Source organism: Elephas maximus, chromosome 7, assembly GCF_024166365.1.
Source record: "Elephas maximus indicus isolate mEleMax1 chromosome 7, mEleMax1 primary haplotype, whole genome shotgun sequence".
Classification (NCBI taxonomy): Eukaryota; Metazoa; Chordata; class Mammalia; order Proboscidea; family Elephantidae; genus Elephas; species Elephas maximus.
This window is the reverse complement of record NC_064825.1, coordinates 72,094,629-72,166,443: the sequence shown is the minus strand read 5'-3', so window position 1 is coordinate 72,166,443 and position 71,815 is coordinate 72,094,629. Positions and strand designations below refer to the sequence as shown.

At 38.0% G+C, this 71,815-nt stretch overlaps 1 protein-coding gene across 1 annotated transcript; it reads right to left on the bottom strand.

Moving 5' to 3' along the window:
- Positions 1–12,511: 12,511 nt before the first annotated feature.
- C7H11orf58 (chromosome 7 C11orf58 homolog) lies at positions 12,512–25,963 on the bottom strand. Its single transcript, XM_049890550.1, has 5 exons — positions 25,744–25,963; positions 19,312–19,395; positions 15,448–15,508; positions 13,676–13,785; positions 12,512–12,980 (listed from the first exon to the last, which is right to left on the bottom strand). The coding sequence occupies exons 1-5, from the start codon at positions 25,804–25,806 to the stop codon at positions 12,750–12,752; spliced, it is 549 nt and encodes a 182-aa protein (XP_049746507.1). The 5' UTR covers positions 25,807–25,963; the 3' UTR covers positions 12,512–12,749.
- Positions 25,964–71,815: the final 45,852 nt, after the last annotated feature.

Below are 71,815 nucleotides of genomic sequence, written 5' to 3'. Positions count from 1 at the left end.
AAAGGTAGAATCATCCCTGGCAGAAGCTGAAAGATCAAATGCTCTGCCAAAAGAACCTAGGATATGGGCATCTCAGCAAAATCCTTTCTGTCCATGCCAAATCTTCACCCTCATAGACAGTGGCATGGGAGAGTCAACATAGGGTCAGAATCACTGTAGTAAAACAGTAGTTCTCTGCACACAGTTGTGGGAACACTGGCCCCCTTCAGATTCCTCCCTACTTGCTCTGGGAGTACCCAGGGGTATTTCACATATACTCTGAAATGAAGGATATTGTCCTATTCACTCCATTATCCCTAGTGCCCAGACAACGTCTGCCACATATAAGGTGCCAAGAAATAATTTTTTGAATGAATGAAATCAATGCCTGTTGCCCAGGAAGCTGCCTGTCTTGTTCAGATGGCTTTGTCTATCTCTGCTGTAATCTGTTATGTGTTTTATACTGTACGCTAGAGAGCATCCCCAGTTCCTTGAGTAGCAGGTAAGAGCAGGGATCATGGAATTCAAATCTACCCTTATGAACTCTGTGACCTGGTGGATGTCACTTAACCCCCTAAGCTTCAGTTTCCTCATGTGAAAAATGGGAATGATAATAGTACCTACCTTGCGTGAGTGGTTGTGAGGATTAGAGGAGCTAATCCTCAAACACAGTCCCTGGCATGGGGACTCAGTAAACGATCACTGTGCTGATCTTACCCTCATGTGTGTTCCTCATTAGGAACAGGGCTACAGGTGGTTCTTCCACATTTAAGCCTTTCTGTGACTGGGCAGGATGAGCAGGTTTGGCTACATCCACCATCCTTCTTCTCCTTACACCCACTTGTCCTTGTCTTCTGCCCTCCACCCTCTGTCTGCCATTTCAGACAGCCACCTGGAGCAGGTAAAGCAATGGCCCAGGGCTTTTGAAGTTGGGTTTGCAAGGCCAGGCCACTGCCAGGCTGCTCTCCTGAGCTCACCAGGTACTGAGGACAGGTGAATCCTCTGAGGCCTCCTCCTGCAACCCTGCGGCTGTCCACCCTGACATCAGATCAACCTGTGTACAGCCCTCTGATGTCAATTACCAAACTGGATCCTCATGCCCTGCTCTGAGGACCCGGGGCTTTGAAGTTGGCCTATAACCTGAGCCTCCTGGAATAAAGTTGTCTGTTGTGCCTCAGAGCCCGCCTGGCCCCTGCAAAGGCATGGGGAGTGCCATGAACACCTGATAAATAATTCTGGGCCCAAGAAAGATTCCTTCCATTTAAAGGGGAGGAAAATTCCTTTGACCTTTTTATTGAAGTTCTGGGATGGTGGGTTAGAAAGGGCTTTCTTGTCTTTTCACTGAAGCCACGTGGGTGAGGCACGTTGTCCTTGAGAGCTGGGCTCCCCACCCCTGACAACCCAAGGTCCCCATAGCCAGCCCCAATCCCCCTGGCTCCTTCTGCCTCCCTTTATGAATAAATAGGAAAAGGGGCCTTACCCCCCTGGGCCCAACTGTGTTAGAAATGGCAGGGGTCTGGCAGACAGGGCTCTGTTGTCTTCCCATCTTTCCATTGCCTGGCATAGTCAAGAGGTGAGGCAAGCAGGGATATGCCCTGGATTTCCCACCAGAAGGAACCCTGGAAATGGACACTGGCTGACATGCACTGAGCACTTACCACACAGCAGGCCCTCTGCTAAGCCCCCTTTTATGCATGGCAGGACAATAGGATGTGTACTTGTATATAGTTCTGTGAAACTTTTCTTTATGGGGAAATGTAACATAAACATAGAAGGTACACAAAATAACAATGTACAGCTCAGTGAATGATCAGAAAGCAAACTTCTGTGTAGCCACCCATCCCAGTCAAGAAATAGAAGTTTGTCATTACCCTGGAGGCCTTCCTCATGCCCCCTCCCACTCAGTAGGCCCTCTCTTTTCCACAGTGAGTAACCACTCTTCTGACTTTTGTGGTAACCAAGTATTTGCAGGCATTGTTGGATGATGTAATTTAGTGTACAAGTGGAATAATAGACATTTCTTTGTGTCTGTCTTTTTTTTTACTAAAAAAATAAACATTATGTTTATTGTTAACATGAAGCATAGCTGAACAAGGGTTCCTCCGTGGGGTGTGTCATGTAACTGTACTTTGTTCATTTTCACTGCTGTATAGTATTCCACTGTATGAACATCAGACAATTCTTTATCCATTCTACTGTTGAAGGACATTTGGGTTTTTCCAGTATGAAACTATTCCAAATAATGCTACTATAAACATCTTTATGCATGTCTCCTGGTACACGTGCCCTCATATTTCTTTTGATAAATACCTAGGTGTAGAATTGGTAGGTCATAGGATAAACATATCTTGAACTTAGGCAGAAAATAAACTCTTTTTCAAAGCAGTAATACCAATTTATGCTTCCACTGTCAATGTACGTGTTCTTCCACACCCTCACTGTGGCTGGCAGCCTCTGAGATGGCGCTCAGTGATCCCCACCAGAAGGTATTCACACCCTTATGTAATCTTCTGTTAAGTGTAGGCTGGACCTAGCAACTAATGAACATCTTCTAATGAATAGGATATGACAGAAGATATGGAATGTCACTTCCAAGATTAGGTTACAAAAAGACTGTGGCTTCTGTCTTGGGCATCCTCCCTCGCTTTTTCACTTGCTTACTATAGGGATGCCAAGCTATGAGCTAATCTATGGAGAGGGCTACCTGGCAAGAAAAGCCCAGTGAGGACCTGAGGCCTGTAACAGCCACGTGAGTGAACTTGGAAGTAGATCCTCCCCCAGTCAAATCTTGAGATGGCTGCAGCCCTGTGAGACACCCTGAGCTAGAGGCACCGAGCTAAGCCCAGATTCCTGACCAGAAACAATGAGAAAATAAACGTTTATTGTTGTAAGCCATTAAGTTTTGGGATGATTTGTTATGTGGCAATGTATAATTAATACACTCACCAAAACTTTTTAGTTTTTTTAAAAAAAATTTTAGCTATTTTGATGAGTATGCAGTAAGTTTGATTAACATTTCCCTGATTATTATTGAGGTTGATCATATTTTCAAATGTTTCTTCACCATTGGGGTTTCCTTTTTCATGAAGTGCCTGTCAGGTCTCTTGCATTTTTCTATTGGGTTGTCTTTTTCTTATTGACTCATATGGATTCTTTCTACTTTATTTGAGAAGTGACTCCAAGGAACAAATGTGGAGAAGAAGGGAGGGAAGCTGACAGAAGGGCACCTTCTCAAGTTGGTCACTGTCGTGGGAAATTTGGGTCCAATCCTACTGGACCTTCTGAAGAGCCTTGTAAAATGCACCTGAAAATTATTCACCTGAAGTATGAAAGAAGGGAGCATTTATCCTCCAGCTCAGGGACCCTATTGACCAAGGTTCGCCCATGAGGTGTTAAAGCCTTCACCCTTCCAGATCGTACATGATTCCACATGACTTCACACTGAAGCAGGATAAGTCCTGGGGGAGAAAGTGAGAGGTGTAGCTAAAATGAGATTCTGCAGCAGTAATAGCCGGAATAGAATGTGGGCCCACAGGATGTGAGGTGGAGAGCAAGAAGTATCTGACACAGAGCCTCTTTTCAACTATATAAAAAAAAAACTTTTCAACTATGTGCACGGCAAATACCTTCTCCCACACTGTGACTTGCCTTTTCATTCTGTTCGTGGTGTGTCTTTTGATGAACAGATATTACTAATTTTAAGGTATTTGAGTTTCTGAATCTTTTCCTTTGTAGTTTTCAGTTTTGGGGGTTCTTTGTTTTACACTTTTCTTCCTACTTACATTAAAAAAAAAAAAAAAACCTGTTGCTGTCGAGTTGATTCCGACTCATAGTGACCCTATAGGACAGAGTAGAACAGCCCCATAGGGTTTCCAAGGAGTGGCTGGTGGATTCGAACTGCTGACACTTTTGGTTAACAGCTGAACTCTTAATTACTTGTATACATGCTTGAAATTTTTCATAGTACAATGGTTTTTAAAGTCCAATTCAGACAAACTTAAAAGTTTAATCTCATATTTAATTCAAAGTCTTTCCCTTCCTCCAGTCCCCATTGACCAAGACTGGAGGACTTCCACCAGGGGGAAAGGGAGAAGGCTGGCATGTCTTTTCTTCCTATCTTTCTTCTGTTGTGGCTCCTCTGGGACTGAGGGACAGGGGGTCAGGTAGAGGGTAAGAGACAAAAGCCTCCTTACTTAGATGGAGCCACCGGTGGTTCTCTTTTGGCTGTTGGTGCTGTCTGCATGGCAGGCATTCAAATGCTGTTCTTTCGTGGGCATGGTCCCATGAAGAGAGCTTGAGCTCTCACTTGGCCCTCACTGCATCTTTGAACACCAAACCCTGGGAGTAGAAACTGGCTTCCTGGCACCCTCTCTCCTTGTCCTCTACTGGAGTGCTGCTTCCACCAGCCTCGTAGCTTCACAGTTCTCCAGGCAGGAACCAGGCACCAATCTCTATGTTCATGTGTTTATGTAACGCCCCAGAGAACACTGGTCAATCTCTCCCAAATCCTCCCTCATTGTGTTCTGCTCTGGGTTCACCATTTTGCTCCAGGTGCCAGCCTAAACTCTCTCAGCTCAGCACACACCAGCCAGGAAGTGAAGTGTCAGTCTCCCATCTTGCAGATGCCTAATCCCATGTTGTTGTTGTTTTTAACCCTGTTTAAAAAGGCTTCCTGTACTTAAGTCATAAAGATGTTCTCCTATGGTATTTTCTAGGAACTTTATTGTTTTGCCTTTCAGTTAGATCTACAATCCCTCCAGGAATTGATTTTACATCAGGTGTGAAATGGGCATCAGATTTCATTTTTTTCCGATAGAGATATCCAATTTATTGAAGAATCTATCATTTCCTACTGCTATACAGTGCCAGCTTCATTATAAGTCAGCTAGAGTTGACTCTGACTCATGGTGACCCCAGGTATGTCAGAGTAGAACTGTGTTCCATATGGTTAATGGCTGATGTTTTGGAAGTAGATCACCAGGCCTTTTTTCTGAGGTACCTTTGGATGAACTCAAATTTCCAACCTTTTGGTTAGCAGCCAAGTGTGTTAACCATTTGCACCAGCCAGGGACTCCTGTTATAAGTCAAAGTATCTGTATATGTTTGAATCTACTTCTGGACTCTTCTATTGTATTGTCTATTTGCCTATTGCTGTGCCAATATTACACTATTTTATTTTACTGGTGGTACAGTGGTTGAGAGCTATGGCTGCTAACCAAAAAGTCAGCAGTTCGAATCCCCCAGCTGCTCCTTGGAAACCCCATGGGGCAGTTCTACTCTGTCCTATAGGATCGCTGAGTCAGAATCGACTCTACAGCAATGGGTTTTTTGTTTTGTTTTTTTTTTTCTTGGTTTATAGTAAGCTTTGAGACTCAGAAAAGCAAGTCTTCTATCTTGTTTTTATTCTTCACAAGTATCTCAGCTATTTTTGGTCTTTTGCATTTCCTTATAAATTTTAGAACTGACTCATCAAGTTTTACCTTCCCTCTGCCCCACTGGATTTTTTTTTAAGACTGCATTGCATGCAAATTACTTTGGGGAGATGCGTCTCTACAATATTTAGTCTTCTAATCCATGAGCATGTTATATCCTTCCATTTAATTAGGTCTTTTAAATTTTTCCCTCAAAAATATTTTATAGAAAAAAGAATTCTGCTTCTAGCAGTGGTGGGCAAGGTTGCTTTGAGTCAACTGTCCCACTGAGAACAAGTAGAAAGATACCCACCACCCACTGCTGTCAAGTTGATTCCAACTCGTTGCGACCCTGTAGGACAGAGTAGAACTGCCCTGTAGAGTTTCCAAGGAGCGCCTGGCAGATTCGAACTGCTGACCTTTTGGTTAGCAGCTGTAGCCCTTAACCACTATGCCACCAGGGTTTCCAAGTAGAAAGATAGGCTAAAATATATACAAAACAAAACCGTGGAGCCAAGACTCAGAGGAAAGGAGGAAAAGTAGGAAGCATGAGCTCAGCATTTAGTACCCCTTTCCCCCTGAGGGTGGATTGCTCCTTCCAAGAGCTGTGGCTGAGAGGCTGAGAAGCCGGTTAGGTCTTAGTTTCCAAGCAGCTGTTCTTTGCTAGCCCCCCCCAAATAGTCTTACCTTGATTGTGTGTAGCTTAGGAGTCAGCCAAAGACCCAAGGGGTACCTTTATACTGATTTTTAGGGCTTTGCAGCTCACTCCTCTCAGTACTCTTCACTCCAAATCCTAGCCAACTTGACAGCCCTGAAGTCTGATCTGTTTCTCTCACCCAGTGACATGGCGGCTGTTTGAGCTCGTTTCCTTCACTGTGGTTTATGGTGACCTCAGGGAGAAATCTGAGTTGAATATGGGACTCACCTAATGTGATTCTCTTCTAGCAGTGGTTGGCTAACACAAATTTCTTTATCTTCAGTGGTTATTTTTTCCCCAATGCTTTGAAGATGTAGTTGTTTTCTAGCTTCCATTGTTTCTGTTGAGAAGTCAATTGTCTTATTTTTGCTCCCTTGAAGATGTATTTTTTTTTTTTTTCTGTCTGCTCCTGTCTTTGGTTCATAGCACTTTTATGATGATATGCTTAGGTATGATTTTGTGTTTATCCTGTTTGGGATTTGTAGAGATTCTCAAATCTGTGGGTGGATGTCTTTTTTCAGTTTGGTAAGATCCCCAACCATTACCTCTTTAAAAATGGATTCCTCTCCCACTCCCTATTGTCTCTCTTCTCTTTCAAGGACTCCAATTATATGAATGCTAGTTCTTTTCACTCAGTCCTCTATTTCTTACTTCTGGGAAGTAATACTTCATTATGCAGTAACCCATTGCATCCATGTGAGGATTTGACAAATCAATGTCTCTTACTGATGTTACTCAAATCCTCCTGTACTCTGGTGTAGTGGCATTTTTGACATCAGCAGTGACAAAACCCACAAACTTGAATTCAGACATAAAAGTCACCTTTTATTTCAAGGACATAGGGCAAAAGATGTGGAAATTTTTCATGGTCATGAAGCTTAAATGTTTGAGTACAGGCTGCACTATGTGAATGATCAGTGGCAGATTCTGAGAGGCAACCACATGGCTTATGTATTTGGCATCCATATATGTGATATGCAGGGCCCTCTGAAGTAGGAGGACCAAAGAGGGGGCCCTCTTACCTGGGTCTAAGGTTAGGGCTTAATTTCAACACTGCTGACATTTTGGGCCAGATTTTTTGTTGTGGTCTGTTCTGTGAACCGTAGGGTGTTTAGAAGCAGTCCTGACCTCTAGAAGATGCACCCCCCCCCCAATTGTGACAAAAATATCTCTAGATATTGCTAAATGTCCCTGGGCGGGGGGAGCAAAATAACTCTTGCTTAATACTTGCTTAAGGATAATACTTCAGATAAGAAAGACCCATATGGTAAGTTCTACTTGGAATTTAAGACCGATAGTCTGCTTGATAAAAGAAAGCACACCAGTTTAACCTGAGAACAAGTTATAATGTGTTGTATTATTTTCCTTTGGCTTTGACTATTTGGGAGCTCAAAGCTAAGATTCTTATCTAGTATATTAACTATATGAGCCTGTCTTCAGGATTCACCTTTTTAAAATAACAGTACCTTTGGAAATGGCTTCCCATGATTTGAAGAGATTGGCAGGCAAAATGTCTCCATATGAAACTCAGCCTTAGGAAGCAATGTCCTGGTACTGGTAACCACACAAGAGGCACCATTTTCAGTGGTGGAGTTAGGCTCCTTGAAGCAGCTTTGAGGGTGGTGAATAGCAGTTATGGAAGTTGAAGAGGAAGAACAGGGAAGACATTGTTTGGCAAGTGTGGTGGGCATACCTTGTGGGAAACATACATGACGTACTCCCTTGGTTTTTCTCAAGCCAGAAATGATTGTGGGATGCTTTCTGAAGGTGGGGTGAGGAGCCGAAGTTCAGGAATCAGGCCAGTGGGGGTTCAAGCCACAGTTAATTTGGGTGTTAATATGTACTTCCAATTTGGAGATGGAAGAGTAAAATTTCTCTTCTCTTGGAAACCACACAAAAGCAACAAGGAGAATGAGAACAGAAGTGAACACCAACTTCAGCAAAACTAGGAGACATCTGAAGATCTTAACCATAATAAGCAGGTCAGAGTTGCAAAAGCATGACACCACATGAATGCCTGCTGCTGCAGGGCCTCAGAGAAAGCTAGCTAGTGTTTCCAGGTGGAGATATTAGCAGAACAGTCTGTCAGAGTGGCAAAGGTGAGAAGAGACACTGTATTGTGAATAGTCCTGTAGCATCTCGTCTCCCCTGGCAGGGCTACAGTAACTCGCACACACAATCCTGGATCATGACAAAAATTTTTGCTATTCTGACCTCTCAAAGTGAAAATCCTACAAATACCTGGGAAGAACCTCGTTTAAAACTCAGTTGTCAGTTTTCCCCATTTAGGTAAATGGTAATTCCTTTCTTCCAAGTGCTCATTCCGGACTCAAGTGCTACAGTCTTTCAGCATATTCTGTTGGCCCTACTTCCAAAGTGTACGTTTCTCACTGCTCCCACCATTACCACCCTAGTTCAAGTTCCTGTGCTCACCTAGGCTATCCCAACAATCTAACTGTGCACTCCATTTTCATGATTGGATGTTTTTAAAACACAGCTGCTTAAGCTATATTAAATTATGCTTAAAAGTTAAAAAAAAAAAAAGGCAAGTTTCAACCTCAATTCTTCCAGTTTCCATTTTTATAGATGAAAACACTGAGAAAGCTTGTTCACACACACAAAAAAATTATAGACACTTCACTCAACCCTCTGAACTCTTCTGGAATTATAAGCCAAAAATCATAGTGATCTTTCATCAAGAATTATTTTTAATAAACTTATCAGCTAACAGTTCACTTCAGTTTACTGATTTCATTGAGGACATATAACTGGAAACCACCTATCTTACAAAAGGAACCATTCAAGTCTCAACATCAACTATGTTTCAAGTTCATTCGGTTGTAGCCTTGGAGGTTTCTACTTGCAGGGAAAAGTTAGCCATAGTGAGATCTGGGATGGCTGAAAGGTACTGCCTTTCTTTTTCCCCCAGCGGGAGAAAGGCTGCTGTGAAAGGAACAATAGGAAAATTTTTCCAGGCGATTGGTTTAGGAACAAGTACATATGGATGGTCAAGATCTCTACTAATTTTCTATTGAACCCCCTCACGTACCTCCAAAACAAAACCAAACCCGTTGCCATCGAGTTGATTCTGACTCATAGCAACCCTATAGCACGGAGTAGACCTGCCCCATATGGTTTCCAAGGAGCAGCTGGTGGATTTGAACTGTCAACCTTTTGGTTAGCAGCCAAGCTCTTAACCACTGCACCACCTGTGGTCAGGAGTGTGCCTATTCATTTGAAGACTACTGGTTAACAATAGCAAATGCTGCTGAGTCAAAAATGGAGAGAACGGAAAAGTACTTTGTTTTGGCAACATGAGAATCACTGATTTGATGAGTTTTACATGCATTTGCTTTAAGGGTGGGTAGATGCCAAATTGGAGCTGAGGACTGAGGGGATGAAAATGAAGTAGACAATACAAGTTATGTAAATTGGATTTAGAAGGTGTGGAGACAGGATTGCAGCTGAAGCATATGTTATCTAGCAACAACTATTTAAAGATGTGAAATATTTAAGGAGCAAATGCTGACCTAAGAGGGTCAACAGACACAGAAGTTGAAGATTCAAGAGTCAAAAGCACTAGGTTTACAAGGTGCAAAGGTTTCATAGTGGCTGGAATCTGTTGAGCACTTACTGTCCACCAGCGTGCTAAACTTTTTACTATTTTATCTACTTCTCACAGTAAATGCATTAAGTAGTTGCTATTCTCATTTTACTGACAAAAGATCCAAAGAGATCAAGTTATGCTCAAGGTCACTCAGCTAATCACTCAGCAAGGCGGCAGCGCAGTACCTAGAGCACGGTGAACACTTCTCCAGGGCTGTGGAGTCTGGAGGTCTCCACTTTCTATGTAGGATAGAAGGTAAGGGCATATACATTAAGAGTCAAGAGGAAAGCGTCACAAGTTTGACAACAGTAGTTTTAAATAGCTGTTAGGGAGAATGGGAGAACAGTTGACTAGAGAAAACGTGGCAACAGTGTTGTGGTTGGTTAACATTAATTTTTAGTTATACTGATTTGTGCATTTGGTGCTCTGCAGGAGACTGGATATATCTAGGGTTGTTTTCCAGCATTGTGTAACACTGGGGAGGGTTATTTGGGATAGTGACAAGAGTGATACTGAATTGATAAAGTCAATGAAGCAGGTGAAAACAGACTGGCAATAACAGGTGAAAAGGAAAAGAAGTGTTACGGTCAGAGGTCAGGTTTTTAAATTAATGACTTCAGAGTTAAGGTTGTTTATGGATATTCAAAGTATCCAGGATGTGGCTGTGGTAGAGACAAAGTAATGAAACAAAAAGCCCTCTGAGTAGGAAATTGTCATTGAAGTCAACCAGGTAGTTGAAATTTTTATTTCCCCCAAATTTACTTAAAGAATGTGACCTATATTTCTGCTCTCAACCAAACTACGGTTTAATCAGAAGCACAATCACTCTAGACTTTTTTCTGTGCCTTCAATTCTCCCAGATTTTAAAAATTGCAGATTTGAGGACTTTTATCTACTAATGCACACAAAATTGGAATCTGTGTTTCAGGAAACATTCTTTTCAATAAAAAGACTGTTAGATCATTGATGTAAGAAAACACGAGTATAGGCAAACGTGGGAGAAGTGCATCAGTTGCACATTTCAGGTGTGAAACTATCAATGGCATGGAAAAGTTGCTGTGAAGTTTTTCACTGAACAGTGTGTCACTGCATGAAAATAATTTGTATTTTCCACCTGGTATTTTTCAGTGGGGATAACAAAATGCCATGCCATCAGTCTTCTGTTAATGCTTTTTTCAAAAAACAATGTTCACGCTTTAGAGACACCCATGATGATGTCTCTGGGAAACTAAGCCACATGGACCAACAGACCTAAATTTATTCCAACCCTGAATTCTGTCAGTGTCCAATAATACATGAATTAATTGAAATCAGAATTACTCAATTTGGAGATGAAGAAAAAAGGTCTTCCAGTGTAGTTATCATTTTCGAAGGCTCTTCCACTTACACATCAGAACAAAGACTTATAAATAACCCAGCATATTTAAACAAGGAAATAACAATACTTTTAAAAAACTTAATACTGGTCTTTCCCTCTTCAATTCTGAAACATAATCAGTCTTTTTCTATTTAAATTAGTTGCAATAAGCAATTCCACAGACTAGATATTTGAAACTCAGTAGCCAACCTAAAATTTGCTCAATGAAGCCAAACTTGTTCAAATCAATTCTTTGTTAAATGCCACGCGAACTGTCTACTATCTACCCATTCAACATTTTACTATATGGGGTAGCATCTATTTTAAAACAATGTGAGAAATGGGGGAAAAACCCTTGAGGGCCCAACATACAAAGAATATTTCAGATGGACTATATAAACCAGAAATCTCACCTGTTCTATTTGCTACTCTTCTAGCACTTTCTAAATTTCAACACAAGAATAATCAAAAAGAAAAATCCAACACATCAACACATATCTAAGCATCTAAACATACAGTCCGGTTCACAAATAGGTTTGGTTCAAGCCTTTCAACGCCAGTTAGAAATACCGTAATTTTGGACCCAATTATTCAAAGATCATTTGACTAGCCCATAATGCAGTCTGTGTTAATCTGCTGTGTGAATCAACCATGTAACAGCAGCAGATGATTCCAAACTTACTCCAACAGAAACTGCAATAAAATCAGAAAGTAATACTTTTTTTTTTTAATAATTAGATGACAGTGCTGTATCAAGATAACAACACTGGGATAAAATGACGACAATCTTTAGCTTCTTGTTCAATAAGCCTGTTTCTCAATTTTTAGACGATGAGGATAAATGTTTTACAACCAAATGTGGGAAACGGCTTTCTCCTCATTAGGCCTTAGGGAGAAAGTTAACTTTGGTCACATATTACCTCCAAAAAAAAAAATCAGTTTTACATAATCCTAAATAGGTAGGACCAAATGATCACAGAAATGATTTCTTCTGTAAAAATTGAGCAAATTTTATAAAAAATCTAATATATGATGTAATTCAAATTATATAAAGATTGCTTAGGGTCATAATATTCCAAATTTATGACAGTTGCAGGTGCAACCTAACAAGTGTGGAAGTTCTTGCTCTCATGTTCCTTGGTCCAAAAGAGTAGAGCCGAATCTGTTAAGAGTAAACTAAGTACCTAATCTTTTGCCAACGTTAATTTAGACTGTTACTGGGAGGAGAAATATCCATGATGAACAATTCCACTGTAACAAAGTATAATAAGCGTATTTTTCATGAACATATCACAGTATCAAATAAACTTTTTGTATAAGAGAAAAATATGAAAGAGCAAAAAACAACCGTCACAAAAAAAAATCACAAAACATTACCTGTTTCAAAAGTGTCTCCCCCATAACTGTATTAGAAGGGGTAAGAAGGTAAGGTTAGAGGGTTGATGATGCTAATATGAAAGGAAGCTGAGTACTGTTATTTATTTCTTATTTTATACAACTCTTACTCTTTACAAAAATGGTTATAGTCATGCCCATAAAAGTGTAACCCATGGCATCTGAAAGCGAACACTCTTTGTAATTATTTAAAAGGGCCTTTTTAAAAATTATAATACAAAGGTCTGTGCTCTATAAGCAGTCCTCCACTGTGCATTATAACAATAAGGCTGACTTTTAATACAAAGACTAAGTGTTTGGGAGTTATGACCCACTGGATTTAACAAACATCATTTTATAGTTGCTTTTTGCATCTTTTTTGCTTTTGGGATCCTCCGCTTCATCAGGGTGCTCAGCGGCATGCAGCTCTTCAGCGGACTCTTCTTTCTCTGACTCTGAGTCACTTGCGGAGTCATCTGGACTCTCCGGGTCCGGTGACTCATCATCATCATCATCATCTCCAGCCACATCACCTTCTCCATCGTGATCTTCTACCTAAAAACACCAACCAACAGGCTCTTTCTTTTTATAAACACAATCACCTACTACAAAAATAGGAAAAGACCCTAATTTTTGTGACAGATTTTTAAAAACAGCCCACTTACTAGCCATTAAATCAAAGGCTTTAATCTGACCAGCAGCTGTGGAGGGATGGACCAAGGACTGAGCAATCAGGCACCTCCATACTCATCCGTTTTATACACTGGGCCTTGAGAAGGATTCTGTTTTCAGAAAGATCTGAGGACTATTCACAAGCCTCTCCCCTCCCCCTAGTATAAAAACCTCTGTGTTATATCTTCCTGAAAGAAACAATATATTTTTTTAAGTAAGTAAGGCAAGTTAATCACTGATCTTTATGTGGAAAACAGTTACCAGTGTTTTGCTATTTTATTTAGGTTAAAACTATTTTAACCTAACTTGTGGGCATGCTTATTAAGGACGGGCCCTAATAATTATGTAAGTCAAACTTACATTAAACTAGTATCAGAAAATATATTTATAAAACCCAAAAGATAACTCTTCAGATTATCTATGGAGAATCAGATGGGCATATGAAAATATTTTAAATAACTGTATAAAGAAAGCATTCTACACAGGATTCTTGATGGCTAGGGTAATTTGACAGTCAAGTGGAAATAAACGATATCAAACTGAAAACTGATTATCTCCCCAATCAAAATAATTACTACCTCACTGAAGCCAAGTCCACAATGTCGCCGATATCTTCCTGATAATTTACTGTCCATGCTTTGCTGATATTGAGACTCCAGTTCTTCATTAATTTTCTTGTCTTCTTCCCCTGCATGTCCAGTGTACTTTGGTTATGTTTCAGTCAAATTAATAAAAACATTTGATTACACAAAAAAACCCCATAATACAGATGCTGTTATATATTCAGGGCTGATTTCTTTAGTGTAAATAATTTTACAATAAATTCTGTGGACAAGTTTCTATATCCCAGGCTGTTACCTAACAGTCAATAAAATTACTGAAGGATGTATTTATGAATACTTCTTTGATAACTAACACTCTAAACTACAAAAATGTTTAAATAAAAGACAAAGAACTTGTAATTTCCTATTTGACAATCTAAACCAGACACAAGAATCTTGCAGAGTTGCATGAAGTTCAAATTAAGTATTAATTTAATTAAGTAATTAAACATTAATTACTAAGAATTTTGGATATTAAATATTTTAGCTTGCTTATATAGAAAAAAATTAATAATAATTTTTAATTATTAGTAATAAATGAGTGTTCTTCTAAAAGAGAAAGTTTCCTCCTGGTTACCTTAAAAAACCTCCAATAAACAAAAGCTTCTGTCTGAATAGAAACAGTGAAGGCAGGCAACAGTGTTCAGAAAAGAACTAAATAAAATGACTTAGTAATAGCTCTCCTTTATGCCCTTCTTTGCTTATCCAGCTTATCAAAGCAACACAAATTCAGTTAATTTTTATTTTATTATGCAACATTTGAAATTTTATATATATCCTGTTGTAAGTTATGAAGCACAACACTAAACACCTATAAACCTATCTTAAGAACTAGAGCATTACCAGTTCTTCTGACATTTCCTGTGTATCACAACTTGTAAATGTAAAAGAAATTTCACTTTTTAATCACAAATGGTGGTGGCTCTGCATTATTTTTATTCACAAAGCTTCTAATTTTAAAAGAATAAATGCAGCAGTTAAATATTTTTCCTTTCTGCAAAGCTCAGGGACACTTCGTCAATGCAAATCAATTTTAAATAATGGTTTTTACACCAGAAAAATAAAAACTCTTAATTTTGAAAATGTGCTACATACTGTAAATCAGTATAAAGTCAATTTCAGTAACCAGAAGTTTTGTTAAATACAATCTAGGTCATTACGCCATGCTCTCATTAATAATGCCCACATTTAGGGTCAATTTTAAATAGGAGAAAATTTCACTTTTCAGCTGAATTCAAATCTAAACTAATTTTCAGTTTTTATGTAGAAAATTTTTTCCTAAAAAAGAAATCTCTTCAGGCTCTGCAACTAGCTTATATTCTTAAAAAATTTCAGAAGAAAACTTAAGGAATAAACTAAAAAACTATCACAATATGCCAACTATAAGTTTTAGCAACTATATTAAAATAATTAAAAAAATAAGAATATAAACTACACATACCACAGTTGGTAAGATGAGGCACAAAACATTGTTACAATTTATGTTCTGAGTCAGTAAAAATGAAGACAGAGGTTAGTCTCTTGGTTAGAATATCATATTGATATATACTCTCCAATCTTTTTAATCAAAGTACATACTTATCTTTATATGGTATATGTAACATGTTAACATCTGATATGTATCTTCTGAATTCCAATGTTTTAATCGTTAACACAATTAATTACAAAAGTGAGAATATCTCAAAATAACTACAGATATTTCATTTCAAATTTGGAACCTCTACTATAATTATATTTTACTTTCTCACCTGTTCGAAAGTGAGATGTTGATTTGTGATCTCCTATAACAAGACGGCCGGTGTGTTCTTTCTATAATAAGGTAGAAAACGTATTAGAATTTGAGACCATTAATTTAACATAATTACTGGGTGTCCACTATGTGCCTGACTCAAGTCCAGGCCTTTGGATACAGTGAAACACACTAAATTAAAAAGACTAAGAGCCCTGTCTTTATGGAGGTGGAGGTAGGGAGGGGAGACAAACAATATACGTAATCAAGTAAATACATTATTAGTATGTTATGAGGTATTAAGAGCCATTTAAAAAATAAAAGAAATAGAGCAGGGAAAAAAGATTAGAAAGTACAGAGTGAGGATAGGGATCAGGCTGGAATTTTCAATGGAATGGATAATCAGGGTAGATGGGAACACATTTGTTTAAGGGCACAGGGCTTAGTCATACAGATATCGACTAGGGAGAAAAGTATTCCAGATACAGGGATTCAGGGAACAGCACTGCACTATGGCAGTGGTTCTCAAAGTGTAGTCCCTAAACCAGCAGTACCATCCATCACTTGGGAACTTGTTGGTAATGTAACTCCTCTGTTTCCAACATCTCCCACCCCATCTACTAAATCAGAAACTTAGGGATGGAGCCCGGTATTTTAACAGGCCCTCCAGGCAATTCTCATGCACTCTGAAGTTTGAGAACCAGCGCCTACACAAGTTCATCTGGGAGTATTCAACCAGTGTGCTAGACGCAGAGAGTAGTAGATGGGCGTGCGTGTGTGCATGTATGCGTGTACGTGCACTGTCATCTAGCCAAATACATCATTCATATATAATTCATTCTATGTGGATAAAATCTTCTGTTTAGGTCTATATTTTAAGGTTTCAAGTATTATAAAATTTTGGTTAATCAGAATTCTGAAACACTAGCCACAGAAGCTTTAGGAAGCAGGGAAAAGTTTAACTCTTTCCCCCAAAACCCAAAGATCTACCTATACCTAAAATTACATCAAATATAAGTAGGTTTTCTTCTCTACCCAAAAGGTAAATACACAAATATTTGTTTTATTTTTTTTTTTCTTTTTAAATCTATTTTAGTACCACAATGTTCAGCAACAACAAAGAAAGAAAAAAGTAGGAAACCTACAATAATCAGGCAAATCTGACCAACCAAAAATAACTGTTTGTTATTACAGGAATCTATGTGCAGGACTGAAGGAAAAACTTAATTTCCAGTCCAGTTTTATTTGCTAACAAAAAAGATGCAGAAACAAATCTAGATTTACCTTTCTTATCAAATTTACAAAGTCATTCTAAACAGTTATTTAAAATAGTCTATTCATTAAATCTTTAAAAACTCCTATCAATTATGGAGCTTACAAAAAGCATTTTGGGATAGCTTAAGTAATTTACAATGTATCACAATCAAAGAGCTAGCTCATTATTATTTGATTTCAATAAACTCCCAACCTCCAAGTGTCAAAAAGAACAGATTTAAAACAATATAATAATATAAAACATAAAAATAAATGATTCAAAGTTATCAACTGATGAGGTCTCAATCACTCAGTTTATCAGTTCCTTTATCCACTCTTTATGACCCACATTTATTTTCATAAGGTAAAGAAATAATTCACTAAAACGCAAAAGAGTGATGGTGAGATTATATGTGACTTTGCAAAACAACCTTAACTAATCATCTGTAAAGGTACCAGAGTAGCAAGTACTCCTGTTGTGAAATAATGGCAGGCAAATAAATTCTTCTGACACAAAGACATTGCTGAAAAACTTCAAGCACTGATGCTTATTGTCTCACATGCCATTAATACACAGGCATATTAATTATTCAATGCACTGCTGCTTCATATTGCAGAACGGACACCCCATTAACAAGATTTACATACACACAATGGCATCGAGTTATTCTAGGATGATGATGATATTGCTTTCTGCGCTCTCCCAGCTGGTTCTTCCTGTGACCACTAAAATATTCATGGTGGATGGCTAGGATCAGGAATATACTTATTCTGGCTACGAAACAGAATAAATTTAAATAGTCCACTTGAAGATCAAAGCTGTAACCCCGGCTTCACTAGCAAATTTAACGTATGCTAAGCAGGATTACCACTGGTAGCCAAATTTCTACATTTTAAGTTAGGATGCTCTTCCTGTATTTGTTTGAAGAGTTTTTATTCTACTAGGCCGAACATATCCCCTCGACTATTACTTTATGTATCTTTAGCAAATTCTTCATTTGCAAAGAACCAAGAGAATTACAAATTGAGAAATCTGAATTTAAACAGACATGAATGCTTCCTTTGTATGGATCTGAACGTTTTACATGACCCCTCCCCACCCCACCAGCTAACTCTTCATCTTTTCAGATTTTGAGCAATTCAATTTCTGGGAAGTTTTCTCACAGCTAAGCCAGAATCAGATGCCCCTTCTCTGTGATTCCATAGCAATACGACATAGACTACGTGCATGGCTCTTTCACAGCTATTAGAATTCTGTATTGTTAGTATATGATTTCCTCCATTACATGATGGCTCTAAACATGTGTTATCAGGCTATGTAACCACAGGACCTAGTACAGTGGCTGGCATGTAGCAGTTAATATTGTTGGTAAAATACATGAATGTGTTCTCATGTGTATAACAAAAACGAAGGACAGAATATCATTTTAAGGTTTTTATGAGAGAAAAAAAACTTCCCGTTTCATCCAAATTTGATCTGTATAGGAAGGCTACTGGAACAATGTTAGAAAACTGATTTTACTTGCTTATAATACGAAAGCTTGTTTCAGTAGGCAATGTTTTTCTGGCACTTCTATTTTATACCTTCTACGAATCCCACATTCTATGAAGTCAAAGTGACCAGACATAACTCAGGGGTGGTTTTCTGCGTTTAAAGCGAGCTCTGAGTCATAAATTCTGACTTACGAGGTCCTTTACAGTCCCCTTTCCCGGCACACAGCCCCGGCTTGAATAACAACATCAGCAACCACTGATTAAACCCAGCCATGTGCCCAGCCCTGTGTTAAGAGTGCTTCGCGCAGAACCTCAACTTTATGAACTGAGAACTTCTACCTCCGTTCCATAGATGAGGAAGCCTGCTGGAGAGCTGCATAATCTACCCAAGCTTGCACAGCAACTGGGCAGCGCAGCCAGAATTGGAACCCAGACCCGGTTCTAAAGGCTTTGCTCTTACTTTCTGAGGTCTGGACTGTCCCTAGCCCCTGCGGCAGCTGCTCTCCCTTGGGCTCTGGTTGGGACCCCTTTCAGGCCCAGCAGGGTCTCTGTGGTCACACAGGAGTGTATCCCATTTAGCTGTGGCTGTATATTAATCAAACTGAAAGGCATTTTAAAATACAGTAAAGGTATTTTAATTAGGTTTTTGATAAAGGATATTCCTTAATTACTACAGGGTCGCTTTAAGTGGGAATCGACTTGACAGCAACAGGTTTTGGTTTTGTTTACTACTTCGAGGGCTAGAAAACCCAAAAACCTGCTGTCATTGAGTCATTTCCAACTCATAGTGACCCTACAGGACAGAGCAGAGCTGTCCCGTGGAGTTTCTAAGGAGTGCCTGGTGGTTTCGAACTGCTGACCCTTTGGTGAGCAGCCATAGGGAGCTATAAAAATGACAGACCTACCAATTGGCTTGGGACAGAGATCTCTGTTCCTACAGAATAACTTGTGTAAAAATATCTTCTACCAGAAACTATAAATTTTACTTACTCGGTTAGGTCTGTTAAATCTGAAGTCAAAAGTAATTGTGCAGAACAGAAAACAGGATCCATGTGGAGTCAGTCCTTACTTGACATACATGAAAACATACATATTTTCACAGAAAAGATAAAGATGTATATGATCTGATACTTACCTTTCCTGCTCCCATAAGTCTCAAGAACTTTTGTTTTCTCTCTTCATTACCTAAGTCTGCTGCCTCCCAATTGCTAGATCCAAGCTAGAAAAGAAATTAGCCAGATTAATTTTTGTACATAAAAACAAGTTAAAAAATTTAAAGTATACCCTGTAACTAAGTTTTTTGGTTTTTTTCTGTCAGTTTTAACTAGAAACAGGGTTGTTGCTTGGAAATTAAACATATGCATTACATTCAGATTAAAATATACTGGTTTCCTACTACCTCAAAGCGAATCCTTTAGCTCTCTGCAGTCAGAGCTGTGGTTCTCAAACATGTGATTGCCTGAGAATCACCTGGAGGGCTTGTTAGAACAGACTGCTGGGCTCCACCCCCAGGGTTTGTGATTCAGGGGGTATGGATTTCTAAAATTCCTATGTGATGCTGCTGCCCATGTGGAGACCACACTTTGAGAATCACAGCCCTGGAGCCTTGCAGGGCCCTAATGTACTTAGTATTCTGAACCCTGAAGCCTGCATAGTTGTTAGTTGAAGTGAAAAATTCTGGCTTTAGTGACATTCTAAACCAGTTGCCATTGTTGATTCCAACTCATGGCGACCCCATATATGTCAGAGTAAAACTGTGCTCCATAGAGTTTTCAGTGGCTCATTTTTCAGAAACAGATCACCAAGCCTTTCTTCTGCGGTGCTTTTGGGTAACTAGAACCTCCATCTTTTCAGTTAACGGCTGAGCACATTAACCATCTGCACCACACAGGGACTTCAGTGATATTCTAAGGGACAGTATACCATCAGGGTCCACTGGATCCAATTTTAGTTTTTGAGTTTCTTTCTTCAGCAGTTTTAATTATACGTAAGGACTGGTATTTCATAAATTTTCCTCATTCTTAGAGGTCTTCCAAATAAAGGGAAAATTTACTTATTTTTTACAAGGACTGAATAAAATTCACTCTATCTTGCAATTATCAAATAGGTCCACTGGACCCTTTTATAAATTTAAGTAATATTATGGAATCTCAGTGATATTTTTCCCTACAGGCTGAAACAAATACCAGAATAACTTTATTATAATTCATCAATTGTTCCCAACTATGCTAAAAATGACTAAAGTAAAAACAGAATGGAAGAATATTATTCTGTTGCCCAAAGTATTACATCATCAACTTTCAAAAAGGACACCACATATCTATTGTCTGCTTTTAGCTTTCAATACAGTTGCGAATTCAGAATTTTTCCTTTTCCACCCATGTTGGGAAAGAGAAGAAAACTGGTGAGGAAGGCATTTCACAATTATTAGATGAATCAGAATGGAAATGCAAAATGACAGACAGTAGCACTCTATACAAATGATGATGGTGAAATTAACTATATAAGCAAAATTCTCAGATTGTGAGTCCTTGAATGGTGAACTACAACTTTTCTCCAACTCAAGAATCCAACAGGAGACAAAAAAGAAATATAATACTCTCATCCAGCAAGTCATTCAACAGGAAAGATTTCATCTTGCAGAACTTTGCAACGAGTGCATGGACCATCCTGCTCTATTTCATCTTTTCTGTTTGTGCCACAAAATTTACTTGATATGGTTCATAAGTGGACAAATGCTAAGGGCAGGTGTATATACAAAGGTGACTGGAAGGAAATAGATGTCAAAATGAAAACATTCACTGGATTGATAATTCTAATTGAGCTTATAATCTAAGAATGAAAATGTTTTGCAATTATGGAGCGAAGATGTCAACTCCCTCTGACAAAATTATAAGCAACCATAGGTTTCAAAAAATCTTCAAATATTATGTTTTGATGATGCAAATACAGGAACCAGAAGCAATGCTACAGCTAAAACCTATTAAATATGGATTTGAAATATAAAATTATGTTCTAGGTTCACAGATGACAGCTGATGAACAGTTAGTTGTAGAGGACAGTGCCTATTTGGGATATATATACTCCATTAAAATCAGGAAAATGAGGAACAGATATTTGGATTTGCTATGGTTAAATTCAAAAGATAATTTCTAATAGTTGTTTTTTTTTTTTTTTGCCATCCCTTTATTCTTCTGAAAATTGTTTGTAAAAGACTAATAAAATACTATTTTTTCTTGGTAGGAATCCATGGGTGGTGCAAATGGTCAAGTGCTAGACTTCTAGCCAAGAAGCTGGCGGTTCAAACCCACCCAAACCAAAAAATCCATTGCCGTCGAGTTGATTCCGACTTACAGCAACCCAGCGGCACCTTAAAAGTAAGGCCTGGCAATCTGCTTCCGAAAGGTTACAGCCTTGAAAAACCTATTGAACTGCTCTATTCTGCACATGCGGAGCCCTGGTGGTGTGGTGGTTAAGAGCTCAGCTGCTAACCAAAACGTCGGCAGTTCAAATCTACTCCTTGGAAACCCTATGGGGCAGTTCTACTGCCCTACAGGGTCACTATTAAGATGGAACTGACTTGACGGCAACTAACAACAACTCTGCACATGGTGGGGGGGCATAAGTTGGAATCAGCTCAGTGGCAACTAACCACATTTTTTTCTCAGTATGAGTTAAATAAAGCATTTGTACCATACTGAACCCACTTGTGGTTCTTCTAAATTCCTTTGGGGAGGAGGGCACTCATATACTTTCATGATTTTGACTACATAATTTCAAATCTCTACCTCCTTCCATCTGACTGCTCATATATTTTTATAGATTATTTAGTTCATAAGTATTTCTGGCTCAATATAGTAAAAAAGAAGGTAGTCAAGCTTCAGTTCTGGTCTGGTTCTCACTAAATCACTTGCTCTGTGAGCCTGGAACTGGCACTCAACTTCTTAGTTTTAATTCCTTACCTACATAGGAAAAAACCCAAACCAAACCCATTGCTGTTGAGTTGATACCTACTCACAGGGACTCTAAAGGACAGGATACAACTGCCCCATAGGGTTTCCAAGGAATGCCTGGTGGATTCAAACTGACAACCTTTTGTTGTCCGCTGTAGCTCCGAACTACTGTGCCACCAGGGATTTCTTATCTACGTAGAGAGGTTTCTTAAAAGACTGCCTTGAGAATAATAACACCTAACAGTTGTACAAGGAGCCCTAGTGGTGCGATGGTTAAATACTTGGCAGCTAATGTAAAGCTTGACAGTTTGAACCCTCTGTGGGAGAAAAGACCTGATGATCTGCTACAGTAAAGACTGCAGCCTAGGAAACCCTATGGGGTAGTTCTACTCTGTCATATAGGGTCGCTATGAGTCAGAATAGGAGCCCTGGTTGTGCAATGATTAAAGCACTCAGCTGCTAACTGAAAGACCGAGGTTCAAACCCAGCAGTCACTCCACAGGAGAAAAAACCTGGCAATTTGCTCCCATAAAGATTACAGTCTAAGAAACCTTATGGGACAGTTCTACTCTGTCCTACAGGGTCGCTTTGAGTTAGAATTGACTCAATGGCACACAATAACATTAGCTGCACAGTATTTTACAACTCACAAATTACTTTTCCCTTACATTCTTTCAAAAAAAGCCTTTCTTCCAATAGCCTATTTAACAAATAAGGACACTTACAGGCTAAGTAACTTGCCTAGATCCTCTGGCCTTAAGTCCTCTACTCTTTTCACATCATACTGTAAATCAAACAGTGTATGTGAAAGTATTTATGAACTACAGTTTAAAAATGTATACAATTAAAAACAAAAGACTAAAATCCAAAACTTTCCCCAAACTCTATTTCTATTAAAAGAACAAACATCCTCAATGTCTTTACATAAACAACCCTACCATCTACAATTTCACGTCTTAATGTTTCCTTCAATTATTCAGTGCTTCTTGTTCTTTCTTTCAAGGACCGTAAAGTACTATAGCAACTATCCTGCCCAAATGCTGCATTCTGAAAAGCACATGGGTACCTGGTAAATTCTTAAAGAGCTCTCTACCAGTTGCTAAAATTAATCTCCAACTCCTTTAAAAAAAAAAAACAAACTTCAATTTCTCCACTTTAATCAAACCAGTGGAACGATTTTTAAGGGCTGTGGTGGTTCAGAGTTAGAATTCTTGCCTCCCATGAAGGATACCCAAGTTTACTTGCTGGCCAATGCACCTCATTATGCACAGCCACCACCCATCTGTTAGTGGAGGCCTGGGTGTTATCAGCCATGCAGGAGTCACCATGAGCTGGGTGCCGACTCACAGCAACTAACAACATCCTTAAAACCCTTGACTTGAAATATACCCTAGTAGCTCTTACTTACAATCTACTTACACACTGTCAGCATTTTCCTAGAGTTCTATTCTGTGATTTAATGTATCGTTTTAACAGCTTTTAAAATATTTTGTTACCCCCAATTAACACATAAGATGAGCAAAGAAAACTTCGATTATCTTTTACATGCAGTGGATGCTCACTAGAAACTGATGACCAACTACTCATTATAATTAGTTGATTTTCTTCAATTTAGATTTATACTTCATAAATACATTCAAAGTATTTTTACGTATTACTTTTAAGATTTTTTTTGAAGTTGTATTTAAAGATAACCCCCAATTACCAGTAAAAGTAATAAAAATTCATGACAAGAAACTGACCAAAAAATCACTATAGAGGGACAAGTTACTGTATTGCACTATAACATTAGCAACGTAATCATTTTTAGATAATGTTTGAAGGTCTTAGACCCTAATCTTGAATTGAAACTGTAACTATCTCCTTCAAAGAGAATATGATTTTAGGATTGGACAAAGTCTTAAAAGTCATCTATTTAAACTGATCCCATCAGAGGCTGCAGAGACTTAATGCCTTAATCTCTTTTAACTTTCTGTTAAATTACATCATAGCACTTGGAGTTTTCTGTTAGTTTAAAGGATTATTTATCTGAGTCTAGCAAAACAGGTGTCTGATATGCTAGCAATCCAGTTACAGTTAACAATAACCAGGAGGAAACAGTGTAACAGCTTTTACCAGCCAGCTTACTCAAAAAACCCAGATAAACTAACAAGTACTAAATTACGTAAAAAGGTCTAAAAGGTAGTAAGCCAGTAGCAGGGAGAAACAGCTCACTGGATAACAATTCATCCCCAAATCTTTACTGATTACTGATCTTCCTGAGGAGCTAAATCAATTTCCTTAAAGACCCTTGGGGAAACCCTTGTGGTGTAGTGGTGCGACGGCTGCTAACCAGAAGGATGGCAGTTCGAATCCACCAGGTGCTCCCTGGAAACTCTATGGGGTGGTTCTACTCTGTCGTATAGGGTCACTATGAGTCCGTATCAACTTGACGGCAGTGGGTTTGGTTTTGGGTTTAAACATCCTTACTGTTCAGATCCTCACCCTACCTTCCACCCAAAGAGGGGTAGGTGGGTCTTAACAGCATCTCACTTAAAAAACTGATAGCACGACTACTATCCAGTAAGCCTTTTTGCGGTTCATGTAAAATACTATGGGAGGTACTGCACTTACGTTATAGAAAATAAAGACTTCTACACATTCAGATACTGATATGCTTTCGACAATAACAGAAAGAAAACTAAATGTCACCTCTTTATCATCCTTAATCATGGCCTCTCCAGTGAAGCCTTCCTTAGCTCCACTTCCTCTCTTCCCCCTCAATAATTTACCCATCAACGTTCCTACAGCATTTTTTGTGTAAAGGACCTAGTTTTACGTTTTTAGTTACTTGTAGTCTCCATGACACTGCGCTAGGACCTAGGTCAAATATACAAAAAGCACTACACTTACTAACTTTAAATCTTCAACACCTGGCACGGCAATAAATATTTAACAGGCTACTTTAAGGAATGAATGGTTCGCTATTTAAACTGACAAGCTGGGGAGCGGTGGTGAGGGAAGGGAGAATGAGGTAGGAATTTGACATTAAAACGGGCTTCTAGTTCCCACCAACTTAGACCTTATCGCCATACACCAGTACGAAGTTAATTCTCTGGTACAATTTCTGGTTCTCGGTTTACTCTTAACAGTACAGTTAGTAACTGTCAATAACATACTGCAAAAATAATCCCGGCTGGAAGATATGTTCCAATCTGCACGAACATCTTGACACTGTCAAAGGAGCATTTTAAATCTAAAACGGGGAGGCTCTTGCCGTTTCTATCTACACTAGAAAGGCCTGAGAACAAGGCTTTATCGGCTCTCAAATACGCAAATACAAGATCCTTTGACTAAGCTCTTTCACTTCTCGACCCTCTCGCGATTTCTTCGATCCCCTCCCCCGCCCCGTCCCCCTTCTTACGCAGGTCTCTGATTCTTGCGTGTGGACCTCTCCAAACCTTACGACTCTAACTAAAGAAGGGAGTCATTTCTCAAGTCTATCTTTTGGTTCCATCCCCTCAGCCCTCCCCCTTCGGGCCACCTCAGGCGCTTCCTCCTTCATCCACCCCCTCCAGGCCTACCCCAGCCTCTAGTAGGCCTCAACCCTCATCCACTCCGCCATTATTATTTACATCGTCGTCTGGGGAGGCGGAACGCTTCACCCCATGCGGGTGGGACTCCCTGGCAGCACTCATCGTTGTGGAGATCCAGACGGGAAATACCGAACCCACTCGCCGTTCTCCTCAGCCGTAGCGACAGCACCCTGCAATCTACCACCGGCCCAAGCAGCAACTCTCCCGAACGCAGAGCTCCACCGGGCCTTCTCGGCCATAGACGTCACTGCCGCGGCCCCTCGCCACCCCGGAGCACTCTGGGAGTTATAGTTTTGTAGCTCACTCCACACCTGCCTGACAAAGGAGATGGATGAGTAACTAAAACTACAACTTCCAGGAAGCCTAGCGGCATAGGTCGCGCACTGCGGCGGGCGTGCCCACCGAACCTCCGCCTTCTTTGGCTGGCGACGAGAGCTTTCCCGCGGAATGGTATGGCGGTGGACGTTGGTTGAAAGCTTCGTCGGCGCAGAAAGAGATTTATATTGGGTTTATCACATTTCACCGTGAGACGCTGCGCCCTTGGCCAATGCATCCATCGTAATTAAGCACCTACGTTTAAATGTAATGTTATTTGAGGCTTATCGGATTCTTTAGAGTGCCATTCCCGCAGGACAAAAAACCTTAAAAAAAAAAAAAAATGGCTGCCACCGTTCCCTAGTCTTTGATGTCTGTTCCTAGCAGGGGATTTCTAAGTGGCCGGCGGCGCCTCTTTCTGGAAGGTTCTGACGAATATCCCACCCATTTCTCACTCTTAACCTAAGCCAAAGTCCACTTGAGGGAATTCTGTATCCTTTCTGAGGTGGTTCGACCTTGCTGCTGATGTGTAGGCATAGTATCTGGGCTTTCACCAAGTGAAGTTCATCTCTGCCAGAAACCCCTGTATCTCTTTTCATTTTTTTGTTCAGGTGAAATAAAATTAACCATTTTAAAAGCTACAATTTAGAGGCCTATAGTACTTTCCCAGTGTTGTGAAACATTATCTAGTTTCAAGACAATTTCATCACCCCAAAAGGAAACTCTGTACTTAACCATTAAGCAGCACGATTCCATTACCCACTTCCGCCAGACCGTGGTGACCACTTGTCTACTCAGAAAGCCCTATATCTTGCTGCAGTGTCAGGGCGTCTGAACCTGGCTGCCTTCAGCTATAGAAAATATTCAAAGCCCTATATCTTGCTGCAGTGTCAGGGCGTCTGAACCTGGCTGCCTTCAGCTATAGAAAATATTCTGGCAGGAGCCTTGTCCTCGGTTTTTCTGAAGCTTTCTGACTTTGATCAAAGATTGGATTTATTTATTTAAAAGCGAAAATCAGTAAATGGTATGACACCACAGATCTACTCTGATATTGGGAACTGAGAGTAGTCTGTGAAACAATGCTTAAGTACTAGCTTTTTTGAACTTGGTAATTTCTACAGTTTGACTGTCTGTCTGTGCAGAAATATTTCTTTCCTAGATTTCAGATGAGGCCGTGAACCTTTAATAGCACTGTGACCAGTGGATGACAGTTTTTTAATTTGTGTAGTCATGTATCCAGATTCTGCTCCTTTCTTTTGGAAACAGAGGATTAAGATAATAATAGCACTAGGATAATATTAAAAAAAAGATTTTGAATTGAGTTATATTTTACAAGTGTAGCCAAACAAAGGGAAACTTAATCTATTATTTCTGTGGTAAAAATTTGTAAATCAAGTCAGGAGTGAACTCATGTTGAGAGAAAACACTTTTGGAAATAGTTGCTTCCTCCTTGCTATGAATTAAAATATTTTGCCTACTTCATGATTCGACTGCGGTTCTGTAGATATCATTACAACGAAATGACACCTAAGTTACGTCCAGTGTGTCTGACAAATTGTAATATGTATAACTTAGAAGTCTTATCTATATAAGCAATAAACAAATGGGATGGCTGAAAGGTAATTTAGACTGCTAACAGAATTCTGAAATAAAAAGGACTGTCAACAGGGTTGGGTAGTTACTAAAAAGTTTGTCATAGTCATCTAGTGCTGCTGTAACAGAAATACCAGAAGTGGATGGCTTTAACAAAGAGAAATTAATTTTCTCACAGTCTAGTAGGCTACAAGTTCAAATTTAGGGTGCTGGCTCCAGAGGAAGGCTTTGTCTTTCTGTTGGCTCTGGAGGAAGGTCCTTGTCATCAGTCTTCCCTTGGTCTGGGAGCATTTCAGCGCAGGAGTCTCAAGCCTAAAGGATGTGCCCTGCTCCTGGTACTTTTTTCTTGGTGGTATGAGGTCTCCGTGTCTCTGCTTGCTTCTCTCTTTTATATCTCAAAAGAGGTTGGCTTAAGACATTATCTAATCTCATAGATCTCACCAATATAACTGCTGCTAATCCATCATATTACCTCATAGTAATAGGATTTACAACACAAATCACATCAGATGATAAAATGGTAGAAAATCATGCAATACTAAGAATCATGACCTAGCCAAGTTGACAGATATTTTAGGTGGACATGATTCAGTGCATGAGATAGTTCTAACTATACTAACTGATGAAAATCCAGAAAAGTTTAATGGGCTAGCAACATGTCTTTTATTTCTTCACCAGAATTGTTGGCACCTGGATGGCTAAACCTTCAAGCTATCATAGAACAAGATCACAAGCCAAAAAGTAACATAGGAAATAATAAAGACTGGATCACTTTATGAGATTTTGCCCAGTTTAATATACAGAAGCCTATAGGTAAGGATGAAATTATACAGTGTTATAGAATGGTAATGCATATGTGGCACAGAAACCCAATAATGCTGTTCTTCCTTGTATTATAAAAACAAAAAGATACTCTATTACAAGTGGAACTTTGAAATATTTCATCTCTACTTTTTTGTTTCTGTAGTTTCTAGCACAGTTCCTGACTCAAAATAGTCAATAAGTATTTTTGAATTAATTTACATAGTGTAACAGAGTAGCATCTCATATGAGGCCTAGAAACTAAGTGATGACTGTCGTTTTTTGGGTTGTAAAGACAAGGAATGGAGAGTCTGTCACTAATAGAACTTTTAAATACTTTCTTGAGGTTAGAGACCATGCTTTCCTAATTTTTTGTATACCCCATGTTTAGCACATAGTAAGCAGTCATAAATATTTGTTCAGTACATACATTAATATTTCAATCAAATCATGACTGAACATAAGCTATAGGATACTAATAACATAGTTAACAAACATAAAGAGGAAATAAAAAAGCCAAAGGATGTGCTCTGTACAGAAAATCTGCTGCTGTGTTACGTGAGACTAAATAAAAATTCCTAGACAATAATCAGAGCCCTGGTGGTGCAGTGGTTAAGAGCTCAGCTGCTAACCAAAATATTGGCAGTTTGAGTCTACCAGCTGCTCCTTGGAAACCCTATGGGGGAGTTCTACCCTGTCTTATAGGGTTGCTTTGAGTCGAAATCCACTCGACAGCAATGAATAGACCAAATAATCATAACTATCATTTACTGAATACCTACCATGCACCGTATACTTTGCTAGGTGCTTTTTATAATGATGTCAAAGCCTCACAACAGTTTGTAAGAGTGTTTAAAAATAAAAACAAAAAACAACCAAACCCATTGCTGTTGAGTTGATTCTGACTCATAGTGACCCTAAAGGACAGAGTACAGCTGCCGCATAGGGTTTTAGGTGAGTATATATATATATATATATAATAAAGCTCAAGAAAAGTTGAATAACTTGCTCGAAATCATATAGCTTGTGAGTGACTATGCTGAGATTTAATACTTTAATACTTAAGACTCTCCAGCTCCAAAGCTGTACATTCTCCATTGTGTCAATATAGCAACATTTATATAGGGAAACCCTGGTGGAGTAGTGGTTAAGTATTACAGCTGGCAACTAAAAGGTCAGGAGTTCAAATCCACCAGGTGCTCTTTGGAAACTATGGGGTAGTTCTACTCTGTCCTATAGGGTCGCTGTGAGTCAGAATTGGGTTTTTTTTTTTTTTTTTTTTTAAAGCATGTGTCAGGCAGCGTGCTAAATTTGAGATCAGAATGAATAATATATAGTCCTTCACCTCAAGGAATTTACAGCTTGGTGGGGAAGGAATGATTAAGTGGCATGAGTAAATTACAAATAAAATGCTATGGGAGCAGAGCGGGGGAAAGGGGCATGTATTCAGGGAATGGTTAATGTCCAGGGTGACTGAAACCTGTTATGCATGAAGTATTGTAGCATGAGACCAAATTGTAGGTTGATCAAAGCCAGGCTGTGAAAAGCCTTGAGTTTGAATCTCTCACTACACATGTTCAAGTTCAGTTAATCTCTATCAGTCCTCTAATGTTTCCACAGTTAAATCCACTTTACATATCATCTTTTGAAAAAGGAATGTAGAAACTTTCCTGTTCAAAAACTTCCTAGAACTTCCCATTTTATGCAGAATTAAGTCAATATAATTGAAGGTCTACATTCTGACCTTAATCATCAATTCCAGTCTTATTTTCTACTGCTACACTTTACTTATCTTGATTACTCTGCCATCACTAGTTACAACAAAATATGATAGATGCTAAAATAGAGGTATGAACAAAGGTACAAGTCTTGCTAGCTAATTTAGACTGTAAACTTATTTTGGGTAGGATCTAAGCTTTGCACTATGACTTGTATATGAACCATCTTTCGATAAATTTTTGTATTAATACACGAATGGATGAGATCAGAGAGGAGCAGATTTATGTGGTAAGATAATAAGTTTTAAAGTAAATGTTGAATTTAAAGTACTGGTGGGACACTAAGTGGAGCTGTATAGTAAGTAGTTAGAAATACAGCCTTCAAAGTTAGGAGAGAGCCATAAATTTGAAAATAATCCATCTAGAGATAGTGGTCAAGCTAGGACTGTAGTTGAGCTCACCCATCAAGCATGTAGAAGAGAGGTACTTGGGGGAAGAAAATAACATTTAAGGGTAGAATGACGCTGATGAGACTGAGATTAGAAAATACATGCAGAAGTAGAACAAGGAGTTTAGTGTCATTGAAACCAAGGGGAAAAATTTGAAGAATGCGTTGTTCAACTGTGGCAGACTAAGAGATGAAACCTATCTTGAAGCTGATTTTAAAGGCATAATGTATATGGAACTGTAGGGCCTACACAGAATCCTGAAGAAAAGTCTAGTTATCTAGTGCTGTTATAACAGAAATACCACAAGTGGGTGGACTTAAAGAACAGAGATTTATTTTCTCACCGTTTAGGAAGCTAGAAGTCCGAATTCAAGGCATCAACTCTAGGGGAAGGCTGCCTTCCTCTGTCAGCTCTGGGGGAAGGTCTTTGTTCCTTGGTGCTTTGGTGATCTGCATGCAGCTTGATATCTATCTTCCCCCATCTCCACTTGCTTACTTGTCCTAATCACCTCTTTTTATTTCTCTAAGGTGATTGGTTTAAAACACTCCGTACATTGATAAGGCCTCTTAACATAACAAAAAGAAAACCCCTTCTCAAATGAGATTATAAACATACATACATAGGTTAGGTTTTACAACACACATTTCTGGGGGATGCAATTCAATCCCTGAAAACAAGGTATAAATAAATAAATGTTTGTGGTTGATGATGGTTGATTATGAGGAGATGAATTTCCATTCTGTCCATTGGGCACGCAGATTTAACAGATAGCTTTTGTGATTTAAAATGTGGTAACATAAATACTGGCTTGATGGTTTCACATATACCTAGAAACTTTAAAAAAAAAAAAAAAGGAATGGAAATGAAAACTGTATTTGCTTATAAAATTGCCTCATCAAATTGTTGTTGATGCATGTCTTCTAATATCTGGTTGCATCTAAAATACAATATTTCAGTAGATATCAGAGAGAACCTATGAGTTTAAATCAGTGGGTGATGTTCTTTTTTGGGGGGGATTTGAGAACATTTTAGTTTTTTTTTTAAACCAAAATTACTGTTCTTGCCACTTACGAAAGTAATATTTCAATGTGAAACTGGCTAAATAAATCATGACATATCCGTAACAGTGGATTACTATGTACCCCATTGCCATTGAGTTGGTTCCAAATTATAGCAATCTCACAGGACGGAGTAGAACTGCCCTGCAATGTTTCCAAGGCTATAAATCTTTATGGAAGCAGATTACCACATCTTTCTCCCATGGAGCAGGTGTTGGGATTTGAACCACAGACCTCTTGGTTACCAGCCAAGCACTTAACAACTGTGCCACCACGGCTCCTTGCAGTACTATGTAGCTATTAAAAAAGAAGAAGCTCTGTAAGTGTTGGTATGAAACAGTCTCAAAGATATATTATTATATTAAAAAAAAAAAGCAAGGTACATGTCTTATTTATCTGGTGATGTTATAGCAGAAATGTCACAAGTGGGTGGGTTTAACAAACAGAAATTTATTTTCCCACAGTTTAGAAGCCTAGAAGTCCGAATTCGGAGTGCCAGCTTAAAGGGAAGTCTTTCTCTCTCTGACAACTCTGGAGAAAGGTCCTTGTCCCTTCAGCTTCTGCTTCCTGGTTCCTTGGAAATGTCCATGTGTGTTGGTGTCCATCTTATCCCATCTCTCTCTCTGCTCGAGTGTTTAATCTATCTCTCTTTATATCTCAAAAGAGATTACCACCATTCATCAGTCAGTTTGTTGTCCAGTGGTGGCTTTTGTGATGCTGTGATGCTGGAAGCTATGCCACTGGTATTTCAAATACCAGCAAGGTCACTCATGGTGGACAGATTTCAGTGGAGCTTCCAGACTAAGATAGACTAGGGAGAAGGACCTGGTGGTCTAATTCTGAAAAAAATTGGCCAGTGAAAACCTTATGGATAGCAATGGAATATTGTCTGATACAGTGCTGAAAGATGAGCCCCTCAGGATGGAAAGCATTCCAAATTTGACTGGGGAAGAGCTGCCTCCTCAAACTAGAGTTGACGTTAACAATGTGGATGGAATACAGTTTTTGGATCCTTCATTTTCTGACGTGTAATGACTTAAAGGAAAAAGCTGCAAACATCCATTAGTAACTGGAAGGTGGAATGTACAAAGTTTGAATCAAGGAAAATTGGAATAAGTCGTAAAAAATGAAATGGAATACATAAAGATTGATACGTTAGGCATCAGTGAGCCAAAATAGACTAGTATTGGCATTTTGAATTGGTCAATCATATGGTCTACTATGCTGGAAATGACAAATTGAAGAGGGATGGTGTCGAATTCATTGTCAAAAAAAAAATTCAAGATCTATCCTGAAATACAGTGCTATCACAGATAAAATAATACACCCCTGCAAGGAAGACGAGTTAATACAATAATTATTCAAATTTATGCACCAAACACTAATGTCAAAGATGGAGAAATTGAATATTTTTACCAAATTTGCAGTCTGAAATTGACCAAATATACAATCAGGATGCATTGGTAATTACTAGTGATTGAAATGTTAAAGTTGGAAACGAAGAAGGACTGGTAGTTGGAAAATATAGCCTTGGTGACAGAAACAACAGTGGAGATTGCATGATAGAATTTTACAAGACCAGCAACTTATTCCCTGCAAATATCTTTTTTCAACAACATAAGTGGTGACTATACACATAGACACAGGAGAAAGATTTGGCAGCCTGCTTCCATAAAGATTTACAGCCTTGGGAATGCTATGGGACAGTTCTACTCTGGTCTCTAGGGTTGTTATGAGTAATAATTGACTGGATGGCATTGGGTTTGGTTTTTGGTTTTATACATGTGTACTTTGCCAGATGGAATACAGAGGAATCAAATTGACTGCATCTGTGGAAAGAGATGATGGAGAAACTCTATATGATCAGTCAGAGCAAGGCCAGGGGTCAACTGTAGAACAGACCATCAGTTGTTGTTGGTGCCACTGAGTTGGTTCCAACTCATAGCAATCCTATGTACACTAAAATGAAACACTGCCCAATCCTGTGTCATCCTCACAATCATTGCTATGCTTATGTCCATTGCTGCAGCCACTGTGTCAGTCCATCTTGCTGAGGATTTTGCTCATATGTGAGTTCAAGCTGAAGCTGAATAAAATTAAAAAGTTCATGAGATCCAAAGTATGATCTTGGGTACCTCCCACGTGAATTAAGAGACCATCTCAAGAATAGATCTTATGCATTGAACACTCATGACTGAAGACCAGACACATTGTGGAATGACATCAAGGGCATCATATATGAAGAAAGGAAAAGGTCATTAAGAAGACAAGAAAGGAAGAAAAGACCAAAATGGATATCAGAAGAGACCCTGAAACTTGCTCTTGAATGTAGAGTAGCTAAAGTGAAATGATGAAGTAAAAGAGCTGAACAGAAGATTGCAAAGAACATCTTCAGAAAAAGTATTACAATGAAATGTGCAAAGATCTGGAGTTAGAAAACCAAAAGGGAAGAACATTCTCAGCATTTCTCAAGCTGAAAGAACTGAAAAAAACAAAAAAAAAATCAAGCCTTGAGTTGCAATATGGAAAGATTCTAGGGGCAAAAAATTAAATGACACAGGAAGCATCAAAAGAAGGTGGAAGGAATATATAGACACTGTATCACAAAGAATTGGTTGACATTCAAGCATTTCAAGATGTAGCATATAATCAAGAACTGATGGTACTGAAGGAAGAAGTCCAAGCTGCGCTGAAGGCACTGGTGAAAAACAACCTTCCAGGAATTGACGGAATACCAATTGAGATGTTTCAACAGATGGATGTAATGCTCAAAGGACTCACTCATCTATGCCAAGAAATTTGGAAGCCAGATACCTGATCCAACTAAAAGTGGAAATTATTGAACAATATCGTTAATACCACACCCAAGTAAAATTATGCTTAAGATAATTCAAAAACGGTTGCAGCAGTACATGGACAGGAAACTGCCAGAAATTCAAGCTGGATTCAGAAGAGAATTTGGAATGAAGGATATCATTGCTGATGTCAGATGGATCTTGGCTGAAAGCAGAGAATACCAGAAAGATGTTTACCTGTGTTTTATTGACTATGCAGAGGCATTTGACTATGTGGATCATAACGAATTGTGGATAATATTGCGAAGAATGGAAGTTCCAGAAGGCTTAATTGTGCTCATGTGGAACCTGTACATAGACCAGGAGGCAGTCGTTCAAACAGAACAAGCAGATACTGTGTGGTTTAAAATCAGGAAAGGTGTGTTTCGGAGTTATATCTTTTCACCATACTTATTCAGTCTATATACTGAGCAAATAATCCTAGAATCTAGACTACATGAAGAAGAACATGGCATCAGAATTGGTGGAAGACTCATTAACAACTTGCAATGTTCAGATGACAGAAGCTTGCTTGCTGAAAGTCCAAGAGGATTTGAAGCACTTACTGATGAATATCAAAGACTACAGCCTTCAGTATGAATTACACCTCAACATAAAACAAAAGTCCTCACAGCTGGACCAATAAGCAACATCATGTTAAATAGAGAAAATATTGAAGTCAAGGATTTTATTTTACTTGAAGCCACAATCAACGCCATGGAAGCAGCAGTCAAGAAATCAAATGATGCAATTGCATTGGGTAAATCTGCTGCAAAAGACCCCTTTAAAGTCTTAAAAAGCAAAGATATCACCTTGAGGCCTAAGGTGTGCCTGACCCAAACCATGGTATTTTCAGTTGCCTTTTATGCATGTGCAAGCTGAACAATGAATAAGGAAGATCGAAGAAAAATAGAAGCATTTGAATTATGGTGTTGGTGAAGGATATCAAATATACCAGGGACTGCCAGAAGGAACAAATCTGTCTTGGAAGATACACAACCAGAATGCTCCTTAGAAGCAAGGATGGTGAGACTTTGTCTGACTTACTATGGACATCTTATCAGGAGGGACCAGTCCTTGGAGAGGGACATCATGCTCAGTAAAGTAGAGGGTCACCAAAAGAAAGGAGAACCCTCAATGAGATGGGTTGATGCAGTGGCTGCAACAATGGGCTCAAACATTGTTTGGATGAGGTTGGCAGAGGACTGGGGAGTGTTTTGTTCTATTGTGCGTGGGCTCGCTATGAGTCAGAAAGGACTCTATGGCACCAAACAACAACAACAACAAAGAGATTGATTCAGTGAAGAAATCTTCCAGAGGAAGAGAAATTCCTGGAATTACCAGAGGTAGAATACAAAAGATTAATGTACAGAACTCTTCAAGAGATCAGGAAGGAGATTAACCAAAACACAGAACAAGCCAAGGAACACAGAGACAAAGTAATAAAGGAACTTAAACAGATTAGACAGGAACATAATGACAAATTTAACAAGCTGCAAGAATCCAGAGAGAGCAAACAAAACTCCAGATTAACAATAAAATTTCACAATTAGATAACTCAATAGAAAGTCATAGGAGCAGAACTGAGGCAATAGAAGTCAGAATTAGTGAGACTGAAGATAAAGCACTTGACACCAACTTAATAGAGGAAAAATCAGATAAAAGAATTAAAAAAAATGAAGAAACCCTAAGAATTATGTGGGACTCACCTATGAGTGATTGGAGTATCATAATGGGGGAGATAACAGAAACTACAGAGGGAGTTGTTGAAGATTTGGCAGAAAACTTCCCTGATATTGTGAAAGTTGAGAAGATATCTATCCAAGAATCTCATTGATCCCAACACAAGGTAGATGCCAAAAGAAAGTCACCGAGACGTTATAATCAAACTTGCCAAAACCAAAAATAGAGGATTTTAAGTGCAGCTAGAGATAAGCGAAAAGTTATCTTCAAAGGAGAGTCAATAAGACTAAGCTCTGACTACTCAGCAACCATACAGGCAAGAAGGCAGTGGGATGACATATATAAACCCTTGAGGGAAAAAAAATTGCTAGTCAAGAACTATATATCCAGCAAAACTGTCTCTCAAATATGATGGCTAAATTAGGGCATTTACAGATAAACAGAAGTTTAGGGAAGTTGCAAATACTGAACCAAAATTACAAGAAATACTAAAGGGAGTTCTTCAGTTAGAAAATCAGTAACATCAGATAACAACCCAAGACTAGAACACAGGACAGAACAACCACATGTCAAACCAGATATGGAAGTCACAAAAAAGTAAATCAAAGCTAAAACACTGAAAATAGGGGAACAGAGACCTCAATATGTAAAAGATGACAACATTAAAAGAGGGACTAAAAAATGTAGTCATAGATCTTTCATATGAAGAGGAAGTCAAGGGGATATAAAGAAATAAAAGATTGTTTTAAATTTAGAAAAATAGGGGTAAATATTAAGGTAACCACAAAGGAAACTAAGAGTCTTACATAGCAAAATAAAAAAGAATAAAAACAAAGACTCAGCAAATACAAAATCAACAACAACGAAAAAGATGAAAATACATAAAAATGACAGCACAGAAAATGAAATGAAACAAACTCTCAACAACACAAAAAAAGAGACATCAAAATGACAGCACTAAACTCAAAAAAAAAAAAAAAAACTCATACCTATCAATAATTACACTGAATGTAAATAGTGTAAATGCACTAATAGACAGAGAGTGGCATAAGGCATAAAAAAAAGCATGTTTCATCTATATACTGCCTATAAGAGACATACCTGAGTCTTAAAGACACAAACTCAAAAGGATGGAAAAATATATATCAAGAAAACTACAATGAAAAAAGAGCAGGAGTGGCAGTATTAATCTCTGACAAAATAGAGTTCAGAGTAAAATACACCACAAAGGGTAAGGAAGGACACTATTTAATGATTAAGGGGCTGATACACCAGAAGGACATAACCATAATAAGTATTTACGCACCAATGACAGGGCTCCAAAATACATAAAACAAACTCTTAACAGCATTAAAAGAGAGAGAGACAGCTCCACAATAGTAGTAGGAGTCCTTAACACACCATTTTTGGTGAAGGACAGAACATCCAGAAAGAAGCTCAATAAAGACATGGGAGATCTAGATGCCACGGTCAACCAACTCGATCTCATGGATATATACAGAACACGCCACCCAACAGCAGCCAAGTATACATTCTTCTCCAAAGCACATGGAACGGTCTCCAGACTAGACCATATATTAGGCCACAAAACAAGCCTTAACAGAATCCAAAGCATCAAAATATTACAAAGCATCTTTTCTGATCATAAAGCCATAAAAGTAGAAATCAGTAACAGAAAAAGCAACACCTTGCTCAAAAACTACTGGGTTATAGAAGAAATTAAGGAGGGAATAAAGAAATTTACAGAATCAAATGAGAATGAAAGCACATCCTACCAGAACCTTTGGGACACAGCAAAAACAGTGCTCACAGGTCAATTTATAGCAGTAAATGCACACTTCCAAAAAGAGGAAAGGACCAAAATCAAAACATTAACTCTACAACTTGAACAAATAGAAAAAGAGCAGAAAAAGAAGCCCTCAGGCACCTGAAGAAAGCAAATAATAAAAATTAGAGAGGCAGAGCCAAGATGGTGGAAGAGACAGACGCTTCCGTCGAGCCCTCTTTACAACAAAGACCCGAAAAAACAAGTGAAACGAGTATATTTGTGACAAGCTGGGAGCCCTGAACATCAAAGGCAAGCTTAGACAACCAATTGAGGGGCAGGGGAAGGAAGAGACCATTCAAAAGTGGAGAGGAGTTGCTGGACCTGAATCACGGGAAGCCCTCAGGTACCATTCCCGGAGCGGCAGCAGCGGCAGTGGTGCTGGGCTGGTCCTAGCATTCGGCCGCAGTTTCCTTAGGGAGAAGCAGCCAGCCACACAGCCCACTCACACCTCTGGAAATTGAGCAGAAGGACGCTCTCGGCAAAAGCTAAGTGCTTGCGTATATTTTACCGCGCCCCCCCCCCACCCCCAACCCAGCTTCAGCGGCTGAATCCCTAGGCCTGAGGTAGACCCTGGTGAGCACCTGGAGCCATCCTCCCGGCCTTGGGGAAGGAAAAAAATTCCAACTGGGGGGAAAAGATAATTTGCTAGCTCCATTAACTGGGGGAGCTCAGGGCAGAAGCGGCTCCTGTCCAGGCATAACCTGTCCGTGGACCTTGAGCACCTTTCCCTTCTGTATGGACCTGTGTGGGCCTATTTCGGGAGAATAGGCACTTGTTGGCAAACTCCAACCATATCAGCTGTGCAGTGGAGACGTGAGTGTTTGAAGTTTGACATTGCTTTGCCTATTAAACAAGGACCTCAACTACCCACAACAGGGACCTAAGAACCGGTGGCTCCACTTGGGTCACCCAGCCACCCGCGACAGGGGTCCAGGGCTAATTGGTACCTCCCAGTCCTTACAACAAAAACTTTGGGTGCCCATGGTCCCTCTGCAGAACCCACTCACCAGCACGCTCTAGGGAACAGAGAGGCGTTTTCCTCAGAGACAGTTGGGGGTCGGTTCTCAGCCCCCTGCCTTGTTCAGAGCGTGACCCCCTGCTGCAATCAGATACAGGTATATATGCCAATCACCCCTGCCCCTCTAAGACTGTAGGACAGAGCCTGTACCACACACTTGATATCAGCTACCTGGAAACCTGAGCTGAATTCATACAAGAAAATTGAATGGACTCCTACAGTGATATACCCGATAACAGCTCTTCAGCTGGGGAGAGGACACCGGAGCTCCAAAGGCGAAAATAATCAAGTTATCTCACTCAAGCAACCCATGGGGTATACCAAAACAAAACAAAGCAAGCAGCTACGACACAGTAAGCAAGCATAAACTAATACAATAACTTATAGATGGCTCGGAGACAACAGTTAATATCAAGTCACATAAAGAAACAGGTGATGATCACCTCAACAGGTTCTCAGAACAAAGAATCCAGGGATTTTTTTAGATGAAAGTGCATTCCTGGAATTACCAGATGCAGAATACAAAAGTTTAATATACAGAACCCTTCAAGACATCAGGAAGGAAATGAGGCAATACGCAGAACAAGCAAAGGAACACACAGATAAAGCAACTGAAGAAATCAGAAAGACTATTCAGGAACATAATGAAGTTTAATAAGCTGGAAAAATCCATAGACAGCAATCAGAAATTCAGAAGATTAACAATAAAATTACAGAAGTAGACAACTCAATAGAAAGTCAGAAGAGCAGAATTCAGCAAGTAGAAGCTAGAATTTCTGAACTAAGAATAAGCTTAGACGACTCGGCAGAAACCATGCAGGCAAGAAGGCAATGGGATGACATATTTAAAAAATTGAAGGAAAAAAATTGCCTGCCAAGAACATATATCCACGAAAACTGTCTCTTAAATATGAAGGTTAAATTAAGATATTTCCAGATAAACACAAGTTGAAGGAATTCATAAAAACCAAACCAAAACTACAAGAAATACTAAAGGGAGTTCTTTAGTTAGAAAATCAATAATATCAGGTATCGACCCAAGACTAGAACACTGGACAGAGCAACAAGAAGTCAACCCAGACAGGGAAATCCAAAAAAAAAAAAAAAAAGCACAAAGCAAGATTAAAAAAAAAAAAAAAAGCCAAACACAGGGTAAGGGTGATGTTATATAAAAGAAGACAACATCAAAATAGTAAATGTAATCATAAACCTTCAATATGGAGAGGAAGATACGGCAATACAAAGAAATAATAGTTATAAATTTAGAAAAATAAGGGTAAATAATAAGGTAACCACAAAGGAGACAAACTATCCTACTCATCTAAATAAAATACAAAAGAAAAATACAGATTCAGCAGAAACAAAATCAACAACAAATATGAGGAAAAGACAATATACAAAGAAAATCTACTCAGCACATAAAATCAAGTGGGAAAAAGAAGCTATCAACACACAAAAAAAGACATCAAAATGATAGCACTAAATTGATACCTATCCATAATTACCCTGAATGTAAGTGGACTAAGTGCACCAATAAAGAGACAGACAGTGGCAGAATGGATTAAAAAACAAGATCCGTCTATATGCTGCCTACAAGAGACACACCTTAGACTTAGAGATACAAACAAACTAAAACTCAAAGGTGGTAAAATATATATCAAGCAAACAACAATCAAAAAAGAGCAGGAGTGGCAGTATTAATTTCTGACAAAATAGACTTTAAAGTTAAATCCATCGGAAAGGATAAGGTCACTATATAATGATTAAAGGGACAATACACCAAGAAGATATAATCATATTAAATATTTATGCACCCAATAACAGGGCTGCAAGATACAGAAAACAAACTCAGCATTGAAAAGTGAGATAGACAGCTCCACAATAATAGTAGGAGACTTCAACATGCCACTTTCGGTGAAGGACAGGACATCCAGAAAGAAGCTCCATAAAGACACAGAAGATCTAAATGCTGCAATCAACCAACTTGACCTCGTAGACATATACAGAATACTCCACCCAACAGCAACCAAATATACTTTCTTTTCTAGTGCACATGGAACATTCTCTAGAATAGACCACATATTAGGTCATAAAGCAAGCCTTAGCAGAAACCAAAACATTGAAATATTACAAAGCATCTTCTCTGACCATAAGGCCCATAAAAGTGGAAATCAATAACAGAAAAAGCAGGGAAAAGAAATCAAACACTTGGAAACTGAACAATACCCTGCTCAAAAAAGACTGGATTATAGAAGACATTAAGGATGGAATAAAGAAATTCAGAGAATCCAATGAGAATGAGAACACTTCCTATCAGAACCTTTGGGACACAGCAAAAGCAGTGCTCAGAGGCCAATTTATATCAATAAATGCACACATCCAAAAAGAAGAAAGGACCAAAATCAAAGAACTATCCCTACAACTTGAACAAATAGAGCAACAAAAGAAACCCACAGGCACCAGAAGAAAACAAATAATAAAAATTAGAGCTGAACTAAATGAAATAGAAAACAGAAAAACAATTGAAAGAATTAACAAGACCAAAAGCTTGTTTTTTGGAAAACTCAACAAAATTGATAAAACATTGGCCAAACTGACAAAAGAAAGACAGGAGAGGAAGCAAATAACCTGAATAAGAAATGAGATGGGCGATATTACAAGAGACTCAACTGAAATTAAGAGAATCATTTCAGATTACTATGAAAAACTATACTCAAACAAATTTGAAAACCTAGAAGAAGTGGATGAATTCCTAGAAACACACTACCTACCTGAACTAACACAAACAGAGGTAGAACAACTAAATAGACCCATAACAAAAGAAGAGATTGAAAAGGTAATCAAAAAACTCCCAACCAGAAAAAGCCCTGGTCCAGACATCTTCACTGCAGAGTTCTACCAAACTTTCAGAGAAGAGTTAACACCACTACTAAAGGTATTTCAGAGCATAGAAAAGGGTGGAATACTACCAAACTCATTCTATGAATCCACCATATCCCTGATACCAAAACCAGGTAAAGACACCACAAGAAAAGAAAATCATAGACCTATATCCCTCATGAATGTAGATGTAAAAATCCTCAACAAAATTCTAGCCAATAGAATTGAACGACATATCAAAAAAATAATTCACCATGACCAAGTGCGATTCATACCAGCTATGCAGGGATGGTTCAACATTAGAAAAACAATTAATGTAATCCACCACATAAATAAAACAAAAGACAAGAAACACATGATTTTATCAATTGATGCAGAAAAGGCATTTGACAAAGTTCAATACCCATTCATGATAAAAACTCTCAGCAAAATAGGAATAGAAAGAAAATTCCTCAACATAATAAAGGGCATTTATACAAAGCCAACAGCCAACATCACCCTAAATGGAGAGAGCCTGAAAACATTCCTATTGAGATCGGGAATCAGACAAGGATGCCCTTTATCACCACTCTTAAATTCAACATTGTGCTGGAAGTCCTAGCCAGAGCAATTAGGTTAGATAAAGAAATAAAGGGCATCCAGATTGGCAAGGAAGAAGTCAAAGTATCTCTATTTGCAGATGACGTGGTCTTATACACAGAAAACCCTAAGGAATCCTCCAGAAAACTACTGAAACTAATAGAAGAGTTCAGCAGAGTATCGGGATACAAGATAAACATAAAAAAATCAGTTGGATTCCTCTACACCAACAAAAAGAACATCGAAGAGGAAATCACCAAATCAATGCCATTTACAGTAGCCCCCAAGAGGATAAAATACTTAGGAATAAATCTTACCAGAGATGCAAAAGACTTATACAAGGAAAACCACAGTACACTTCTGCAAGAAACCAAAAGAGACTTACATAAGTGGAAGAACATACCTTGCTCATGGATAGGAAGACTTAACATTATAAAAATGTCTAATATACCAAAAGCAATCTATACATTTAATGCAATTCCAATCCAAATCCCAAGGACATTCTTTAATGAGTTGGAGAAACAAATCACCAATTTCATATGGAAGGGAAAGAGGCCCCGGATAAATAAGGCATTACTGAAAAGAAGAACAAAGTAGGAGGCCTTACTTTACCTGATTTTAGAACCTATTATACTGCCACAGTAGTCAAAGCAGCCTGGTATTGCTACAACAACAGATACATAGACCAATGGAACAGAATTGAGAATCCAGACATAAATCCATCCACGTATGAGCAGTTGATATTTGACAAAGGCCCCAAAGTCAGTTAAATGGGGAAAAGACAGTCTTTTTAACAAATGGTGCTGGCGTAACTGGATATCCATCTGCAAAAAAATGAAACAAGACCCATATCTCACTCCATGCACAAAAACGAACTCAAAATGGATCAAAGACCTAAATATAAAATCTAAAACAATAAAGATCATGGAAGAAAAAACAGGGAAAACGTTAGGAGCTCTAATACGTGGCATAAACAGTATAGAGATTACTCTTTTGGTGAAGTCTTTGGATGAGCATAAATATTTGATTTTTAGGAGCTCCCAGTTATCTAGTTTTTCTTCTACATTCTTTATAATGGTTTCTATAGAGATAGAGATAGAAACCATTATAAAGAATGTAGAAGAAAAACTAGATAACTGGGAGCTTCTAAAAATCAAATATTTATGCTCATCCAAAGACTTCACCAAAAGAGTAAAAAGACTACCTACAGACTGGGAAAAAGTTTTTAGCTATGATGTTTCTGATCCGCGCCTGATCTCTAAAATCTACATGATACTGCAAAAAGTCAACTGCAAAAAGACAAATAACCCAATTAAAAAATGGGCAAAAGATATGAATAGACACTTCACTAAAGAAGACATTCAGGTAGCTAACAGATATATGAGGAAATGTTCACGATCATTAGCTATTAGAGAAGTGCAGATCAAAACTACAATGAGATTTCATCTCACTCCAACAAGGCTGGCATTAATCCAAAAAACACAAAAGAATAAATGTTGGAGAGGCGGTGGAGAGACTGGAACCCTTCTACACTGCTGGTCGGAATGTCAAATGGTACAACCACTTTGGAAATCGATTTGGCGCTTCCTTAAAAAGTTAGAAATAGAACGACCACACAATCCAGCAATCCCACTCTTTGGAATATATCCTAGAGAATAAGAGCCTTTACACGAACAGATATATGCACACCCATGTTTATTGAAGCACTGTTTACAATAGCAAAAAGATGGAAGCAACCAAGGTGTCCATCAGCGGATGAATGGATAAATAAATTATGGTATATTCACACAATGGAATACTACGCATCAATAAAGAACAGTGAGGAATCTCTGAAACATTTCATAACATGGAGGAAACTGGAAGGCATTATGCTGAGTAAAATTAGTTGCAAAAGGACAAATATTGTATAAGACCAGTACTATAAGAACTTGAGAAATAGTTTAAACTGAGGAGAAAACATTCTTTTTTGGTTATGAGAGGGGGGAGGCGGGTGGGAGAGAGGTATTCACTAATTAGATAGTAGATAAGAACTACTTTAGGCGAAGGGAAAGACAGCACACAATACAGGGGAGGTCAGCACAATTGGACTAAACCAAAAGCAAAGAAGTTTCCCGAATAAATTGAATGCTTCGAAGGCCAGCGTAGCAGGGCCAGGGGTCTGGGGACCATGGTCTCAGAGGACATCTAGGTCAGTTGGCATAATAAAATCTACTAAGAAAAGCTTAAAAAAAAAATTTTTTTTTTTTTTCTGCATCCCACTTTTAAGAGTGGCGTCTGGAGTCTTAAACGCTAGCAGGCAGCCATCTAACATGCATCAATTGGTCTCAACCCACCTGGATCAAAGGAGAATGAAGAACACCAAGGACACAAGGTGATTACCAGCCCAAGAGACAGAAAGGGCCACATGAACCAGAGACTACATCATCCTGAGACCAGAAGAACTAGATGGTGCCCAGCTACAACCGATGACTGCCCTGACAGGGAACGCAACAGAGAACCCCTGAGGGAGCAGGAATGCAGTGGGATACAGACCCCAAATTCTCATAAGACCAGACTTAATGGTGTGACTGAGACTGGAAGGACCCTGGTGGTCATGGCCCCCAGACCTTTTGTTGGCCCAGGACAGGAACCATTCCTGAAGCCAACTCTTCAGACATGGATTGGACTGGACAATGGGTTGGAGAGGGATGCTGGTGAGGAGTGAGCTTCTTGGATCAGGTGGATGCTTGAGACTATGTTGGCATCTCCTGCCTGGAGGGGAGATGAGAGGGTGGAGGGGGTTAGAAGCTGGCAAAAAGGATGCAAAAAGAGAGAGTGGAGGGAGAGAGCAGACTGTCTCATTAGGGGGATAGTGATTGGGAGTGTGTAGCAAGGTGTATATGGGTTTTTGTGTGAGAGACTGACTAGATTTGTAAACTTTCACTTAAAAGCACAATAAAAATTATTTTTAAAAAATTAGAGCAGAATTAAATGAAATAGAGAATAGAAAAACAATTGAAAGAGTTAACAAGACTAAAAGCTGGTTCTTTGAAAAGATCAACAAAATCGATAAACCATTGGCCAAACTGACAAAAAAAAAAAAAATAGGAGAGGAAGGAAATAACCCAAATAAGAAATGAGATGGACAATATCACAACAGAACCAACTGAAATGAAAAGAATCATAACAGAATACTATGAAAAATTGTACTCTAACAAATTTGAAAACCTAGAGGAAATGGACAAATTTCTAGAAACACACTATCTACCTAAACTAACACAGAGGTAGAACAACTAAATAAACCTATAACAAAAGAAGAGATTGAAACGGTAATTAAAAAACTCCACCCCCCCCCCCAAAAAAAAAAAGCTCTGGTCCTGACTGCTTCTCTGAAGAATTCTACCAAACTTTCAGAGGAGAGTTAATACCACTACTACTAAAGCTATTTCAGGCCATAGAAAAGAATGGAGTACTCCCAAACTCATTCTATGAAACCGGCATAACCCTGATACCAAAACCAGGTACAAAAAAGGTAAAGACACCACACAAAAAAGAAAATTACAGCCCTGTATCACTCATGAACATAGATGCAAAAATCCTCAACAAAATTTTAGCCAATAGTCACAATAAAATCTATTAAGAAAACATTCTGCATCCCACTTTTAAGAGTGGCGTCTGGGGTCTTAAACACTAGCAAGCAGCCATCTAAGATGCATCAATTGTTCTCAGCCCACATGGATCAAAGAGAATGAAGAACACCAAGGACACAAGGCGATTACGAGCCCAAGAGTCAGAAAGGGCCACATGAACCAGAGACTACATCATCCTGAGACCAGAGGAACTAGATGGTGCCTGGCTACAACCGATGACTGCCTTGACAGGGAACGCAACAGAGAACCCCTGAGGGAGCAGGAGAGCAGTGGGATACAGACCCCAAATTCTCATAAGACCAGACTTAATGGTGTGACTGAGACTAGAAGGACCCTGGTGGTCATGGCCCCCAGACCTTCTGTTGGCCCAGGACAGGAACCATTCCCGAAGCCAACTCTTCAGACATGGATTGGACTGGACAGTGGGTTGGAGAGGGATGCTGGTGAGGCGTGAGCTTCTCAGATCAGGTGGACACTTGAGACTATGTTGGCATCTCCTGCCTGGAAGGGAGATGAGAGGGTGGAGGGGGTTAGAAGCTGGCGAAATGGACATGAAAAGAGAGAGTGGAGGGAGAGAGCTGGCTGTCTCATTAGGGGGAGAGTAATTGGGAGTGTGTAGCAAGTGTTTTTTTTAGCAAGTTATATATGGGTTTTTGTGTGAGAGACTGACTGGATTTGTAAACTTTCACTTAAAGCACAATAGAAATCATTAAAAAAAAATTTTAGCCAATAGAATTAAACAACATATCAAAAAAATAATTCGCCATGACCAAGAGGGATTCAAACCAGCTATTCAGGGATGGTTTGACATTAGAAAAACAATTGGCATAATCCATCACATAAATAAAACAAAAGGCAAGAGCCACATGATCTTATCAGTTGTTGCAGAAAAGACATTTGACAAAGTCCAACACCCATTCATGATAAAAACTCTCAGCAAAATAGGAATAGAAGGAAAATTCCTCAACATAATAAAGAGCATTTATACAAAGCCAAGAGCCAACATCATCCTAAATGGAGAGAGTCTGAAAGCATTCCCCTTGAGAACAAGAACCAGACAAGGATGCCCATTATCACCACTCTTATTCAATATTGTGCTGAAGGTCCTAGCCAGAGCAATAAGGCAAGAAAAAGAGAGGGCATCCAAATGGTAAGGAGGTAGTAAAAGTATTCCTATTTGCAAATGATATGATCTTATACACAGAAAACCCCAAAGAATCCACACGAAAACTACTGGAACTAATAGAAGATTTCACCAAAGTGTCAGGATAGGAGATAAACATACAAAAATCATTTGGATTCCTCTACACCAACAAGCAGAACTTCAAAGAGGAAATCATGCAAATCAATACCATTACAATAGCCCCTAAGAAGATAAAATACTGGGGAATAAATCTAACCAGAGACATAAAAGACCTATACAAAGAAAACTACAAGATGCTACTGCAAGAAACAAAACATACATAAGTGGAGAAACATACCTTGCTCATGGATAGGAAGACTCAACATTGTGAAAATGCCTATTCTACCCAAAGTGATCTATAGATACAATGCAGTGCTGATCCAAATTCCCATGGCATTTTTTAATGAGATGGAGAAACAAATCACCAACTTCATGTGGAAAGGGAAGAGGCCCCTTATAAGTAAAGTATTACTGAAGAAGAAGAACAAAGTGGGAGGCCTCACTCTACCTGATTTTAGAATCTGTCATACCGCAATGGTAGTCAAAACAGGCTGGTACTGGTACAACAGATACCTAGACCAATGGAACAGAATTGAGAATCCAGATGTAAATTCGTCCACCTGTGAGCAGCTGATATTTGACAAAGGCCCAATTTCCATTAATTGGGGAAAAGACAGACTCTTTAACAAATGGTGCTGGCATAACTGGATATCCATCTGCAAAAAAATAGAACAAACCCATACCTCACACCATGCACAAAAACTAACTCAGAAATGGATCAAAGACCTAAATATAAAATCTAAAACTATAAAGATCACAGAAGGAAAAATAGGGAAAACCCTAGGAGCCCTAATACATGGCATAAACAAAATATAAAACATTACTAACAGCGCACAAATACCAGAAGAGAAACTAGATAACTGGGAGCTCCTACAAATCAAAAACTTATGCTCATCCAAAGACTTCACCAAAAGAGTAAAAAGACAACCTACAGACCGGGAAAAAATTTTTGGCTACAAGATACCTGATCAGGGTCTAATGTCTAAAATCTGTAAGATACTGCAAAACCTCAACAACAAAAAGACAACCCAATTAAAAAATGGGCAAAGGATATGAACAGGCACTTCATCAAAGAAGACATTCAGATGGCTAGGAAATGCTTATCATTAGCTATAAAAGAAATGCAAATCAAAACTGCAGTGAGATACTATCTCACCCGAGCAAGGCTAGCATTAACCCAAAAAATACAATAAATGTTGGAGAGGTTGTGGAGAGACTGGAACACTTACACACTGCTGGCGGGAATGTAGAATGGTACAATCATTTTGGAAATTGATTTGATGCTTCTTTAAAAAGCTAGATAGAAGTACCATACAATCCAGCAATCCCACTCCTTGAAACATATTCTATATCTTAGAGAAATAAGAACCCTCACACGAATAGATATATGAAAACCCATATTCATTGCAGCACTGTTCACAATAGCAAAAAGATGAAAACAACCTATGTGCCTATCAATGGACAAATGGATAAACAAATTACAGTATATTCACACAGTGGAATACTAAACCAAAACCAAACTAAACCCAGTACCGTCGAGTCGATTCCGACTCATAGCGACCCTATAGGACAGAGTAGAACTGCCCCATAGAGTTTCCAAGGAGTGCCTGGCAGATTTGAACTGCCGACCCTTTGGTTAGCAGCTGTAGCACTTAACCACTACGCCACCAGGGTTTCCATGTGGAATACTATGCAATGATAAAATATAGTGATGAACCCGGGAAACATCCGATAACATGGATGAATCTGGAAGGCATTATGCTGAGTGAAATTAGTCACAAAAGAACAAATATTGTATGATACCACTATTATAAGAACTCAAGAAAAAGTTTAAACACAGAAGAGAACATTCTTTGATAGTTACGAGGGTGGGGAGGGAGGGAGAGGAATATTCATTCACTAACTAAGGAGTAGACAAGAGTTTCTTAGGTGAACAGAAGGACAACACACAATACAAGGGAAGTCAGCACAACTGGACTAACCCAAAAGCTAAGAAGTTTCCTGAATACAACCAAACACTTTGAGGGACAGGGTAGCAGGGGTGGGGTCTGGGGACCATGGTTTTGGGGGACATCTAGATCAATTGGCATAACAAAGTTTATTAAGAAAATGTTCTGCATCCCACTTTGGTGAGTGGCGTTTGGGGTCTTAAAAGCTAACAAGCGGCCATCTAAGATGGATCAATTGGTCTCAACCTACCTGGAGCAAAGGAGAATGAGGAACACCAAACACACAAGGAAAATATGAGCCTAAGAGACAAAAAAGGCCACATAAACCAGAGAGTCCATCAGCCTGAGACCAGAAGAGCTAAAAGGCACCCTGCTACCACCAATGTCTGTCCTGACAGGGAATACAATGGAGAGTCCCTGACTGAGTAGGAGAAAAGTGGGGCGCAGAACTCAATTCTAGTCAAAAGACCAGACGTAATGGTCTGACTGAGACTTGGAGGGACCCCAGGAGACATGGCCCTTGGACTTTCTGTTAGCCCAAAACTAAAACCATTCCCAAAGCCAACTCTTCAGACAAAGATTAGACTGGACTATAAGACATAAAATGATACTTGTAAAGAATGTGCTTCTTAGCTTAAGTAGATACATGAGACTAAAGGGTCAACTTCTGTCTGGAGGCAAGATGAGAAGGTAGAGAGGGACAGGAGCTGGTTGAATGAACATGGGAAATAAAGGGTGGAAAGGAAGAGTGTGCTGTCTGTCATAGGGAGACCAACTAGGGTCACATAACAATGTGTCTATAAACTTATGTATGAGAAACTGACTTGAAGTGTAAATTTTCACTTAAAGCACAATAAAAAAAAAAAAAAGATCGATTCAGGATACATCCTATACTAATCCTGCCTCATTAACATAACAAAGACAACCCATTCCCAAAGGAGGCATAGAGGTTAAGATTTACAACAGGTCTTTTGGGGAGACATAATCTAACCCCTAACAGTGAAGAATAGTGTATATCTTTCACTGTGTATAAAAAAGAGGGAAAATAATATATACACATAAAATATTTCCACAGGATACCCAAGAAAATGATAACTTTTGGTGACTCCATGGTTAGGTTAGTGATGGCGGGGCACCTGAGGTACGCTGGTATTGGGGAGACATTTCACTGTACTTTTTGTACGTTTTTTTCTTTGAATTATCTGAATATATTAACCTATTAAAAAGTTTAACCACAAATGGACACATAAATAGGATTTTAAAAAAGTCAGAGGCACAAAAATAACATAAAACAAACTAATGGGAAAATAAAGTAAAAAAATTACTCATCATGTCATCATTTTGAGGTAACCACTGTTAACATCTAAGTGCAATTCCTTCTTGTGTCTTTTTTCTAGTGATTTGGGGATATAGGTTGTTTTTAATGTCACTAATGGTTATATTTTAGCTTTTACTCTAATCAAGAATAAAACAGTATCTCAGTGTCTCATAACTGTATGTGTAATGAATTTAACACCTTTACTTTTGCCCTGTTATGCCTTCCCCCTTTTGTAGGGTAGTATGAATTAGGGTTTTAGATACAGATTATTATTACAATAATTTTTATATTATATATTTTTCATTAATCATAATATTTCGGCATTTGCCTTCAGTATTTTCTAATAACAGATTTATTGAGATATAATTAATATTCCATACAGTTCACCTAGTTGAAGTACACAAGCCAATGTTTTTTTAAATATGTTCACAGAATTGTGCAACCATCCCCACAAGAAATTTTACGGTGTTTTTTATCACCCTAGAAAGCAATCCTGTACCCATCAGTTGTCACTCCCCATTTTTCTCCCATCTCCCCCAGCCCTAGAAAACACTACTTTACTTTTTTTTTTTTTTAATATGTGAGAGATTTATTATGATTCATTTTGGAAAAGAAACATATTGCTAACATTTGAAATTGAAGTTAAGATGGACATATTATGTCTTAGTCTCAATACAAAAAAAAAAAATAGTTGCTTTCAAGTTGACTTCGACTCATGGTGACCCCTTGTATGTTAGAGTAGAACTGTGCTCCATAGGGTTTTCAATGGCTGATTTTTTGGAAGTACATCCCCAGGCCTTGAAACCACTACTTTTCTTTCTGTTTCTATAGATTTGCCTTTCCTGGCCATTTTATATAAATGGAAACATACAATATGTGGTCCTTTGTGTCTGGCTTCTTTGACTTTGCATAATGTTTTCATGGTCCATCCATGTTGTAGCATGTAAAAAAAAAAATTATCACTACTTTATTTTTATTGCCAAATAATATTCCATTGTATGAATATATTCCACATTTTGTTTATACATTCATCTGTTGATGGACATTTGGATTGTTTCTACTTTTTGGTTATTATGAATAATGCTGCTGTGAACAGCATTGTGTGCAAAGGTTTGTGTGGACATATGTTTCGATTTCTTGAGTGCGTATCTAGGGGGTGAAATTGCTGAGTCATTTGGCTACTCTGTGTTTGACTTTTTGAGGAACTGTCAGACTGTTTTCCACAGCAGCAAACCATTTTGTATTCCCATCAGCTGTGCATGAAGGTTCCAATTTCTTCTCATCCTTACCAGTTCTTGTGTATTTTTTAATATAATCAGTCTCGTGTGTGTGAGGAGCCCTGCTGGTGCGGTGGTTAAGAGCTCAGCTGTCCTGTAGGGCTGCTATGAGTTGGAATTGATTCGAGGGCAACGGGTGGTGTGTGTGGAGTTGCCTTCAGTTTTGAAATCAAATCTTTGGATGGTATTTTGACAATGAGGTAGGCAAAACAAGTATACTGATGGCCGTATATGTTATTAATGTAATTGTAGATCCAGAGAGAAATAGGTAAAACCCAATTAATTTACACCAGAATCACCCAGAAGATTTTTTGTTAAAACTTAGATTGCTGAGCCCTATTCCTAGACTTTCTGATTCAGTAAGTTTGTGATGGTCCAATAATTTACATTTCTAACAAGTTCTCTCATGCTGCTGTTGCTTGTCTGAGGACCACTTTTTTAGAACCACTGACTTGACAAACGCATTGGTAATACTTACTTTGTGCCTAACCTCTTTAAGTGCTTTACATATGTTAATTTATGTAATCTTCACACAGGTAGGTGCTATTATCTCATTTTACAGATGAGGAAACTGAGGTATGTAGAGGTTAAGTAACTTGCACGAGATCACTTATCTAAAAGTAAAGGATCTGGAGGCTTGGTCTGGCTCTACTGTTTATGCTCTTAATCACTATGTTATGCTACTACTCATAATTTCTTATTAAGGGAAAATTTGCGATTAATCCATTTCCCTCAAATTTGGGATGCTTACTTCCAAGAAAGGGAAACTATTCTCTTTAAAGATGATAGCCCAAAACCATGAGTATTTCTTCAATGTGTGTGTACAGTAATTCATTTGTAAAATGTTTTTATGTTTAAGATTCAGTGCTATGTAATGTAGAACTACTGTGAATTACAATTTTTATACTAACAACTATTGTTGAATAAATAGTTGTGTGACCTTGGAAAGCCATTGAAATTCTTTGGGCCTGAGCTTCTTCGTAAATTATGCTTCTGTGATTTGGATTGAGTTATTCCACTGTAAAATTAAGGTGATGACAATAATTTTCTAATTGAGGGGAAAATTGAGTATATGGAATTTTCTCAGTTTTATGATTTTCTCCTTTAAAAATTTTTAAACTTTAGAAAAGTCGCTGATGGAGAAACTCAGAATTGATCATGCTTGTTTGACAACTTATTTCTTTACGGATGTCGAGTCGATTCCGACTCATAGCACAGAACTGCCCCATAGAGTTTCCGAGGAGCGCCTGGTGGATTCAAACTGCTGACCCTTTGGTTAGCAGCCGTAGCACTTAACTACTACGCCACCAGGGTTTCCGTGATTTTATATTGCATACATATAATTTACTCATAGTGTATAAAATTTTTCTTATTTCATACTATGGACTTAAATATATCAGTATTTCATGGTGTTCCATAATTTACTGATGTTCCATCATTTAAACTTGTCTGAAGTTTCTAAAGTTTGTCTCACCTCAAATAGTCTGTGATTCTTTAATTATATACCTTAAGTATTTAATTATATACACATTAAGCAGACCTTACTAAACATTTCTAGAGGATATATAAGAAAGAGACACTATGTTTTCTGCCTTTGAGGAATTTAAATTATAAGAAGCAGTTTTAATTCAATTTACTAATTAGTAAGATATGTTTACTAATTAGTAAAATATATCAGGAAAATTTGTCAAAGACTTGGGAATGGGCAAAGGTGATTAGTGGGTATCTTTTCAATGGAATGCTGAATGTTGGGGCCTCTAGGGATTATCTGATTCTAAATGAGTGTGCACTTTTGGTTCTCTTTGATTGACAAGGCTGTTTTACAACACCAAAGGCTAAAAGTTAAATTGTAGAAAACTGAAAACAATGACCATGTTTGCTCCCCATAACAATGAAAATAATTCCTATTCTTGGCAACGCCAATGGATTTTGTCCAGTAGAGAATATAGATCTCTATAAGTCAAATTCTAATATAAATTATTTTTAACTTCTTACTGGTTCTCTCATTAATTAATCAGTTAAATAAAATCATTGACACTTGACACTTTGACTCATGTTCTTTTTATATTTATGTAAGAGTCATGATTTTACCATTTTGGCAATTATGCTTTAAAACTTTTACCTGCTTATATGATACAGATATAAGCGGCTAGATTTAAGTATATACATATATGAATTTTTCAAAAAAGCACCTATATGGTGCAAAGTAATAAAAATAGCACTTATTTTGAAACTAAAAGTGGTGTTTTTCCTTATCACGAACGGTGCATGTACATTGAAGAAAAAATAAAATAAGCAACAAGAAAAAAATTTAATAATTTCATTATCCAGAAATATTAATCATATTTAAGACCTTGGAATATAGGGTTTCAAACGTATCTTTGTATGTATGTAAATTTTTTTCTAAAATAGGATAATATCGTACATATTATTTTAAGCCCACTTTTTTTAGACTTCAGAGTATATAATTAGCATCTTTTAATGCTGATCTTCTGAAGGAAAATTTTTCTAATTTTCTAAGGAGAGGGGTAACGAAGCTTCCTGTTAGCTACTTCAGCTCTAATAACTCTGCAGGTGTCCTTATTTTAGAAATGAAAGCATGTTAAACAGGCATATGAAATCATCAAATATAGAAGAAATTAAAGCAAAATATTTTAATTCTCTGACTTACAATAAATAGCCACTCTGTATTAGATTTTAGAGGTTGGCCTGTACACACATCATGATGTATCAAATCTTTTTTTTTTTTTTTTTGGTATTGTTTGCTGTTTGTTTTGTTTTCAAAAAGAAGCTAGCATGGACGTCGTTTGGGGGGTTGAGGGTCAGGAAGAACCCAAGACTACAAAGGAAATGAAGCCTGAAACAAGAGTATAGGAAAGCAGTCCTAGCTGTTAACATTTAAAAAGCCCTTTCAAGGACTAAAGAAATAAAGACTACAAATGTCTGGAGATTGAAGTGGCTTTTCTACTTTTGAATCTGTTGTAAAAGCTTTTCTTAGAACTCTCCTTCCTCCCCCTGGTGCAACAGGAAAACACCAGACATGAAGGATGTTACCATAGTTTGTTTCAAATCTAAGCCAAAAGAACAACTTTTTTTTTCCTCCAAATAGAAAAAAGAAGAGTTGCCATATTTTAAAGAATGAAGGAAACAAAGAATAAGTGGCTTTATCCTTGAATTTTGTGAATTGCTAGTAGCTCAAATGTAGGTGAATTTCCAGCAGGAAGCAATACCTCCTCTCTTGATTCTGTTGCTCCTACACCTGTTTACAAACAAGTTACAAAAACTAAAAGACAAAGGCGGCTATGTGAATTGAGACTATTCTTGTCATTTTTTTTTAAATTGTGGTAAAATATATATAACGTAAACTTGCCATTTTAATCATTTTTAAGTGTACAATTCACTGGCATTATTTCCATTCTCTTTCTCAACTGTACCACTGTTTTCAAAAATTTTCATCATCCCAAACAGAAACTTTTCATAAGTGTTAACTCCTCATTTCACCTTTGACTGTGCCCCTTGTAACATCTACTTACTGTCTCTATGAATGTGCCTATTATAGATATTTCATGGAATCCCTACGTGGTGCAAATGGTTAATGTGTTCAGCTTCTAATCGATAGGTCGGAGGTTTGACTCCAGGGTTCAAGGCCACCCAGAAGTGCCTTGAAAGAAAGGCCTGGCAGTCTGCTTCTGAAAAATCTTCCATTGAAAACCCTATGGAGCACAGCTCTACTCTGACACACCTGGGATTGTTATGAGTTGGAATCAATTTGATGGCAACTTTTTTTTTTTTTAAGTAGATATTTCATATAAGTGGAATCTTAAAACATTTGTCCTTTTGTGTCTGGCTTATTTCACTTAACATGATGTTTTCAAGATTCATCCATGTTGTAGCATATATCAGAATTTCATTTCTTTCTTATGGCTGAATAATATTCCATTGTGTTTGTATACCACATTTTCCTTATCCATGAATCTGTTGACGGACACTTGTTTTTACCATTTGGCTATTGCAAATAATGCAGCTATGAACATTGGTGTACAAATACCTGTTTGAGTCCCTGTTTTCAATTTTTTGGGTGTATACCTAGGGATGAGATTACTGGGTTATATGGTAATTCTGCGTAACTTTTGAAGGGACTGCTAAACTGTTTTCTGCAATGGCTGCACTATTTTACATTCTCCCCAGCAATGTATAAGGGTTCTAATTTCTCCATATCCATGCCAACACTTATTATTTTCCATTTCTTAAATTATAGCTATTTTAGTAGGTGTGAAGTGGTATCTCATTTTGGTTTTGGTTTGCATTTCCCTTGTGGCTAATGATATTGAGCATATTTTCATGTACTTATTGGCCATTTGTATATCTTATTTGGAGAAACATCTATTCAAGTCCTTTGCCCATTTTTTTTAACTGAGTCATATTTTTGAGTTGTAGGAGTTTTTAATGGATTCTAGATATTAAACTCTTATCAGATATGTGATTTGCAAATATTTTCTCCCATTCTGTGGGTAGTCTTTTCACTCTTTTGTTAGTGTCTTTTGATGCACAAAAGTTTTAAATTTTATCGAAATCCAGTTTATCAATGTTTTTCTTTTGTTGCCTCTGCTTTTGGTGTTAAGAAACCATTATCAAATCCAAGGTCATAGAGATTTGCCCCTATGTTTTCTTCTAAGAGTTTTAAAGTTTTAGTTCTTAAATTTAGGTCCTTAATCCATTTTGAGTCAATTTTTTTATATGGTGTGAGGTAGGGGTCTAACTTCATTCTTTTCCATGGGGATATACAGTTGTCCTAGCGCATATATTGAAAAGATTATTCTTTTCCCATTGAATTGTCTTGGCATCCATGTTGATAATTAATTGGCCATAGGTATATGGGTTTATTTCTGGACTCTCAGTTCTACTCTTCATCTATATGTCTGTCTTTACATCAGTGCCACAGTGTTTTGATTAATATAGCTTGGCAGTAAGTTTTAAAATCAGGAAGCATGAGTCCTCTGGCTGTCCTTTTTCAAAACTGTTTTGGCTATTCTGGGTACCTAGAAATTCTGTATGAATTTTAGGAGGGGTGTTTCCATTTCTGCAAAAAAAAAAAAAGGTAATTGAGATTTTGATAGTGTCTTAGTCATCTAGTGCTGCTATAACAGAAGTACCACAAGTGGATGGCCTTAACAAAGAGAAGTTTATTTTCTCACAGTCTAGTAGGCTAAAAGTCCAAACTCAGGGCATCAGCTCCAGGGCAAGGCTTTCTCTCTCTGTCAGCCTTCTCATCAATCTTCCCCCAGAATAGGAACTTCTTCACGCAGGGACCGTGGGTCCAAAGGCGCACTATGCTCCTGGCACTGCTTTCTTGGTGGTATGAAGTCCCCCTGTCTCTCTGCTTTCTTCTCTCTTTTATATCTCAAGAGATTGCCTCAAGACACAGTCCAGTCTTGTAGACTGAGTCCTGCCTCACTAACACAACTGCCGCCCATCCTCCCTCATTGACATAGAGGCAAGATTTACAACATATAGGAAAATCACCCAATCATGGCCCAGCCAACTGATACACACATTTGGGGGGGGGAGGGACATAATTCAATCCATGACACATAGGGATTACAGTGAATCTATGTATTGCTTTGGGTAATACTGTCATCTTAACAATATAAAATCTTCCAATTCATGAACACAGGAGGTCTTTCCATTTATTTAGGCCTTCTTTCAGTTTTTTCCGCAATGTTTTATAGTTTTCATTTTATGAATCTTGTGCTTCCTTGGTTAAATTTATTCCTAAATATTTTATTCTTTTTGATATTATTATAAATAGACTTGTTTTCCTAATTTTCTTTTCAAATTGTTTATTGCTATTATATGGAAATATAACCTATTCTTAAGTGTTAATTTTGTATCTTGCAACTTTGCTGAACTTGTTCATTACCTCTAATGGTTTTTTAATTGCTGTTGCTTCTTTTGAGTTTCCAAGGTGTAAAATCATGTCACTTGAGAATAGAGAGCTTTACTTTTCTCTTTGTAATTGGATGACTTTTCTTTCTTTTTTTTTGCCTAGTTGCAGTGGTTAGAAATTCCAGTACTATGATGAATAGAAGTGGCAAAAGCAGGTGTCCTTGTCTTGTTCCTGATCTTGGGGAAAAGCTTTCAGTCTTTTACCATGGAGTATGATGTTAACATAAAAATAATCAAACCAGTTGCCATTGAGTTGCTTTCAACTCATGGCGACTCTGTGTGTATCAGAGTAGAGCTGTGCTCCATAGGATTTTCAATGGTTGATTTGTTTTGAAGTAGAAGGTACCTGTCTTCTGAGACACCTCTGGGTGAACTTGAACCACCAACCTTTTGGTTAGCAGCCAAGTGCATTAACCATTTGCACTACTTAGGGACTCTCAGTATGATTTTAGGTGAGGATTTTTCATATATGGATTTTATCATGTTCAGGAATTTTTCTTCTACTCCTGGTTTATTGAGTGTTTTTATCATGAAAGTGTGTTGGATTTTGTCAAATCCTTTTTCTACATGAGACTATTCTGTTTTTAATAAAGAACTTCATTGAACACAAATGTTCTATATCTGTCTTCATAAAGAGTGAGCTTTCAAAAAATTTTCAAAGTACATGAATTTCCAATTCTTGTAAAGTTCTTCACCAAAATTCCAAGTATGACTTCCTGCTTTTTTATGATTTATTTACTATTTATTATAACTGAAATGGAGAAATGAGTAACTAATATTCAGTGACTCATAGTTTTTGTGCATTGCAAACCACCAGGATTTCAAAGGGAATCCAAGTCTCTCTAATAGCGTACACATTCATTTTCCTAAGTCTAACTCTGCTTAAACTAAACACTTAAAAAATCCTGCAATGTGAAATGAAAGTTCTGAATTTTAGTTGCACAATTGCTACTAATTTGATCTTGGCCAATCACCAGACCTTTCTGAGAGCCAAACTAGTCTATTCTAAGTCTCTTCCATCTTTAAAGTGCTGTAACTGTAAGTTTGATAAATGAGGAAATAATGTTAAGATAAAATCTTCCTTAAAAAGCAAATCTCAATTTAACAAAAACATCCCTAAATTCCAAATGTCTTACTTAATTTAATTAGTAATATAAAGCAAAGTTTTTGTATACGTACAGAATTTTTGGAGTAAATATTTTTTATTGAAGTATAATATACGTACAGAAAAGTGCAGAAATCATGAGTGTGTAACTCAGTTATCATAAAATGTAACTTTATCATATTTATGTAACTACTGCCCAGGTCAAGAAATAAAAAAATTTAGTGCCCCAGAAACCTTCCTTATTTCCCAATTGCCACCTTCTCCTCCTCCCCGAGAATAATTATCCTGACTTCTGAGACCATAAATCAATTTTCTCTTTTTGAGCTTTATTTAAATAGAATCATGCAGTATGTATTATTTTATGTCCAGCTTTTTTTACACAATGGTATGTTTGTGACAGTCATCAATCACATATTACAGTGGTTGGTTAATTTTATTCCTGTACTGGGTTTTTTTAATAGTATTCCATTGTATTATTATATATTCACCTTTTGATGGGTATATGGGCTGTTTCCAGTTTTTGGCTATTATGACTATGGCTGTGAACATTCTTCATATGTTTTTTGTGTGGTATTTATTTATTTAATGTGAGAGACTTGTATCTGGCACATACAGTTGTTGGGTGGCCACTCCATGTGACAGTGTAGAACTGCCTCATAGGGTTTTCTTGGCTTCCCCTGGTGGCTCAGTGGTTGAGAGCTACGGCTGCTAACCCAGAAAGTTGGCAGTTTGAATCTACCAGCTGCTCCTTGGAAACCCTATGAGGCAGTTCCACTGTGTCCTATAGGGTCACTATGAGTCAGAATGACCTGACGGCAGAGGGTTTGGTTTGGAATCTTTACAGAAACAAATTGCTAGGTCTTTCTCCGACAGAGCCACTAAAAAAAAAAAAAATAGGGGGGTTCAATTGCCAACCTTTTGGTTAGCAGCCCAGTGAGTGCTTAACTGTTGCACCACCAAGACTTCTTTTGCGTATGTGTTTTGATGCAAATGTTCATGCATTATTGTTGGGTATATGCTTCCAAACACAAAACAAAACAAAAAACAAAACCCAGACTTGATACTGTCAAGTTGACCCTAACTCACAGCAACCCTAGAGAACCTGTAGAACAGACTAGAACTGCCTCCAGAGCTTCCAAGGCTGTAAATGTTTACAGAAGCAGACTGCCACATCTTTCTCCCACGGAGCAGCTGGTAGGTTCAAACTGCTGACCTTTTGATTAGCAGCCAAGTGCTTCACAACTGTTCCACCAGGGCTTCTGTTGGATATATGCTTAAAAAAAAAAAAAAATTTTTTTTTTTTTAGCAGTAGGAAATAATGCCAGAAGGATTTTCCAAAGTGCTGGTTCTAATTTATATTCCCACTTGCTCCAGTCATAGAATTTGAATAGTTCCTTTATGATTATTGGAATGAAATTCTCTAAATAGGAAGCATTTGACTTTCTCAGGAGAAAAATAATGTATGGATCAAGCTTGTTAATGCCTATTTTTTGAGAATATAGCAGTACTAATCTTTGGTGATTAGGACTTTGGAATTTTTCATGAACTATCATTTGATACAGGGAAAAGCAATTTTTGTTCCATCAGAGAACTGAGAGTGGTTGGAAAAAAAATAAAACTTCAAAATCATTAAATTATTATTTTCATCTTTTTACTCCCTTGGCTAAGCATTGTTCTAATAATAAACTCCTTTAGCTGTTACAATGTTCATGAGTTTATAGTACTTTCTGCTTTGAGCAGAGAGGCAGTTAATATTATCTATTCCTACCATGTTTCTATCTCTCCATCTCCTCCTTTCTTTCACTAATTCTCACTGAAAGTGTGTTTTCTTTTAGAGACTTTGCTGTCTATGGGCTACCCACCACAATCAGCATATTAATCAAAAGCTATTTCTTTGGGGGAAAAAACACCAAAAACCAACAACCACAGAAATTTGTATGCCCTCAAAGGCTTTATCTATAGTGTTCTGATACTTGTATTCTGTTTTAAGTCTGGGAAGTAGAGTTTCCCCACCAACACATTTTAAAACTGCAAGGATCCTAGATGATGATGGTTTGACATACTGTACAGGGAGATACTAAATTAAAGTAGAAAGTCAAGAGAATCAAATGAGGTAATGTATTTGAAAGTACTTGGTAAAATTTAAGGTGTCATCATCATCATCATCATCAGGGGAATTATTTTAGTCTTTTGTATGAGCAGAAAACAATATCCTTGGTGCAGTAGAGCCCTATTTATAACAGTGGCAGCGCTATTCCATAGAAATATAATGTAAGTCACAAATGTGAGTTATATATGTAATTAAAAATTTTCTAGTAACCACATTAAAAAATGTAAAAAAAGCAGGTGGAATACATTTTAATAATGTCTCTTATGTAACTGAGGTATTTAAAACAGTTATCATTTCAATATGTAATAGATATAAAAATTATTAATGAGGTATTTTACTTTCTTTTCTTTGTACTAAGTCTTAAAAATCCAGTGTGTCTTTTATACTGCAGCACATCTCAGTTAGAGCTAGCCACATTTTAAGTGCCCGATATGCACATGTGGCTAGTGGCTACCATACTGAACAGTGCAGATATGGGGCTTTCCATGGTAGAATGAGAGAGAACTCCATACTGTACAGGGTGGCCAAGATTTAGCAACATTCCACTGTAATACATACTAATAGTTGGTTGTTAGTCTATGTTTAAGATATAAGATTTGAGTTTCTAAAGCAAGTAAGGTGGACTCTGAACTCTACTATTGAAATTAATTTTTTGAAACTTCCCCCACAGGACTACTTTGCCAGATTCTAAATGACAACTTTTAAGTCAGAGCCTTGAAATCTATAGAAGTCCAGCATATTCTGAAGTTATTTGCATGTTCTAATGATCAGCAGCAAGAGACACATCTGGTGGAATAAAAAGACCCAATGAAAATTAAAAGTTACAACATTCACAACAACTGGTAAGTCAATAACAAAGGTATATATATAGTAATTGTGATGTTTTTATGAAGGAAAAACAATGAAACATGACATTGTTGTTGTTAGGTGCCGTCGAGTCAGTTCCGACTCATAGAGACCCTGTTGTGCACAGCAGAACAAAACACTGCCTGGTCCTGCCCCATCCTTAAAATTGTTGTTGTGCTTGAGCCCATTGTTGCAGCCACTGTGTCAATCCACCTCTTCGAGGGTCTTCCTCTTTTCCACTGACCCTGTACTTTACCAAGCATGATGTCCTTCTACAGGGACTAATCCCTCCTGACAACACGTCCAAAGTATGTAAGATGCAGTCTCGCCATCCTTGCTTCTAAGGAGCATTCTGGTTGTACTTCTTCTAAGACAGATTTGTTCATTCTTTTGGCAGGCCATGGTATATTCAATATTCTTCGCCACCACCACAATTCCAAGGCGTCAATTCTTTTTCAGTCTTCCTTATTCATTGTCCAGCTTTTGCATGCATATGATGTGATTGAAAATACCATGGCTTGGGTGAGGTGCACCTTGGTCTTCAAGGTGACATCTTTGCTTTTCAACACTTTAAACAAGTTTGAAAAGGTGATATCTTTGCTTTTCAACACTTTAAACAAGTTTCAGATTGTATGAAAATAACTTTTTGAAAGTTGAGCATAGTAACTTTAGGGAAATAGGAAATCAGGCAAACGAAAGTTGCATGGAAGCATTTTTTTTTTTCTTCATAGAACAATGCTGTAAATGATGCCTGTTTACTAGGGTGAAAACCCATTGCTGTCAAGTCGATTCCTACTCATAGCGACCCAATAGGACAGAGTAGAGCTGTCCCATAGGGTTTCCAGGGAACAGCCGGTGGATTCAAACTGCCAACCTTTTGGTTAGCAGCCCAAACTCTTACCTACTGTGCCACCAGGGTTCCATTTACCAGGATAGCCTACGTAAACCTAAATGTTTATCATTTGTAGTAGCAAATACTGTTGTAATACTAAAGGTAAAGTGTATTTTATTATTTTTAATATTTTAGAAAAATTACATTGAATTTTTTAGGAAATGAGGAAGGAGGTAGATGGAGACTTATACCTGTTTTAAGGACTAAATATGGAACCCTGGTGGCACAGTGGTTTAGCATTCGGCTGCTAACCAAAAGGTCAGTAGTTTGAATCCAACCAGCTGCTCCCTGGAAACCCTATGGGGGCAGTTCTCCTCTGTCCTATTGGGTCACTATGAGTTGATTCTGACTCAGCGGCAATGGGTTTGTTTTGGGTTTGGGTTTGGTTTTTTGGAAGGACTAAATTGTTGATGCTGTTATTTTTTTCACCTTATTATTATGGAAATTAAAAAATACATACACAAGTAGAATAGTGAGTGTGAACACAATTCGCTTACTAGGGAAGTAAAAAGTTGTTGGCAAAGAAAAGCTGTATCAAAGTTTCCTCTTTTAGGTGAGAGTAGCAGGTTGAGATTATTAAGGACCTCTCTGATTTGGGCTCTGAAAGAGTGGAAGGAGCTGAAGGCAGTATGTCACAGTTGTGACAGTGTAGACTTCATTGCTTCATGGATTGACTAAATGATACATAGCTAAGCACTTTGCAGACCTGTGATCGGATTCTGGCAATAGGCAGAGTAGGATTCCTGGGTTTGGTTGTTCTTTCTTTTATCTTTTATCTGCGGTAATCAACTGTAGATATTTTGCTTAGTTTCTTGTTTGGTTTCAAAATTGTATGCATTTTATATTTTGTATGAGTTTTAAAGAGTTACTGGCACTGGGAAAATTATAGTAAATTTTTAGGAACTAAGTGTGATTTCTCTGAGAAAGTATACTTTGGATGTATTATTTATATGAAATAAAATTTGTTGTCTGTATTGTGAAGTAAATAACTTATGCGTTGTAAAATAGAGAACCATTTTGTCTGTATTAAAATCTTCCCTATAAAACAAAAAATTATGCAAAAAAGAATTCAGCAACCGCATGCCTTGGGTCTTTTTTTTTTTTTCCTTGTGTTATCTGAGGTTATAAATGGTTGCTAAATTTTTTACTAGTATTTTTGGCCACTTCATATTTGGGAGAAACTTCTTAAGCATATTTTTGGGTGGAGCTATTAGCATAAGGCAATGTGGTATGTAAGAAAAAGCCTGTATTACAAATCAGAAAGCCTGGAATTCTCATTGCGGCTCTGTTGCTTATTACTGTGTGGCCATGGGCAAAACACTTGTCTTTCTAGATCTCAGTTTTTTCATTTGTAAAATGAGAGGTTTGGACTAGATGATTTCTAGGATCTTTTAAGGTGGCAGAATGATACAGTGGAAAGAACACTGGTTTTGGAATCAGACACAGCTGACTTTTCATTCACTCAGCAAGTATGTGATGAGAGCTCTTATGTGCCAGGCAATGGAAATGTAACAATTAATAACATAAATAATTTATTCTCTACCTTTTATGAAGCTTATGTTCTATTTTGATAGATAATAAAATGACTAATATATAAAACAATTACAAAATATAGTAAATGCCATAAAGAAACAAGCAAGGGACTCTGACAACATGGTTTGGGATTATCTCTTTGAAGTGGTAACTCAGGGTGAGAAGGCGCTAGCTAATTAATGGAGGAAGTGTTTTTAGATAGAGGGAACAGCATGTGGAAAGGCCTTGAAGTTGAGTGTGTTCTGGTACTGAAAAAAGATCAGTGCAAATTAGAGTGAAAAAAGGGATGAGTGGCATAAGATGAGGTTGGAAAGATAGGCAGGGCTTTATAGACCATGATACGGAGTTTGGATTTTATTCTAAGTGCAGTGGTAAGCCATTGAAGGATTTTTAGCAGTAGAGTGAGTGATTTGATTTTTTTTTTTTTAAGTTGTGCTTCAGATGAAGGTTTACAGAGCAAATTAATTTCTCATTAAACAATACACATTGTTTAATGAGTCGCATATACATTGTTGAGCTTTGTGTATTATTGTTTGTTTTATAGGCCTGTCCAATCTTCGGCTGAAGGGTAAACCTCAGGAGTGACTTCAGTACTGAGTTAAATGGGTGTCCAGGGGGCCATACTATCAGGGTTTCTCCAGTCTCTGTCAGACCACTAAGTCTGGTCTTTTTTGTAAGTTAGAATTTTGTTCTTCATTTTTCTCCAGCCCTGTGTAGAACCCACTATTGTGATCCCTGTCAGAGTAGTTTGTGGTGATAGCTGGGCACCATCTAGTTGTGCTAGACTCAGCCTGGTGGAGGCTGTGGTACTTGTACATTAGTCCTTTGGACTAATCTTTCCTTGTGTCTTTGGTTTGTTTCATTTTCACTTGCTCCAGTAGGGGTAGGGCCAGGGGAGTACCTTAGATGGCTACTCAAGCTTTTAAGACCCCAGACGCTACTCACCAAAGTAGGATGTAGAACATTTTCTTTGAAACCTATTTTATGCCAGTTGAGCTAGATGTCCCCTGAGACCATGGTCCCCAGCATTCAGCCCAGTAATTCGGTCCCTCAGGGAGTTTGGATGTGTCTATGAAGCTTCTATGACTTTACCTTGGTCAAGGTGTGCCGACTTCCCCAGTACTCTGTACTGTCTTACCCTTCACTGAAGTTACCACTTACCTATTGTTTAGTGTTTTTCTCTCCCCACACATCCCTCCCTTGTAACCATCAAAGATTGTTTTTTTCCGTGTGTAAACATTTTCATGAGTTTTTATAATAGTGGTCTCATACAGTATTTGCTTTTTGTGATTGTCTTACTTCACTCAGCATAATGCCCTCCAGATTCATCCATGTTGTGAGATGTTTCACAGATTTGTCATTATTTTTTATCATTGTGTAGCACTCTGTTGTGTGTATGTACCATTTTTACCATAGTTTGCTTATCTATTCATTTCTTGATGGGCACTTAGGTTGTTTCCATCTTTTTGCTATTGTGAACAGTGCTGCAATGAACATGAGTGTGCATATGTTTATTCATGTGACAGATCTTATTTCTCCAGGATATATTGCTTGGAGTGGGATTGCTGGATTGTATAGTATTTCTACTTCTAGCTTTTTAAGGAAGCACCATATCGTTTTCCAAAATCGTTATATCATTTTACATTTCCCCCGGGAGTACATAAGAATTCCAGTCTCCCACAGCCTCTTCAACATTTGTTATTTTCTGGTTTTTTTTTTTTTTTTTTATTCTTGTCAGCAATGCTGGTGTGAGATGTTATCTTATTGTAGTTTTAATTTGCATTTCTCTAACGGCTAGTGACCATGAACATTTCCTCAAGTGTCTGTTAGCTGCCTGAATGTCTTCTTTGGTGAAGTGTTTGTTCATATCCTTTGCCCATTTTTTAACTGGATTATTTGTCTTTTTATTGTAGAGGTGTTGGATTTTCCTACAGATTTCAGAGATTAGACCTTTGTCAGATGTGTCATAGCCAAAATTATTTTCTAAGTCTGTAGGTTCTCTTTTTACTTTTTTGGTGAAGTCTTTTGATTAGCATAACTGTTTAATTTTTAGAAGATTCCAGTTATGTAGCTTATCTTCTGGTGTTTGTATATTGTTAGTTATGGTTCGTATCCTATTTATGCCATGTATTAGGGCCTATAGCATTGAACCTATTTTTTCTTCTATGATCTTTATAGCTTTTGGTTTCATATTTAGGTCTTTCATACATTTTGAATTAGTGTTTGTGTATGGTGTGAGGTATGGCCCATGTTTCATTTTTTCACAGATGGACATCCAGTTTTGCTAGCACTGTATGTTAAAAAGACTGTCTTTTCCCTATTTAATGGATTTTGGGCCTTGGTCGAAGATCAGGTGGCCATAGGTGGGTGGATTTGCATCTGGGTTCTCGATTCTGTTTCATTGGTCAATGTGTCTGTCGTTGTACCAGTACCAGGCTGTTCGGACAGGTAGCGTGAGGCCTCCTACTTTATTCTTCTTCTTCAACAGTGCTTTACTTGTCCAAGTCCTCTTTCCTTTCCATATAAAGTTAATAATTAGATTTTTCTGTCTCGTTAAAGAATGCTGTTGGTATTTGGATCGGGATTGCATTGTGTTTGTAGATTGCTTTGGGTAGAACTGACATTTTCACAACGCTGCATCTACATATTCATGAGCATGGTGTATTTTTCCATTTAGGTAGGTCTCATTTGGTTTCTTGTAGTATTTTGTAGTTTTCTTTGTATGAGTCTTTTATGTCCCTGGTTAGATTTATTCCTAAGTATTTTATTTTGGGGGGCGCTATTTTATTATAAGTGGTATTGCTTTTCTGATTTCCTTTTAGTCGTTCTCTTTATTAGTGCATAGGAATCCAACTTGACTTTTGTATGTTGATCTTGTATCCTGTTACTCTGCTGAATCTATTAGTTCCAGTAGTTTTCATGTGGAGTCTTTTGGGTTCCCTATGTGTAGTATCACATCATCCACAAATAGGGATGCTTTTATTTCTTCCTTATCAATTTGGATACCCTTTGTTTCTTTTTTCTTGCCTTAATTGCTCTAGCTAGGACTTCCAGCACAATATTAAATAGGAGTGGTGATAAAGGGCATTCTTGTCTTTTCTTGTTCTCAGGGGAGGAAATGTTTTCAGCATCTCTCCATTGAGAATGATGTTGGCTGTTGGTTTTGTACAGATGCCCTTTATTATGTTGAGGAATTTCCCTTGAATTCCTATTTTACTGAGAATTTCTGTCAGGAATGGGTGTTGAACTTTATCGAATGCCTTTTCTGCATCAATTGAGATAGTCATGTGATTCTTTTGTTTTATTTGTGTGATGGATTACATTGATTGATTTTCTAATGTTGAATCCTCCTTGCATACTAAAAAAAAAAACCCAGTGCCCTCAAGAGCGGGCTCTGACTCATAGCGACCCTAAAGGGCAGAGTAGAACTGCCCCATAGAGTTTCCAAGGAGTGCCTGGTGGATTCGAACTGCCAACCTTTTGGTTAGTGGCCGTAGCACTTAACCACTATGCCACCAGGGTTTCCCATCCTTGCATATGTGGTATGAATCACATGTGGTTGGCGTGTATTTTTTTTTTTTTTATACGATGCTGAATTCTGTTGACTAGAATTTTGTTGAGAGCTTTTGCATTATATTCATGAGAGATAATGGTCAGTAATTTTCTTTTTTTGTGGTGTCTTTGACTGGTTTTGGTATCAGGGTTATGCTGGCTTTATAGAATGAATTTGGAAGTATCCTTTCCTTTTCTGTGTTCTGAAATAGTTTGAGAAGTACTGGTATGAGCTCTTTTCTGAATGTTTAGTAGAATTCTCCAGTGAAGCCATCTAGGTCAGGGTTTCTTTTTGTTGTTGTTGTTGGGCTTTTTTTTTTTTAATTACCTTTTCAATCTCTTCTCTTGTTATGGGTCTGTTCAGGTTTTCAGCTTCACTTTGTGTTAGTTTGAGTAGGTAGTGTGTTTCCAGAAATTTTTCTTTTTGTCTAGGTTTTCAAATTTGTTGGAGTATAGTTTTTCATTGTACTCTGTTATGATCCTTTTTATTTTAATTGGGTCTATTGTAATGTCCCCCATTTCATTTCTTATTTGAGTTATTTGTTTTCTCTTCTGTTTTTCTTTTGTCAGTTTGGCCAGTGGTTTGTCAATTTTGTTGATCCTTTCAAAGAACCAACTTTTGGTTTTGTTGGTTCTTTCTTTTGTTTTTCTATTTCACTTATTTCTGCTCTGTTCTTTATTATTTCCTTTCTTCTGGTGGCAGTGGGCTTCTTTTCCTGTTTTCTTTCTATTTGTTCACACTGTATAGATAATGTTTTGGTTTTGTCCCTTTCTTCTTTTTTGATGTGTGCATCTATTGCTATAAATTGACTTCTGAGCACTGTTTTTGCTGTGTCCCAAGGGTTTTGGTGTGATGTGTTTCATTCTTGTTTGATTCTGGGAATTTTTTTATTCCATCTTTGATTTCTTCTATTACCCAGTGGTTTTTCAGCAAGGTGTTATTTAGCTTGCATGTATTTGATTTTTTTTCCCATGTTCCTCCTGTTGTTAATTTCTACTTTTATGGCATTGTGATCAGAGAAGATACTTTGTATCATCTCAATTGTTTTGGTATTTGTCGAGGGTTTCTTCGTGGCCTAAGATGTGGTCTGTTCCAGAGAACGCTCTATATGTGTTGGGAGAGAATGTATACTTTGCTGCTGTTGGGTGGAGTGTTCTTTACATGTCTATGAGGTCAAGTTTGTTGATTGTGGCCTTTAGATCTTCTGTATCTTTGTTGAGTTTATTTGTAGATGTTCTGTCCTTTACCGAGAGTGATGTGTTGTAGTCTCCTATTATTGTGTGTCTTAATCATCTAGTGCTGCTATAACAGGAATACCGCAAGTGGATGGCTTTATACAGAGAAGTTTATTTTCTAACAGTAAAGTAGGCTAAAAGTCCAAATTCAGGGTGTCAGCTCCAGAGGTAGGCTTTCTCTCTCTGTTGGCCTTCTCATCACTCTTCTCCCAGACTAGGAGCTTCTCCACACAGGCGACCCAAGGACAAAGGACGTGCTCTGCTCCTGGCACTGTTATCTTGAGTTCCCCTGTCTCTCTGTTCACTTCTCACTTTTATATTTCAAGATATTGCCTCAAGACACAATCCAATCGTGTAGATTGAGTCCTGCTGCCCATCCTCCCTCATTAATATCACAGAGGCAGGATTTACAACATACAGGAAAATCACACAATACCAGGAATCATGGCCCAGCCAAATTGATGCACACATTTTTTGGGGGACATAATTCAAGCCATGACATTGTGGAACTGTCAATTTCTCTTTTCAGTGCTGTTAGAGTTTGTTTTATGTATTTTGAAACCCTGTTATTTGGTGCATAGGTATTTGTTATGGTTATATCCTCATGGTGGATTGTCCCTATAATCATTATATAATGTCCTTCTTTTTATGGTGAATTTTGTGATTTGTTGTTTTAAGAAGCTCATTCTTATTACATTATGGAAAATGGGTTGGAGGAGGTCAAGAGTTGAATTGATGCTATTGCATAGTCCAGGTGAGAAATAATGGGGCCTCCATTAAAGTGGTAGCAATGGAGATGGAGAGATGTAGAAAAATTCAAGATATATTTTAGATGTAGAAACAGCAGGACTTATTGATGGATTGGATATTGGGGATAATGGAAAGGAAGGAATAAAAGGCAACTTCCAGGTTTCTGACTCGATGGACAGAATTTCTGCTTACTCAGATGGGGGAAGGTGGACAGATTTGGGTGGGTGAATATCATGATTTCTTTTTGGAACTCATTAAGTTTACAGTATCTTTGAAATATCTAGGTGAACATGTGAAGAAACAGTAACTAGATGTTCAAATCAGAAGCTCAGAGAAATCAGGGCTGGACATCTGGGAGTCGTGTGTTTAAGGACGGTATTTAAATCCATGAGGATAGATGACATTTTCCAGGAAAAGAGGCAAGTCTCAGATGGCTGTGGTCTAAACCTGAGGAACCCCAGAACTTAGCCTTCCATGAAGAATCTAGATGAGACAGATTCTTCACTGAAGGCTAAGAGGTAGTGGCTAGTGAGGATAGAATAAGCCAGGAGAATATGGTATTTGGAAGCTAAGAAAAGACAGTGTTTCAAGTAGGAGGGTGATATTCATTGTGTTGAGTGAAGATGAGAAGTGCATATGAACACAGAGAAGTGACCACTGGATTTGGCAGCATTTTATTTAAATTCTGGCTCTGCTACTTACTAGCTGTGTGACCTTGAACACTTCATTTCACATCTCTGAGTATGTTTTCTCATTTTCAGAAAAGGGAATAACAATACTTCTCTCCCATGTTTGTTGTGCAGATTAAAAGAACTAACATGTGTTTACCTATCTGGAACAGTGCTTGGCAAATACTGGATGCTCAGTTGATGTTAATTCCTTTCTTCTCTAGGTCTGTGATGACTTTTGAATAGAATACACCTATCTCTCACTTAAAGATGTTAATTTATTTCGGAAAATTCTGTTGTTTAGTGAAAAGATATAAGATAAAAAATATTTCCATTAATTTCAATGGAAAAAATTATGATACATTTCATCCCACCCCAAGATACCCAAAGTTATTTCACAGATAGAAAAAGATATCATTTGAACAATGAAAACAAGTTTATGTAATAAATAACATTTTAAAAGTAAGTAAATATAAAAAACAAAAAAAACCCCAAAACCCAGTGCCATCAAGTCGATTCCGACTCATATATTTACTTCATCATATGAATATGATGAAGTAAATATAGATTGTATATAAAATATAATGTAATAAAAGTTGATTCTACTTGACAAAGGAGGAAAAGAAGACTTGATAATGGATGGTGGTTGGTGGAAAAGGAGTGTGAGGTATTCATCCTTTGGAAGTTGCATTCTTTCTGCACCATTTTCTTCAATTTTTCAGTCTTTTAGGTGCTTATGGCTATTTTGGTTCACATGAACTTAATATAAAGTTATAGCACAGAAAACTACCTTTAGAGTTGTACGAGATGCTACCTCTTCGTTTTGTATAGGCAGTGCAAAACATTTTGGGTCATCTAAAAAAAAAAAAAAAATTTTTTTTTTTTTAAAATATGGTACACAGTGGAAAATTTTTCAGATGATAGTAAAAAAAAAAAAAAAAAACCTGATGCCATTGAGTGGATTCCAGCTCATGCCAACCACATGTGTTACAGAGAATTGCTCCATAGAGACTTGGCTGTAATCTTTACAGAAGCAGATTGCCAGGTCTTTCTTCCATGGCACCACTGGGTGGGTTCGAACTATTAACCTTTAGGCTAATTGTTGTCATTGTGAGGTGCTGTCCAGTAACCCTACGTACAACAGAATAAGACACTGCCCGGTCCTGCGTCATCTTCACAATTGTTGCTATTCTTGAGCCCACTGTTGTAGCCACTGTGTCAGTCCATCTTATTGAGGATCATCCTTTCTTTAAGTGACCCTCTACTTTACTAAGCATGATATCCTTTTCCAGGGACTGGTT

What these genes read in the sequence shown, in the direction of transcription:
- C7H11orf58 (XM_049890550.1), bottom strand. Translation starts at nt 25,806, where the DNA reads ATGAGTGCTGCCAGGGAGTCCCACCCGCATGGGGTGAAGCGTTCCGCC. An exon ending in AACATCTCACTTTCGAACAG is followed by an intron (nt 13,786 to 15,447) that starts GTGAGAAAGTAA and finishes CTGGACATGCAG; the next exon opens with GGGAAGAAGACAAGAAAATT. An exon ending in GTGGACTTGGCTTCAGTGAG is followed by an intron (nt 12,981 to 13,675) that starts GTAGTAATTATT and finishes TGGTGTTTTTAG; the next exon opens with GTAGAAGATCACGATGGAGA.